We start from the raw sequence: 72,089 nt of genomic DNA on the forward strand, positions 1-72,089 counted from the left end.
TGTACTCAACACTTTAAGGTCAATTGGGGTCAACGGGAGCAATGCGGGTGTATATCTATGCATGTATGCATATGCGCATGTGTTTACATGCCGAGGTGGTGACGTATGTATACCTGTGCGCGTTTCTTTAAATGTATGTGTATGTGCGCATGTGTGTGCTCGCGCGTACGGCCCCAGGCTAACCTTCTCAAAGCACTTAGCAACAAATAAAAATCAAATAGATAAACCGAATCATAGCCCACCACCTAAGCGAACACCCAACAAGTCAAGACATACTTATCAAGAAATCATCACACCAACGACACGCCAACAACCTAAACCTTAGAACTCGAAATTTAAAATTACCCCCTCTTCTTACCACTACATATCTCGCTCTCCCCTCCATGTATCCCTATGTCCTTAGCCCTTATCCACACCAGAGATTAACTTCCCAGACCCCCCACAACCACCCTATTTTCTTGAACTAAAACTAAAACACTACCGACCCACAAGCACCCCCTCCCACCTTCCCTTCTTCTTTTTCCGCTTTTCTGGCACCCCTCCCCTGACATCATTCACTCTTCATTCCACCATAAACGAACATTTCTGTAAAAGTCTAAGGAGGCTACACGACGGTAAAAAAAACGGTCGCGTAGCTGAAACAATAATGTAACTAAACAGAAAAATACGGTAATAAAAAAAATATATATATTTATATATATGTGTGTGTGAGCGTTTGTATATATATATATATATATATATATATATATATATATATATATATACGGCATAATCGCGTTTACACACCCGTTCTCGTCAGGTAAGAAACGTGGAACCTGGTTATTATCAGATAGGTACCCATTTCGGAATTCTAGACGCTGTATGTGCTCTCTACTTATCTCGGCATTTCTTTCCAGTCGACATGTACTTCACGTGCCACTGGTATTTAACAATGCAATCTCAGGAGAGGTATGGCTGGAGATTGCGAACCTAAAATATGTATATATATATATATATATATATATATATATATATATATATATATATATATATATATTTGAATAGTCAAGTCGCTGCCTGATGATGTCTGTTGTTTGATTGAAACAAGTGGCTATTCGTAGCAGCGGGATGTGATCATGTTTATATAACAATAAACAAGTATATATATATATATATATATATATATATATATATATATATATATATATATATATATATATATATATATATACAATCAGCGGGGTGCGAGCTCCCTGTGGTGCCCGGTCATGAATACACTTAAATATTATCTTAATTTGTTCAGATTCAGTATATATTATTTTAGAGCAGTGATTTCAAAAGTATGCCATTAGCTAAAATCGAACGCGAAAGCAAAACTATAGCATTCAAATCCGGTGACGTTACCACTGTCACAACGTTAATTGTATATAAACTGATCGAAAATCAAAAATAAAATCTGAGCTAAGTTGAATGTACAAAATGTATAACGACTTTTTAAAAGTTTGACCCCTTAATAATAATTTAACTAGCTTAAGGCCCATAATACAATAATCCATAAAATAAAAGTCATTGGATGGCCGTGAAGCTGCTTTACAGGTTTCAGTTTCGGAATGGATGGAGTTCAGAACTATGGAGACAGAGAGACGACAGACATAGTTAAAGAAAGACAAGCGAGCAGAAAGACATATTCCCTTTTATATATTAGATTAGTTGTAACGTATATTCACACACACACACACACACACACACACATATATATATATGTATATAACTGTATATACATATATATATATTCATAAATAGATATAGGCGTATATCTATCTATCTACCTATATATATATGTGTATATATGTATATATATATACATATAAATATATATACATATGGATATATATATATATATATATATATATATATATATATATATATATATATACATTTTCGAAGGAAATATAAACTTACGATATATAGTCAAATACAAGAGGAATTTAGGAAATTTTCAATAGAAGATAATCCAAACATTCTTAAGTTGGTTATATAATTTTATTTCCCACGCCCTGTTCTGTCCGCACTACATAGTGTTTCTCTGTTGACAATCACACTACTGTATTTGCGTACAATTATAGTGAAGTAAAACAACTTCCAAAATGCATTTGCGAATTTTAAATAAACGGGTCCCTCTTAGTATCATTTGATTAAGTGCATCGCTGCAAGGTTTCCTCTTGTTACCTCTTATAAACACGCAGGCGTCCTTGCTTTAAAAACTTTGGCATATTAATTCAATAAGTGTTTCACGCCGTTGGGGTCAACACTCTGTCTTCAATAAATTAATCAAGCTGAGAGGCAACTGAAACAATCAAATAAATCTAGCCCAGTATACGTGATCGTGTGTAAACGAGTATAGAACTACTTTGACGAAATATTTATGCAACAAATTGGAGGAGGCCTGTTGAAATACATACCTATGTAGACTGACGATGTCGATTGAGTTCAAACATACTTTTCCTCCATAAAATATTTCCAATGGATATTGGACAATTTCAATTAATTTTTAGTATACATTTTCTGGAACGTGCTGTGAGTAACGTTGCTAAGAAAAAAAAATCATCCAGGCATATATCAAAGAAAGACGTAGAACATTTTGATAGTGTGTCGCATTTGCAGAAAAAAATTAAATACATGCGAGTATAATAAAAAAAGAAACAGTCTAGATATAAATATATATGTATGCAGATGCAAACACATATATACACAGTTATACACACACACACATATATATATATATATATATATTCTATAATATATAGCTGGACGTCTGTCACGAATAGGCTCCTATATGGTTTACTATTTAAAAAAAAAAACTGATTCCATATAATGATAGAAGATGTATCGAGCCACAGAAATGGGTATGTTTGATCTGGCCAAACGGTTGTTCATTAAAATTGTGGGGTCTGCGTTCGCGCCTTGTAGATAAAGTATGGAAATAAAAAAAATAAAATTAGAAAAAAAAAAACGTTTATACGTGTTTTTAATATAGATTTACATAAGAATACTTTGATAAGTATGTTTCAGCTTAAATAAGGATGGTATAATACACTTGTGGTATCTGCACCTGGCCTTCATAGAATGAAAATAGGCACACACTTTAATAAAGACTTTTCATATCTATATGCGTAAGTATACTTTGATAATTGTGTTTCAGTTTGAAGAAATATGGTATAATACAATTATGGGGTGTTCGCTCGCGCCTGTCCTCCATGGAATAGAAATATGTCACAAAGTTTAACAAGGTTTTTTTAATATAGATCAACAGAATATTGTGATAAGTTTTTCAGTGTAAACAGGTATGGTATAATAAATTATGGGGTTTATCTATTTTATTTTTACTTTTATCATATTTTGCTTTGGTTTTGATACCCCCCAAATTCGAAGCTATTTCTTTACAACCCTTCCTTTCCATAATCTATCATACGTTCATAAATCAGAGTCCATTTTCTGTAGGCTGTTTTTGAACCTAGTCAACGACGGGTACTTTGGTTAGTATATATATATATATATATATATATATATATATATATATATATATATATATATATATATATATAGGAGTATTCAAGATTATTATGACTATTCAAGCAAGCAAGTATATGTATATGTATCACGCATATATGTATATATATATATATATATATAAACTATTTATTTATTTATTTACATTGATTTTTAATACCACAATATATGATCCATATATTATCTCATGATCATATATATATATATATATATATATATATATATATATATATATATATATATATATATATATATACAGATTTGAATAAAATAGGCGGAAGTTTCTACAGAGCTCTTTCGGCTATCATCTCATCAGGAGAAAATCGATAGCGTACAAAATAATATTATGTCGAAAATAAAGAGTTCTAATGGGGAATGTCCCAAAGGTACGGAGACACTAAAATAAATTTATTAACGTTTAAAAACGATTAAAATATTGGCACAACGAGGGGAGGGGGAACGGGAGAAAAAAATTCAAAGTGGCCCAAAGAGAAACAATGCGTTTGATATTTCCTTTTGCCGGCACAAAGAAGGTTGACGCACCGCAATAGAGGCAGGCTCCAAAATCTTTAAATCGTTTCTGGAGTCCCCTCTATGTAGCACCTCGAACCATTCTATTTTAACCGCCCACATATTATTAATCGAGATGCTACATAGAGCGGACTCCAGAAACCATTAAAACATGAGATGATAGCTGAAAAATCTCTTGAGAAACTTTCGCCTATTTTATTCAAAACTGTATATAAATTCTGTACCTCAAAACATTATTTAAATATATATATATATATATATATATATATATATATATATATATATATACATGTATATATATATATATATGTGTGTGAATATATATAGACATATATATATATATAAATATATATATATATATATATATATATATATATATATATATATATATATATATATATAAAGAGAAAGAGAGGGGCAGATAGACAGACAGACAGAGCCGGATACAGAGAGAGATGTGTTTATTTCAATATATATATATATATATATATATATATATATATATATATGTGTGTGTGTGTATGTGAGTGTGTGTATATGTATGTATGTATGCATGTATATGTATATATAAATTATGTACAAATATCTGCATATATGGCGTGAAATACTGAAAGTAGTTGCCAAATATTTTTATGTAAGAAAAGAGAAAATCGATGGTAAAAAGAGTTACTACAACCTGTTTTTATGAGCGTTACATTGTTCAAGAATAAATTAATTATTATATTATGGAACATCATTAAAATTAAAGTTAATGTTTAGATGTTTGTGTATTTATTATTAAAAATATCCCCGCCAGTAAGCTATTCATATATAAGACTTTAATTAATAATATGTGGGCGGTTATGTAACAGCGTTGTTGTGGGTATGATCGTGTCGATTAGACAGACATTTATTATTTAAAGTAGCGACTACACACCTATGGTATTCCATAGCCCGAGAGTACTAGGAAAAATACCCATGAGTATTTCGTTTAGTTTTCGGAAAAAAAGGAAAGAGAGATGAAGTAATGATGAGAAATACAAGATCATAACGATTTAAATATTGACAGATATTGTAACTTGATGAGTTTTTTTTTACATAGGCGTCACCACTTATTAAGGCCGATAGGCCACTCAATGATAATGGTTAAAGAGTGTACAGTAGTCAAAAGGACAATATAGTAATCGATAGTAATGGAAGTTCGGTAAATTTGTTAACTTAAGTGGAACGGCTCATCAGAAACTTGTTCACTTTGGACTTGAAGACAACCATATTATAGACAGCTCGAAAGCAGGAAAACGGAAGACAATTCCACAGGCGTGCAGTTCTAAGAAAGTAGTCTTTATCATGGAATCTATGTTTAGGTTTAGGAACAGATAAAGAGTGGGGAGAAATATTGATAACGTTTTCAGCTAGTCGAGTGCTTCTTGTGAAAGTTTGCAAAGGGGGGGACCATAAATTGAAGCTCAACCGAACACTTTCCATGAAAATAACGATAAAGCAGAGACAAACCCGCAACATCTCTTCTGTGAGATAGAGGTTGCAGCGAAGAGAAAATGACATCTCCCAACAGGCCACGAAGTCTATTTTAAACCCTATCGAGGCAGGGCAAGTCTTTTCTAGCAGCTCCTTCCCATATGTGGCAACAGTATTTCATCCTTGGACGTATCTGGCTCTTATATAGATAGAGAATTGCATCAGCAGTGATATATCTACTGGATCGATAGAAGGATCCGACCATTTTTCCAGCGGCCTTGACAACATATTTGATGTACGTGTTCCATTTAAGACAAGGAGTAAAGGTCAAACCCAGAAGCCTGTCAAAACTTGAGGCCTCCTCAAGACGAGAGCCATTCATTTTAATTGATGCCAGATGGGGATCAGAACGTTGGTGATGTAAAGATAGAAGCTTGGTTTTAGATGCGTTTAAAGTAACCAGCAACTCCTTTCCCCATTGTACAACGTGATCAAGATAAGAGGAGCTAGAATCGGAGAGAACTTGGTCGTTTACTGTCTTAGATGTGCTACCATAGATGGTAGTGTCGTCAGCAAAATGTCTACGAATGATGTAAGGATGAGTTTGTCTTGTGAATTTTACACAGGAGGTGCCGTGGGTTGAATGTCAGTCGAACACTTGTCTTGAAAAAAGGGACAGAGTAGAGAGTTAGTAGCAAGTCTTTTACCTGGAATCGCTTGTGGGAGATGAATTCACGGCACCATCGCATGAATACGTTTACACACCTATTCTCGTTATATCACCGAAGTTAAGCAACGTGAAGTATGGCAGTATAAGATTAGTGATCATGTTCGAATGCTACCTCATGTATATCATATTTCCATCACCAAGATATACACGCGTCTGAGAATCTGTTGAATTTTATAATCTTTGTAAATTAACTTATTTCAGCAGAAATCTACATAAACCATCACGTGTTAAAACCATATTATATATATTCCGTTTGATAGGTTATCTAACGACAAGGAAAGTCAAAAAAGTAAAGGGCTATCTTTTTTAACTTAAAAAAAAATTGAATACCAACGAAGACGGAGGTGATGCCACTAAAACGACACACCAACGTTCTCTGGATTTTTTTAGTTTTACATAGTTACCACTATTTTAATTCCTACTTACCAGTGATTCAGTGACGCATCTCGTAAATTATGATTGCGTAAACCTAGTTACCATAACACTACAAATTTCAAGCCTCTGGGATCTCATTATCGTGAATAAAAAAAAAAACAAGGGGCATTAATTTATGAACGGCATTTGTTAAACGAAAAAAAATCACAAAATAAAACCTTTTTCAAACATCAGTCAATTTTAATTTCCACTTCTTTTATTATGAACAACGCTTTTATCTTTTTTTTTTGTCATAGTTATTTTATGTAAACTCCCATGCAAGCTGCTTCATTTAATAAAGTTCGTGGAAATTCGTAATAAAGCAGCATATATAATTAGACATGCCTGTAAATTCGACGGTTTAGTCAATAAATGCTTGATTATAGTTATTATCTCCGAGAAAATATGAAGTATATAAACGATAATTTACGAGATATATAGCACGGAAACTTGTTTTATATACTCAAATAAATGATGATATACATATGTTGTAAGCATGTATGCCGGTAGATTTATTCCGCTCGGCCACCATGAAGGTAATTTGAAATCAACTACTAATTTCCCCATATGTAATTAGTCTTCTATTTTAAACCTCATTCATCTTGTGTGGGTTGTGTGGATTCAATTCATACGTGCTAATAATAACAAAGAAAGCTTGAAACTCAGTCCGATTTTTTTCAAACAATTCTGAACTATATTTAATGCATTATTTACTATCTAATCTTCTATTTATAGATAACTAGCATTTCAGATTGGCGTTGCCGGAGTGTTTGGAGGTGTATGTTAAGCAAAAAAAAAGTGCGAGTAGGAAGGAAGGCTCGAACCCGTACCGAAAAAGAGGAAAAGAAAGGCACAAATATGACATCTATGCGTTTACGCCACCGACAAACCCGAAGTTCCATATGCTTAAATTAAGGCTAGACAATCGAAAGGAGGGGATTACTTTCGAAAATATCGGCGAAAAAAGCGACCCCCCCGTGTAGAAAAGTGCCCAGTAAGGTGAAGATATTAATTATTTAAGCCATTTTTTCAATATTTGTCGTCTGAAAGGTCGAATTCAAAACGATACTGATCTTGGTAAAATCCGTCCCCTCTGTCGAAAGTTTAGGCAGACATGCAAACATACATACATGCATTTATATATTGGTAACTAAAAATTTTCCACCCAAACGGATTAAAAAGCTTGCCCTATCTCTGAATATCCTTTATGTAAAATTTCTAATGTTTAGACATGAAATTGTCTGAGTAATTTGGTAGAGACCGCAGAGGTCATTTTGTTTTTTAATGTTGACCCCCATTATGACCCATTAACATTTATTGTTTGGGGCTCAAATCAAGTTATTAAGTTAGATCCATGTCCAAGGAACCTATATCTAAAAATTCAAGTGGTTAGACCAAAAATTGTCGGATGAGTTGGTAGAGTTCTTAAAGGTCAAATCGTTGAACTTTCACCTTTTTAAATGCCAAATTTCTGGCCGAAAGCCGATAACAAAAATTGTCCCAAATATCAGCAACCTGTATATTAAATTTCGTGTCTGCAGACTAAAAATTGACAGAGTTATTTTGTAGGGAAATATACACATATGGACACACATACAGACACACAGACAAACATACACTTTCTCTTTTATAGATATACTTGCATGGGTTTCCTGCGTTGCGCGGGTGTTTATAAGGTTATGTGCATATGCATATATTAAAAAGTGTGAATATGTAAAATTATGACTTTCTGTATAATAGTCTTTCTTAACTACCACAGAGAAAAGACAGACAGATATTTTCACTTTTATAGATATATAAATAGATAGATAGATAGACAGGATGGAATGTACAGTATATACAGTAATGATTTAAAAAGTATAAACAAAACCCATGCGACTCCACCGAGAATCGAAACCAAAATATTCAGCTCACGATTTATTTTGCCTTTGCCGTCAATGATTGGCCTATGAAAACATGTTTACTGCAAGACTAACAATTAAAACGTGAACCAATAGCTACTACGTTATGCATTCGTAATGCCGGCATTCGACCTCCAACTGGCAAATTTCATTTTTTTAATTTTCACACTTTTGCACCGATTTGTCCGGGCTATGAGGGGTGTGCAATAAGTAATGTCCCCGCCCCACTTCCGATAGCAGTAGAGCAACGAAACTGTGCACAGTTATTAGTCTTCCTCTACATAGGAACCACCCAGAGTTATGCATTTCTCCCATCATTTGATGCAGTTCTGGAGACCGTTTTTGTAGAACACCCCAGGTTGGTCCTCCAACCACGACGTGACTTCAGAAATCAAGGCTGTATCATTTGGGAAACGCTTTCCTTTCAAAAACAACTTCATGTTGGGAAGAGGTGAAAGTCAGAGGGTGCAAGTCATGGGAGTATGGGAGGAGGGGGAATTTCATAACCACACGCCCGTTGTTGACCGGAGCGTTGTCCTGCTGGAGGAGGTTGCGTTTGCTGAACTTGCCCCGTCTCTTGATTTTGATAGCTTCTCTTAATTTCCTCCAAATTGAAGTATAATTGGTTCCTGTAATTGTGGTACTCTTTGCCAGGAAATCTGGCATCACTACTCCGTCCTGGTCCCAGAAGACTGTGAGCATGACCTTGCCAGCGGAGGGCTGCATCCTTGCCTTCTTTGGAGGTGGTGATTCCAAGTGCTTCCACTGCATTGACTGGGCTTTGGTTCATGAATCATAGTGGTGGACCCAGATTTCATCCTGTGTAATCAGTCTTTTGAAAGACTTGGATTCATCTTCTTGGCATATCTTCAAATTAATCCTCGGGCACTCGACCTGCCCTCGCTTATGAAATGGGGTGACACACCAGGGAATCTATCTGACAGACACCTTATGCATATGCAAATGGTAATGAATGATAGTTTCCACATACCCTCTACTAATCTTGACATCTTGGGCTATTTGACGAATAGTAATGCGCCATTCACGATGAATTCACGATGCCAGCGTTTACCAGGTCATATGATGGAGCATTATCACCATCAGTTTCTTTCATTTCATCAAAAGTCTCCTCGGGTGTGCGTCCTTTCAAATACAAAAAAACGGATCACTGCTCGACATTCAACAGGCTCCATTTCACATCTGACTCAGTTCAAACACCTGTAAAACAGAAACCACAATTAGTTCAGAACTGTAATTTGCCTCAAATCCGTAGAGATATAAATCATTGCACACGCAAAATTTCAGTTAGATCAGACAACTGGAAGTGGGTCAGGGGCATTACTGAGTGCACACCTGTCGTAAACCCCAAACATAACGTTTTGCATAAATTCCAATACCTTATATATGAAGTTTCATGTATGTAGACTAAAAACTCTAGGAGGAATTTGGAAGGCAACATTTGTTAAACAAAAATATATACGTATACATTAATATATATGGAAACAATTTTCTGTTTACTATAAACTTTTTACGCAAATATTATGCAAGTATAACTCATGTAGAATATCTGTATGAATATAATTACACGTAATAGTTAACAAAAGATGATTACCCCATTAGAAAACCGAAGCACCTAATAGAGAAAAAATTAAAATGAAAATTTAAAAGAATATGCAAATTAGCTAAATATGTTGCTAGTGAATGCAATTCCACGACGTATATGTAAGAAAATTGTATTTTCTTTTTAAATAAATAGAAAAGAGTGGTTTGAATAAATATCAATGCACACAGAAGAAAAACGAATTGATAGGAGTATAGATAGATTGATAGTAATGCGTTCTATAACGTTTCCAACCCAATATTATAAAAAAGTAAAAAAAAAAAAAGAAAACTCTGAAAATGAGACTTATTTAGTGTGCTATTTTAATATAGAATAAATAGATTGATCAAATGAGTATTTTCTAAGTGCGAGGGAATTCTGGGGTCGTTTACTGTGTTGAAAACTACCTTGAAATATTTTCTGAAATTAGACAAAATAAAAATGCACGAATTCATTGTATCAATTGATTTTCCGTGTTAATTTCATAAATGTGCCTATACATGGAAAATACAACAATAACCAACTGCATGAAAACAATAAAAAATGGGTAATTTCATGGTATTATTCACATGCAGAAAAATAACCAAACAACGTTACCCGGATTGACGACGAATATTTAACATTCACATATTTTTATTGTCATTAAAAACGGCTAATCGTCTATTTTTCAATCAAATCTACTAATTGCCTGCTCTAGTTAGGGGGTTAAATGCAGTGCAACGGTCATAAGCTTATCGTGCATCCCCTCGATGACTTAGTCCAAAATACATCGTAATCTCCTTTGCACTGTTAACAAACTACTGTTGATTTTATAATAACATATTTTTCTATGTAATGCCGAGAATTATAGTTTAAAATGCAAAATTCATCGGGATTCCATTATGGTCTTAACATAAATATTTATTTTGAACGCGCCGCTGTCTTATTAATAAAACCTACTTTTGATTTTATATGCCTGTACTTAGTGCTTCTGTCGTGATAATGGCTTGAATATAAGCTAAACATGTTTGAAAGTCAAGCATTATATTGCAATTGTGTTTTAATAGATACATTATTTTCAGGCGTGCTGCTGTCATATCAAAGAACTACTGTTGATTTTATATGCTGGGTCTATCTACGTGTGCACTAATAATACTTCTCAAAATAACGTGATTTAAAGCTGTGTAAGAGGTTATCATGGAAAAAAAACACCTGTTCCTCCTTTCATCGAATTATTTCGATTATTGCTTATCGATTCTTATATAAGACGTCCCATTACAAAAAGGTAACATATCTAACAACACTGCCAGGCACATGTAACACTTTTCTATGTAATTTTATATGAATAGGCCAAGCAGTTTTTGATTCCATATGAAACGAACCTAGAGACGCACAGACAAATTCATTTCACATAATAGCAGGTAGATAGATGAATATGCATCGACATACGAAGCAGGTGAATATGCATTATTTATTTGTCGGCGTGGGGTACAATGGGACGCCTTTTTTTAAATATCATTCTAAATGAATATTATGATATTGAGAAAGACAAAGATACATGTTTTTCTTTAAATGAAGTGTTTATTTAATTTTAAAGATATTAATCAAGATTTTGCTTCGCCCGGATTTCATCAAGATACTTCTGTTTGTGAATATTTTTTATTAGATATATAAAATCCATCTAGCTAACAGTTGTACTGAGATGTTCAATAAACAGTTTTCAAGATTTTGAATGTGTAACGTGCGGTTTCCGTGCCAAAGATATGAGAAAAATAAGGCGCTGTTTTAATACCGTATTTAATGAATATTATGTTTTATAAGAAAGCAAAATAATATAACGATTTTCTTTTAAACATAAGTCTGTTTATCGTTGAAGAGATGAACGAGCTTATACCCCGACCCAGGTTTTTAAAAATATCATGTTTTGTTGATGCTGCCATTTTAAATGTGTGGCAGATTAATCAAAATTTACATCAATTTATTTCACCTATTTATTTAATCATTTTCTACATTACTTTAATATACATTAAATCTATATACAGTAAAACTCCTTTAATTTGAACTTCCCCTAAAGTTGGACTTCCTCTTATTTGGACTTCCTCTCATTTGGAGTTTTTCTTAACCTGAACTTTCTCTAAACTTGAACTGTCTTGTCATTGAAATTGTACTAGCATATTCGATGCAGAGTTGCAGTGTTAACATGATTTAGTCAGGTATTGCGCAGAAATGTTAAAATTGGCACTATGTAATTAATGTAGATTAGCTATTGATAATTAATTTACACTAACTATTTTTTTCAGATTGCTATATTATAAATAGTGTAAAACAACCCATCACAATGGGTTGCAGCTCTAAAATAAAACAGGTGACACTGACTTTACTCGAAAATAGTCAAATTATAGAAAAATTAGATGCTGGAGTGTAAAATAGCGTTACATTGAGAGTTTATAAGATTGGAAGAAGTACACTGTTTTACATCAAAAAGAAAAAGGAGACCATATTGAAGGCTGCTCCTTTCTCTCCAAATAAAAGTCATGTCAAAAGAAGGACTCTTCGCAGACAAAAGCAAGTTGAATTCGATCGAATATTGCATGAGTGGTTTGTAGCAAAACGGAACGAAGGTGTAGCAATATCTGGGCACATGTTAATTGCTGAAGCAAAATCTCTTAAGGAAGCGTTGAATATCGCAGAAGATATAAAATTCAGCGACGATTGCCATAGGGTTTTTAAGAGTAGACATGGTATAAGACAATTAATAATGTCAGGCGAACAACGGTCTGCTGATACACATGCAGCATCAAATTATTGCGATAAACTCAAGACGATAATTGCCGATTATGGTTTAACACCAGAGGATGTTTACAACGCTGACGAAAGTGGCGTAGATTGGAAGTGCTTACCTTCAAAAACATTCGTCGGATCCGAGGAGCAGAATATAAAAGCATTCAAATTAAATAAAGAAAGACTAACAGTGATTTTATGCGCTAATACTTCTGGAACTCATAAACTTAACCTTGTTGCCATCGGCAAATCAAAGTGTTCCCGAACAATGAAAGGAGTTTCGCCTTTGCCAGTATCCTATTATTCTTCACAAAATGGAGGGATGAATCAGCAGTTGTTTAAAAAATGTTTTTTGCAAGAATTTGTGCCAGTTCAGAAGCGTTTTCTTGAATTAGGTAAACCTGATTCAAAGTGCTTGCTTCTGTTGGACAATTGTAGAACGCATCCTCCTGACTCAGAACTAGTGTCATCTTGCGGGAATATTGTTGTGTGCTACTTACCACAAAATGTGACTTCTCTCATCCAACCTATGGATCAAGGGTTTATTTTGAACTTGAAAAGTTTCTACAGAAATGATTTCATGATGAATATTATAGTACCGTGAGTATAAGCGATTTTCAGCGCTATTTTACTAACAAAGATGACATATTTTCTCTCGCAAGTGCATGGAATCAAGTTCGAGCAAGCACATTAACAAAAGCAAGTCGTAAATTATGCCCAGCAAGAAAGGCTTCTGAAGTGAAATAATCAGAGGTCTAGAAAAACATCTTGAAATAAAACGGTTACCGATCAACCACGCTGTTCTTAAATCACGTAATGCAAATGATGTTGAAATGTGGGTGCAACAAGATGAGGAAACTACTGATCAATATCCTGAAAGCAGTAATGGTGATAAAAATTGCGACAGCTCCCATTCCCTTGACCCTAATATAAATAACCAAAACCACTCTGATGAAGCAATATCATGGGATTATGCAGAAAAGTCTCTGGAGATGGTTAGAACATTTCTAGAAAAAAGTCCTTACTTTAGTGACAGCTATGTTTTACAAGCAATGTCACTCCGAAGAGATATAATCATAAACACACTACAGAACCAAGGCATTGTTGATTTTCGTGACCGCTTACGGAATATAATGGCGGCACCTGAGAGCTCAATCGATGAAAATAGAAACTGCAATGAGACTCATTCACTGAATAACTGAAAAAACTGTATTTTACATAAAGGTATGATTTCTGTAGATGATAACTTAGGTAATAAATACCTAACAAGTAAGAGGAGATTTATTTTATTTTCAATGTTTTTGTTCCTGGTAATAATATTTAACAATTCTTACTTGCACTATATCGTAAACCAAAATTAATATATACTTGAAGTATTACATAGCAATGAATTTTATTTAGTATTTCTTAATTCTTAGAAAATTAAAGTAAACTGCAGCACGTTTTTTTAATCACGAAACTTGAAGAGCATCCTCTAATTTGAACGAGGCGGATGTTCAAATTCTAGGAGTTATACTGTATATATATATATATATATATATATATATATATATATATATATATATATATATATATATATATGAAATCGCAATTTATAATATACAAAAATCGATAGAAGATAAACTCTATAAGAATAATAAATACGGAATCTGCAAGAATTAAAATATCGTATTTAAGCGTACTTTATGACCGGCTTTGCCTGACATTCGTGCTAGGTTAGATACATTATTTTTTAGTTTTAGCAAAAATACTACCATAGTATCAGAGCGACTTCATTTACGAATAATAAGAATGAGCCCCGCTGGTATTTACTATTTTATTTATTATACCTCCCCTAAAAAACTAGTACGATGAGTGCGTCAGTTATCAAGTACGAAACATTATATCTCTTCTTAAAAGTCACTTTGTGCGTGGGAGTTACTTCCTTATTATTTGCGAAACGCACGAGCCTATCCTTAGCAAATTTTAGACAATTTTAATGTATATATCTAACAGTTTTGTAAAACATATTTTATACAGAAATGCTTCCGATAAGCATCGAATATCGAAAGAAGCCAATCCTAAAATAGTCTTTCTTACCTACAGAAAAAACAATCAGGGGAAAATTGCAGCTTGCATCGTAAAGTAGATGAACTCTCCAAAAATATGTTTTCTCATAAAAAAAGCACGTTTACTGACATCTGGAAGCATGGCTCGGTGGTAGATCGTTCCACTACAGATTGAATGGTTCAGTGTTACACTCCGGTTCCCTCACGATTTAAAAAAAATGTTCTTATTATTCAATTCAATTTACGATAAAAGAGAGATACCATTAAATATCGTCGCAAATCATGTCTTTGTTAACATATTTTAAAACTAAACGTTAATCACACCTGAGTTTCCAGAGCCGGCAAGTTCAAATATGAACTGACGTGACACTGCAAATAAACAGACAGAATTTATTATTTATTATATATATATTTATTTTTTGCGAATACGTCCATGTAGCAAATTATTCCTTATAATATATAATATTCAAAAGAGGATTGATTTTAAAATACTGCATTAGTAATCTGCACAAATTAAATATGTTGCATCGTATTATACGACTAAGCAACGTTGGCCATTCAGCTAGTAACTTAGAAAAACGAACTGTTTATATGTCGAATTATTATAACACATGTAGTGATCTGATTTTAAATTTTATAATACCAGAAATATAATTAAAAGTTATACATATATTTATATTATGTGTATAACCCCATTAAGATAAATACATATTGTCTAAATATGTTACTTAGCTAGTTTACACTTTAGTCGCATTTTCTAATATTTAAATGCAACTTTACTGGCAGATCCTTACACACAAATATACATATCTATACACATGTATATAGACATGCCCCCTATATATATTACAATATATATATATATATATATATATATATATATATATATATATATATATATATATATATATATATATATATATATATATATATAGTAATTTATAAAATATATATGGCGATTAAGCTACACTGAATATTCTGCGTTTCATCCACTATAGGATTCGTCAGGCTTATGCGCGAATTCTGTGGTTGCTTCTTTCGCGCATAAGCCTGACGAATCCTATAGTGGATGAAACGCAGGGTATTCAGTGTAGCTTAATCGCCATATATATTTTATAACTTACTAACTAGCTTTACCTACGTATTGAGCACTTAACTTATTGGTACTTAAAGTTTACGCATAAATCTATACTTTCGTATATTAAATTTATGTGAGTAAATGAAGTAGTTATATATATATATATATATATATATATATATATATATATATATATATATATATATATATATATATATATATATATATACTAGCATTTCAGTCCGGCATTCACCGGGTGTTTGGAGGTGTATGTTGAGCAAAAAAAAAAAAAGTGGTCATTTTTTTTTAAATTTAATTTTACCTTTATTATGACCCCTTAACATTTATTTTGTGGGCTCAAATCAAGTTATTAAGTTAGATTCATGTCCAAGTAATCGATATCTAAAGATTCGCGTGTTTAGACCAAAAATTGGCGGAGGAGTTTGGTAGAGTGCTCAAAGGTCAACTCGTTGAAATTTTATCCCTTAACAGCCAAATTTCTGGCCGAAAACGGATGACAAAGATTTCACCAAATCTCAATACCCTATATATCAAATTTCGAGTCTGTAGACTGAAGATTGAGAGAGTTATTGCGTAAGGAAATGACGAACACACATACACGCACACACACTTTTACTTTTATATATATATATACTAGAATTTCAGCCCGGTGTTGTCCAGGTGTTTGGAAGTGTGTGTCGAGCAAACCAAAAAAAAAGTGGTTGTAGGAAGGCAGGCTCGAACCCGTACCCCGAAGGAGGAAAAGTAGGGGGAACCTGACGTATTTGCTATTACGACCACCGCCAAAGCGGAGTGGCGTAGGTTTTAATCAATCCTAGACAATCGAAGGAGAGGATGACTTACACAAATATCGGCGAAAAAAAGCAGCCCCTTCAGAAAAGTGCTCAGTTGAAGGCGAAGATACTAATTTTTTTGGCCAATTTTCGATATTTGTCGTCTGAAAGGTCGAACTGAAAAACGATACTGATCTTGTGAAAATTCGTCGCCTCTTTCGAAAGTTTTAGGCAGACAAGCAAACATACATACACGCATGCATACATACATACGTTTATATATTGATAACTAAAAAATTTCGACCCAAGCCGATTAAAAGGCTTTCCCTATCTCTGAATACAAATATGTAAAACTTCAAATGTTTAGACCATAAATTGTCTGAGAAATTTGGTAGAGACCGTAGAAGTCAATTTATTTTAACTTTACCCCCTATTATTATATTATTATTATGCCTTAACATTTATTATTTTGTCTCAAATAAAGTTCTTAAGTTAGATCCATGTGCAAGGAACCTATATCTAAAATTTCATGCGTATACACCACAAAATTGTCGGAGGAGTTTGGTAGAGTTCTCAAAGGTCAAATCGTTGAACTCTGACCCCTTAACAGCCAAATTTCTGGCCGAAAACGGATTACGAAGATGTTTCCACATCCCCATACCCAGTATATCAAATTTCGTGTCTGTAGACTGAAAAGTAGACAGAGACACAGACACACATCAGACAGACATACATACAGACAGACACTTTTACTTAAGTTCTTCCACGACGAAGTAGCATATGTAGCTCACCTGGTGCCATGAGCTACTATAAAATAAAAAGAAATGGAGTGTGTAAATATTGCCAGTAAACGATCTATAAAACGTTGTATCTCGAGAGCGGCAGAATATCCTAGGAATATATACCAGGGAAAACAATTCATATTAGATCATCCACCATTCACAATAACTATGAAAATCCTAAAATACATACATATATATAAGTGATAAAATATAATTAGGAGAACGTAGCAACATTGGAAGAAGTTAGTGCCATTAATTATATTGTTTAAACAGAGTTGAGGGGGAACATATAATTCAATATCAAGGTCTTCTGTACGAGAGTTTCTATAAACTGAAATATTAGAAAGATATATATATATGTAATTTCAGTAATAACAGGAGTAAATGGACTCATTAACAACTATTTTGAAAACTACTTTAAGAAACAAGACATGAACCTAGGGCAAATAAGAATAACAATTTTGTGCCGATAGCGATTGTTAGGAGTTGTGGCATTAAGATCTTTTAATAAAAGGTTAGCAAATAGAGCTGTTTTTTTATGTGTATTATTTTAAACACAATTAAATGAATGAGGAATTAGATATTCCATCTTTCCATACATAATTGGTTGGAGCAATAACACGTTATTCTATCTATGTTGATATTTAACTATTTTTTCAGGTTATTCATTTATTTTTTTCAATTTCAAAATATTGCTGGTTAAGTAATGAGATTAAGCCGCTTGTATCTTATTTATATTTGTACACACACACACAATATATATATATATATATATATATATATATATATATATATGTGTGTGTGTGTGTGTGTGTGTGTGTGTGTGTGTATATATAGGGTGCCCCAAAATGATGTATACCCATTTTAACTAATTTTTAACCAGGTGTTTGTTTTTTCTTTGCAGATTAAACCCATTGCTCTTAATGATGGCAGTATAGTTAATTAATCATTGAAGAAAAATCATTAATTGTAATGTGCTTCTGATAGCATGTCAACGTTGTTGAAATGCTTCTGATAGCATGCCAACGTTGTTGATATACAGAGAGAGAGAGAGAGAGAGAGGGAAAGAGAGAGATACATCCACATGCATATATGGCACAATATGAAATCATACATTGAATGCATGTAGATTGCTTACATATGCATATACTTCATACAATTTAGCGTATATCAAAAACGGAAAAATTATTAAGCGAGATCGGTTACAATTGTTACTTGTGGAATATATATATATATATATATATATATATATATATATATATATATATATACATATATATATATATATTTGGTTATATTTAAATATAACTACGTGTCTGTTTTTATATTTAACCAATGATATGCAATATTTATATCATAAGCCTGTTACGTTTAAAAATAAGCTAGACATTGCATGAAACGTATTCATATATCACGATGAATTAGTAGACACACTGGTCGCGGATGTAACGTAATTGCTATTGAAATCAGTCAGAAAATGTGTCGTTCACCTTCTTACGAGTTTTTACGATGTTGAACACAAGTAAATTAATAATAACTTTTTATTTACTTAACGAGAATTGATATTTTTTCACAATATAGCTGAGAAGGTGATCTATAAATTGTAATCATTGTTTAAAATTTGGTTAAAAATGAGTGAGCGTTGAAGATTTTAATCAGTTCTAAATGACTAAATTACGACTTAACCCTATATTTAAAAATAAAACTACCGTGCTCTTAATGATAAGAAGAAGGAAGTGTGTGGAGAAATTTCTAGTTGTATATACTAAACGTATAATTTATATACAAACTGAAAATTTGGTAAATAAAGTATCCAAATGTGAGTGAATGTTTTAATTAGTTTTCATCCGGAAAGATGTTTTGCCAGGGGATCAAAATTGAAAATTGATACTTGTGGGGATCAGTGGATTTGTATCTGTTTGTCAACCCTTCCACGAATATGCATGCGTGAATCGTTTATATTTCAGATTACTTACCTTAAAAATAAGTTGACTTGAAAAACCTTTTTAAAGATTGTATCAAGTTGACTTAATGGTAACCGTGTTTGACTCACTGTCTTTAGGTTTTTTGTTCCGATTTCAGCTCGAGTAGGTTTTATTTCTAATAAGAAGCGCAGTTTATAAAAAAAAAACAACATAATACTCGCACGCACATGTCTCAGTTTCTGTCTGTTTTTACTTAAATTTTTATTTTTAAAGAAAAGTAAACGTTACATTTAATACCGTACGGTATTTATGTTTGTAAATATAAAACAATTGAAAAAATTAAATTAGGATATTTATACATATTTTAGGTCTGGGCAATGCGGGAGTAATGTATAGTAAATAATAAAATCGCAACAATAAGTACGATGCTACAAACGAAATTCCTAATCGAAACCGAAATCTTAAGGAATTCCGTCTGGTATTTTATGAATCATAAAGGTTCTATATAAGTAGACATTAAAGTATTTCAACAGTGTTATCGTAGTTCTAATAGTGGTGTATGATTTACGTGATGGTTAAAAATGGATATCTATAATTTTATATAATGTATGCCAATAAAATAGTTTTTAAATAATAGTTTTTTTAATGTAATAATATTAATGTGTCCTTTAGAGTTTAACCACCCGTCTAGCCAAAGAGATAAAGGATATATTTACCTGTAATTTCTCACTCTGTAACTCCATCATTTCTATCTTCTCTAGGTATATATATATATATATATATATATATATATATATATATATATATACATATATATATATCTATCTATATATATATATATATATATATATATATTCCAATGAATAGTAGACACTTACACGTTTCCACCCCTTTAAAACACTTCAAATGAACTAGAAAATGCTATTTTTATAATTCCAACACATTTTGAAAATAATTTCTGAAGAGGATGCTCCACAGAACGTCTGAAACGCGTTAAAAACGAGTTCAATAAGTTAAAGACATTATCACAATGATCTAAACATAATCCTCAATGAAAAACCAAGACACGTAATAATAAAATAATGTTAAAAAATACACATTGTTGGTGACTAGCCCCTTACTTAAATATATATATATATATATATATATATATAGAGAGAGAGAGAGAGAGAGAGAGAGAGAGAGAGAGAGAGAAAGAGAGAGGGAGAGAGAGACTTGTTTGTAATATAACGAATTTTGCTGGGTTTGTATAATTCAGTAAATCTTCATATACCAATACACTTTAAACACAAAAGAGATTACTTAAATTGTAACCTATAAAATTATCATATTTCATAATTGAGCATTTATATGCTCTATTAACAAAATCAAGACTTCAAAGAAAGAATTGATAGCAATGAAAAGTGTACTTCATTTTTAGTTACAATTGTTCAAACATTATTGTCTTTGAACATTTACAAATAACCAACCTCTCTTCAAACTTATTGAATGAAAAACACTTTAACAATAGAACAATATGTAAAGACATTTCCCTTACAGGAAATACAACATGCGAAAACATTTATCCCGGACGATTCTTTGTCAGGAGCTTATTTAAATATTTATATATCGCCTAATTTTCGTACTACTATTTACAACCTGTCATAAGGAGTTACCACAAAAAAACCTGTAGCCATTTAATATCTTTTAACAATACTATTCTTGGATTTCTTGAATTAGATTTCTATATTTCTTTATTTCATATAATTTATTTTTAAAAACTGTTTGAGAGTTTTATTTTAATATTCAAAATATGTCCAGATCAATTAAACTAAAACGTTATGTTTTTTTTTTAAATTTCGTATTAAACCTATGCTCGCTACTTTGTTTACAAAACTATCGGCTAACTTATTTCTTAGATTTAAGACCAGTTTAAGTTAATATTTTATTTTTTAGGGAAATAAAGCCCAAACATTACCTTATACTTATTTAATCCTCATTCACTATTCAAGATTATGGACTCCATTCTATTGTTTATTCCGTTATTCTCTTTCGTTCTCAGCAATTGGGATTGGCAAATGTCGGGTACTCTTTCCTACGAAAGGGAGATAATCCAGTTCGTTATTAAGAATTTAGTTGAAATTAAAGGAACCCAAAATTGCCGTAGACACTTATAACAGTTAAAGGGAGACAGCCAGGGTCGTTTGATGTTTCTAGTTTGGTAAACCCTAAAATGCATCTATGATTTATTAATTAAACATATGCAGAAAAGGCTAATTTCGCTTATTCAACAAATTAAGATTTTAAAGTACATTTTTATTCTGGAAGCTTATTATATACTCAAGGGTTAAACCTACGGCTGCCATCCATCCATAATCTGCTGGGGTTATTAATGGTTTCAGAATCAACATTACAATTCGTGAATTGTGTTCTTGGATACCTAAATTAAATAATATATATCCCATTATTGATTATTCTGATAATAAAACCAGTCTATAGCTCCAAGTGTGTTTTACTCCGATAAAGTGGTGTTTACCCTTGCATTTTTGGATGAAATCGTTTAGAGCAAGAGTAATTTTAACAAGCAAGGGTTTTAAAGTGTTACTTGTCAGAGAACAATATCAATTAATTTCCAATTCACTAATTGCTAATTTATACATATATATATATATATATATATATATATATATATATATATATATATATAATTGCTAGTTTGTTGTTAAGTTAATTTATTGATCTGGAACCGGTACCACTTATCTCACCCTCAATACTACTACGACTAAAAAAATGTTCGCGGTTATGAAACAATATTGCTAATCTTTCTTAAACCCTATTCTGTATCTATATTACTTATCCAGTGTAGAATATTAGAAACTATATTTATTTGCTAGATTTGGATCCCTCGTGTAAACTACATCATTCCAAGCCATTTAACTATGCATTAAAATTTGCCCTTGTTTCCAAGGATCTTTATTGTAACAGAAAGTTTTTATCTCAGTTACATTTAATATAGCAAACACCTATCACCGTGAAGACATCCATGTATAGCATCCAGCCTTTTATTTAATATTTATTTTTTAGAATTCACTATGTAGAAGGCTTCTAATAGACACAGATTGCATATTTTTGATTCCCCAGGGCTATAATTACCCCCTATCCACTAATAACCATTTCAATTCAAAATCCTTATTGTTTCTATTAAGTTCCCTGACCCCATTCCCTACAGCAGTTGCATTCCTTCTGTTATTTCTAATGTTTATTCTTGCACCATCTCCCTGCTATCTTTAACGTGCCCCCATGAGTTTCCATTTCTGGCTCCTTTTTAAAGGATTCCATGTGGTTTCTATATCTTTCTTTAAAAACGCAATCAGTGGCCCCAAGATATATCTTATCGGTCTTAATATCGCATTTATACACTATTTCTGAGGTTTGGTATTGACCACCCACGGACAATTGCCAGGTGTTCTTCAGTTACATTTGGTTTCTACGACATTTCATTCGATGCTAACGCATTATTATTCCTTATTTTGCTGATTTTCCTGTTGGAGCTTATTTTAGTGTTGTTTAAGTTGCTCGAAGTTGAGAAAGAAAATTTTACCGAGTTTCTATTTATTATTTTGCTTAATCTATTCTCCGGAAGATATATATATATATATATATATATATATATATATATATATATATATATATATATATATATATATATATATATATATATATATGAGGAATATTTACGGCACTGATTCGTGGTCCGATCATGAGTGCTGCCGACTGTCTATCGATGGATGTAGGTTCGATCGTCAGCTGGGGAAAGGTGTATGTGTAGCCGCACTGATGAGTTGTGATACAGGCAAACAGTTCTGTATGTGGATGACAATTAAGCTCGCCTTTTTTGTTGAGCACTTTGTAAATATATTTCACCCGAAGAGTATTTAAGCTATTAAGCGAAACTCACTAGTATTTTGTTTGTAAGCAATCTGATGGTTAGAGCACTATTGCGACGCGCGGGTGTAGTTTTAATACGCACTCGTGGAGAAATATTTACGGCACTGATCCGTCGTCCGATGGTGAGCTGCCGGCTGTAAATGCGACGGTTGTAGGTTCGATCCTAGGCTAGGGAAAGGGGTATGTCTAACCCCATTGGGGGAGTTGTGATACAGCGAAACAGTACTGTATGTGGATGACACACGCCCACACACTCTCTCTCTCTCTCACACACACACACACACACACACATATATATATATATATATATATATATATATGTATATTCACGTGTTTTTTAATTCTGCTACTAGACACCCACGCATCCATAACTTATTTGCCTTTTTATTTGTTAGTTTCTTATTAACCGCGTCGATTAAATATGCGCATCTTAAATATAGAAACGTTCTTGTTTCCCATCGTCGGAACAACCAAAACAAGTAAACATTTTCGATCAAAAATTTGCTTTCGGCAATTCAAAATTAGTGAAAACTGATCGACGAACGGAAAAGACGAAATCCAAAAAGGAAAATACATTTTGTAATCAGAATCATTAGGCTAAAATTACTGCCAATGTATTTATATGTTTGTTTGTTTATTTATCAAACAGATTGATGAATATTTCACTACGTCAGATCCAAACAGGTTTGATGTTGATTATATCCATATGGTCTTCTATTCATTTTAAACTTTCGACATAGGCTGCATATCCATATGCATATTGATTCATACTTTCACGTTTCTCTTTAAATATACGACATAAAAATACAATGAAAATGAGACTTGATGAATTTCTAACAGTTTTTAAATTGATATCCCATTTAATAGAGAACTCGTCTGTGGATCACAAACACCATATTATATGCAACATGAATGTACCTATTTACTCTTTTGATCTCCTGATTAGAACGCACAGGAACCGTATACACACATTTATTGTTATTTTATTTGATATGCATTGCTTATCTTCCTCGTTTTATTTGCTATGAATTGTTTATCTTCCTCGTTTTATTTGCTATGCATTGTTTATCTTCCTCGTTTTATTTGATATGCATTGTTTATCTTCCTCGTTTTATTTGCTATGCATTGTTTATCTTCCTCGTTTTATTTGCTATGCATTGTTTATCTTCCTCGTTTTATTTGATATGCATTGTTTATCTTCCTCGTTTTATTTGCTATGCATTGCTTATCTTCCTCGTTTTATTTGCTATGAATTGTTTATCTTCCTCGTTTTATTTGCTATGCATTGTTTATCTTCCTCGTTTTATTTGATATGCATTGTTTATCTTCCTCGTTTTATTTGCTATGCATTGTTTATCTTCCTCGTTTTATTTGATATGCATTGTTTATCTTCCTCGTTTTATTTGCTATGCATTGCTTATCTTCCTCGTTTTATTTGCTATGAATTGTTTATCTTCCTCGTTTTATCTGCTATGCATTGTTTATCTTCCTCGTTTGATTTGGTATGCATTGTTTATCTTCCTCGTTTTATTTGCTATGCATTGTTTATCTTCCTCGTTTTATTGGCTATGCATTGTTTATCTTCCTCGTTTTATTTGATATGCATTGTTTATCTTCCTCGTTTTATTTGCTATGCATTGCTTATCTTCCTCGTTTTATTTGCTATGAATTGTTTATCTTCCTCGTTTTATTTGCTATGCATTGTTTATCTTCCTCGTTTTATTTGATATGCATGGTTTATCTTCCTCGTTTTATTTGCTATGCATTGCTTATCTTCCTCGTTTTATTTGCTATGCATTGCTTATCTTCCTCGTTTTATTTGCTATGAATTGTTTATCTTCCTCGTTTTATTTGCTATGCATTGTTTATCTTCCTCGTTTTATTTGCTATGCATTGTTTATCTTCCTCGTTTTATTTGCTATGCATTGTTTATCTTCCTCGTTTTATTTGCTATGCATTGTTTATCTTCCTCGTTTTATTTGATATGCATTGTTTATCTTCCTCGTTTTATTTGCTATGCATTGCTTATCTTCCTCGTTTTATTTGCTATGAATTGTTTATCTTCCTCGTTTTATTTGCTATGCATTGTTTATCTTCCTCGTTTGATTTGATATGCATTGTTTATCTTCCTCGTTTTATTTGCTATGCATTGTTTATCTTCCTCGTTTTATTTGCTATGTATTGTTTATCTTCCTCGTTTTATTTGATATGCATTGTTTATCTTCCTCGTTTTATTTGCTATGCATTGCTTATCTTCCTCGTTTTATTTGCTATGAATTGTTTATCTTTCTCGTTTAATTTGCTATGCATTGTTTATCTTCCTCGTTTTATTTGATATGCATTGTTTATCTTCCTCGTTTTATTTACAATGCATTGCTTATCTTCCTCGTTTTATTTTCTATGCATTGTTTATCTTCCTCGTTTTATTTGCTATGCATTGTTTATCTTGCTCGTTTTATTTGATATGCATTGTTATCTTCCTCGTTTTATTTGCTATGCATTGCTTATCTTCCTCGTTTTATTTGCTATGCATTGCTCATCTTCATCGTTTTATTTGCTATGAATTGTTTATCTTCCTCGTTTTATTTGATATGCCGTGTTTATCGTCCTCGTTTTATTTGATATGCATTGTTTATCTTCCTCGTTTTATTTGCTATGCATTGTTTATCTTCCTCGTTTTATTTGCTATGCATTGTTAATCTTCCTCGTTTTATTTGCTATGCATTGTTTATCTTCCTCGTTTTATTTGCTATGCATTGTTTATCTTCCTCGTTTTATTGTCTATGCATTGTTTATCTTCCTCGTTTTATTTGCTATGCATTGTTTATCTTCATCGTTTTATTTGCTATGCATTGTTTATCTTCCTCGTTTTATTTGCTATGCATGGTTTATCTTCCTCGTTTAATTGCAATGCATTGTATATCTTCCTCGTTTTATTTGCTATGCGTTGTTTATCTTCCTCGTTTTATTTGCTATGAATTGTTTATCTTCCTCGTTTTATTTGCTATGCATTGTTTATCTTCCTCGTTTTATTTGATATGAATAGTTTATCTTCCTCGTTTTATTTGCTATGCATTGTTTATCTTCCTCGTTTTATTGATATGCATTGTTTAGCTTCCTCGTTTTATTTGCTTTGCATTGTTTATCTTCCTCGTTTTATTTGATATGCATTGTTTAGCTTCCTCGTTTTATTTGCTATGCGTTGTTTATCTTCCTCGTTTAATTTGCTATGAATTGTTTATCTTCCTCGTTTTATTTGCTATGCATTGTTTATCTTCCTCGTTTTATTTGATATGCACTGTTTATCTTCCTCGTTTTATTTGCTGGTCATTGTATATCTTCCTCGTTTTATTTGCTATGCATTGTTTATCTTCCTCGTTTTATTTGCTATGCATTGTTTATCTTCCTCGTTTTATTTGCTATGCATTGTTTATCTTCCTCGTTTTATTTGCTATGCATTGTTTATCTTCCTCGTTTTATTTGCTATGCATTGCTTATCTTCCTTGTTTTATTTGCTATGAATTTTTATCTTCCTCGTTTTATCTGCTATGCATTGTTTATCTTCCTCGTTTGATTTGATATGCATTGTTTATCTTCCTCGTTTTATTTGCTATGCATTGTTTATCTTCCTCGTTTTATTTGCTATGCATTGTTTATCTTCCTCGTTTTATTTGATATGCATCGTTTATCTTCCTCGTTTTATTTGCTATGCATTGCTTATCTTCCTCGTTTTATTTGCTATGAATTGTTTATCTTCCTCGTTTTATTTGCTATGCATTGTTTATCTTCCTCGTTTTATTTGATATGCATTGTTTATCTACCTCGTTTTATTTGCTATGCATTGCTTATCTTCCTCGTTTTATTTGCTATGTATTGCTTATCTTCCTCGTTTTATTTGCTATGCATTGTTTATCTTCCTCGTTTTATTTGCTATGCATTGTTTATCTTCCTCGTTTTATTTGCTATGCATTGTTTATCTTCCTCGTTTTATTTTCTATGAATTGTTTATCTTCCTCGTTTTATTTGATATGCATTGTTTATCTTCCTCGTTTTATTTGCTATGCATTGCTTATCTTCCTCGTTTTATTTGCTATGCATTGTTTATCTTCCTCGTTTAATTTGCTATGCATTGTTTATCTTCCTCGTTTGATTTGATATGCATTGTTTATCTTCCTCGTTTTATTTGCTATGCATTGATTATCTTCCTCGTTTTATTTGCTATGCATTGTTTATCTTCCTCGTTTTATTTGATATGCATTGTTTATCTTCCTCGTTTTATTTTCTATGCATTGCTTATCTTCCTCGTTTTATTTGCTATGAATTGTTTATCTTCCTCGTTTTATTTGCTATGCATTGTTTATCTTCCTCGTTTTATTTGATATGCATTGTTTATCTTCCTCGTTTTATTTACTATGCATTGCTTATCTTCCTCGTTTGATTTTCTATGCATTGTTTATCTTCCTCGTTTTATTTGCTATGCATTGTTTATCTTCCTCGTTTTATTTGATATGCATTGTTATCTTCCTCGTTTTATTTGCTATGCATTGCTTATCTTCCTCGTTTTATTTGCTATGCATTGCTCATCTTCATCGTTTTATTTGCTATGAATTGTTTATCTTCCTCGTTTTATTTGATATGCATTGTTTATCGTCCTCGTTTTATTTGATATGCATTGTTTATCTTCCTCGTTTTATTTGCTATGCATTGTTTATCTTCCTCGTTTTATTTGCTATGCATTGTTTATCTTCCTCGTTTTATTTGCTATGCATTGTTTATCTTCCTCGTTTTATTTGCTATGCATTGTTTATCTTCCTCGTTTTATTGTTTATGCATTGTTTATCTTCCTCGTTTTATTTGCTATGCATTGTTTATCTTCATCGTTTTATTTGCTATGCATTGTTTATCTTCCTCGTTTTATTTGCTATGCATAGTTTATCTTCCTCGTTTTATTTGCTATGCATTGTATATCTTCCTCGTTTTATTTGCTATGCGTTGTTTATCTTCCTCGTTTTATTTGCTATGAATTGTGTATCTTCCTCGTTTTATTTGGTATGCATTGTTTATCTTCCTCGTTTTATTTGCTATTCATTGTTTATCTTCCTCGTTTTATTTGCTATGCATTGTTTATCTTCCTCGTTTTATTGATATGCATTGTTTATCTTCCTCGTTTTATTTGATATGCATTGTTTATCTTCCTCGTTTTATTTGCTATGCATTGTTTAGCTTCCTCGTTTTATTTGCTATGCGTTGTTTATCTTCCTCGTTTAATTTGCTATGAATTGTTTATCTTCCTCGTTTTATTTGCTATGCATTGTTTATCTTCCTGGTTTTATTTGATATGCACTGTTTATCTTCCTCGTTTTATTTGCTGGTCATTGTTTATCTTCCTCGTTTTATTTGCTATGCATTGTTTATCTTCCTCGTTTTATTTGCTATGCATTGTTTATCTTCCTCGTTTTATTTGCTATGCATTGTTTATCTTCATCGTTTTATTTGCTATGCATTGTTTATCTTCCTCGTTGTATTTGCTATGCATTGTTTATCTTCCTCGTTTTATTTGATATGCATTGTTTATCTTCCTCGTTTTATTTGCTATGCATTGTTTATCTTCCTCGTTTTATTTGCTATGCATTGTTTATCTTCCTCGTTTTATTTGCTATGCATTGTTTATCATCCTAATTTTATTTGCTATGCATTGTTTATCTTCCTTGTTTTATTTGCTATGCATTGTTTATCTTCCTCGTTTCATTTGCTATGCATTGTTTATCTTCCTCGTTTTATTTGCTATGCATTGTTTATCTTCCTCGTTTTATTTGCTATATATTGTTTATCTTCCTCGTTTTATTTGCTATGCATTGTTTATCTTCCTCGTTTTATTTACTATGCATTGTTTATCTTCCTCGTTTTATTTGCTATGCATTGTTTATCTCCCTCGTTTTATTTGCTATGCATTGTTTATCTTCCTCGTTTAATTTGCTATGCATTGTTTATCTTCCTCGTTTTATTTGCTATGCATTGTTTATCTTCCTCGTTTTTTTCGCTATGCATTGTTTATCTTCCTCGTTTTATTTGATATGCATTGTTTATCTTCCTCGTTTTATTGGCTATGCATTGTTTATCTTCCTCCTTTTATTTGATATGCATTGTTTATCGTCCTCGTTTTATTTGCTATGCATTGTTTATCTTCCTCGTTTTATTTGCTTTGAATTGTTTATCTTCCTCGTTTTATTTGCTACGAATTGTTTATCTTCCTCCTTTTATTTGCTATGCATTGTTTATCTTCCTCGTTTTATTTGCTATGCATTGTTTATCTTCCTCGTTTTATTTGCTATGCATTGTTTATCTTCCTCGTTTTATTTGCTGTGCATTGTTTATCTTCCTCGTTTTATCTGCTATGCATTGTTTATCTTCCTCGTTTTATTTGATATGCATTGTTTATCTTCCTTGTTTTATTTGCTATGCATTGTTTATCTTCCTCGTTTTATTTGCTATGCATTGTTTATCTTCCTCGTTTTATTTGCTATGCATTGTTTATCTCCCTCGTTTTATTTGCTATGCATTGTGTATCTTCCTCGTTTTATTTGCTATGCCTTGTTTATCTTCCTCGTTTTATTTGATATGCATTGTTTATCTTCCTCGTTTTATATAATATGCATTGCTAATCTTCCTCGTTTATTTGCTATGCATTGTTTATCTTCCTCGTTTTATTTAATATGCTTTTTTATCTTCCTCGTTTTATTTGATATGCATTGTTTATCTTCCTCGTTTTATGTTCTATGCATTGTTTATCTTCCTCGTTTTATTTGCCATGCATTGTTTATCTTCCTCGTTTTATTTGCTATGCATTGTTTATCTGTCTCGTTTTATTTGATATGCATTGTTTATCTTCCTCGTTTTATTTGCTATGCATTCTTTATCTTCCTCGTTTTATTTGCTATGCATTGTTTATCTTCCTTGTTTTATTTGCTATTCATTGTTTATCTTCCTCGTTTTATTTGATATGCATTGTTTATCTTCCTCGTTTTATTTTATATGCTTTTTTATCTTCCTCGTTTTATTTGCTATGCATTTTTTATCTTCCTCGTTTTATTTGATATGCATTGTTTATCTTCCTCGTTTTATTTGCTATGCATTGCTTATCTTCCTCGTTTTATTTGCTATGAATTGTTTATCTTCCTCGTTTTATTTGCTACGAATTGTTTATCTTCCTCGTTTTATTTGCTATGCCTTGTTTTTCTGCCTCGTTTTATTTGATATGCATTGTTTATCTTCCTCGTTTTATATGATATGCATTGTTTATCTTCCTCGTTTTATTTGATATGCATTGTTTATCTTCCTCGTTTTATTTAATATGCTTTTTTATCTTCTTCGTTTTATTTCATATGCATTGTTTATCTTCCTCGTTTTATGTTCTATGCATTGTTTATCTTCCTCGTTTTATTTGCCATGCATTGTTTATCTTCCTCGTTTTATTTGCTATGCATTGTTTATCTTTCTCGTTTTATTTGCTATGCATTGTTTATCTTCCTCGTTTTATTTGCTATGCATTGTTTATCTTCTTCGTTTCATTTGCTATGCATTGTTTATCTTCCTCGTTTTATTTGCTATGCATTGTTTATCTTCCTCGTTTTATTTGCTATATATTGTTTATCTTCCTCGTTTTATTTGCTATGCCTTGTTTATCTTCCTCGTTTTATTTGCTATGCATTGTTTATCTTCCTCGTTTTATTTGCTATGCATTGTTTATCTCCCTGGTTTTATTTGCTATGCATTGTTTATCTTCCTCGTTTAATTTGCTATGCATTGTTTATCTTCCTCGTTTTATTTGCTATGCATTGTTTATCTTCCTCGTTTTTTTCGCTATGCATTGTTTATCTTCCTCGTTTTATTTGATATGCATTGTTTATCTTCCTCGTTTTATTGGCTATGCATTGTTTATCTTCCTCCTTTTATTTGATATGCATTGTTTATCGTCCTTGTTTTATTTGCTATGCATTGTTTATCTTCCTCGTTTTATTTTCTATGAATTGTTTATCTTCCTCGTTTTATTTGCTAGGAATTGTTTATCTTCCTCCTTTTATTTGCTATGCATTGTTTATCTTCCTCGTTTTATTTGATATGCATTGTTTATCTTCCTCGTTTTATGTTCTATGCATTGTTTATCTTCCTCGTTTTATTTGCCATGCATTGTTTATCTTCCTCGTTTTATTTGCTATGCATTGTTTATCTTTCTCGTTTTATTTGCTATGCATTGTTTATCTTCCTCGTTTTATTTGCTATGCATTGTTTATCTTCTTCGTTTCATTTGCTATGCATTGTTTATCTTCCTCGTTTTATTTGCTATGCATTGTTTATCTTCCTCGTTTTATTTGCTATATATTGTTTATCTTCCTCGTTTTATTTGCTATGCCTTGTTTATCTTCCTCGTTTTATTTGCTATGCATTGTTTATCTTCCTCGTTTTATTTGCTATGCATTGTTTATCTCCCTCGTTTTATTTGCTATGCATTGTTTATCTTCCTCGTTTAATTTGCTATGCATTGTTTATCTTCCTCGTTTTATTTGCTATGCATTGTTTATCTTCCTCGTTTTTTTCGCTATGCATTGTTTATCTTCCTCGTTTTATTTGATATGCATTGTTTATCTTCCTCGTTTTATTGGCTATGCATTGTTTATCTTCCTCCTTTTATTTGATATGCATTGTTTATCGTCCTTGTTTTATTTGCTATGCATTGTTTATCTTCCTCGTTTTATTTTCTATGAATTGTTTATCTTCCTCGTTTTATTTGCTAGGAATTGTTTATCTTCCTCCTTTTATTTGCTATGCATTGTTTATCTTCCTCGTTTTATTTGATATGCATTGTTTATCTTCCTCGTTTTATTTGCTATGCATTGTTTATCTTCCTCGTTTTATTTGCTATGCATTGTTTATCTTCCTCGTTTTATCTGCTATGCATTGTTTATCTTCCTCGTTTTATTTGATATGCATTGTTTATCTTCCTTGTTTTATTTGCTATGCATTGTTTATCTTCCTCGTTTTATTTGCTATGCATTGTTTATCTTCCTCGTTTTATTTGCTATGCATTGTTTATCTCCCTCGTTTTATTTGCTATGCATTGTTTATCTTCCTCGTTTTATTTGCTATGCCTTGTTTATCTTCCTCGTTTTGTTTGATATGCATTGTTTATCTTCCTCGTTTTATATGATATGCATTGCTAATCTTCCTCGTTTATTTGATATGCATTGTTTATCTTCCTCGTTTTATTTAATATGCTTTTTTATCTTCCTCGTTTTATTTTATATGCATTGTTTATCTTCCTCGTTTTATGTTCTATGCATTGTTTATCTTCCTCGTTTTATTTGCCATGCATTGTTTATCTTCCTCGTTTTATTTGCTATGCATTGTTTATCTGTCTCGTTTTATTTGATATGCATTGTTTATCTTCCTCGTTTTATTTGCTATGCATTGTTTATCTTTCTCGTTTTATTTGCTATGCATTGTTTATCTTCCTAGTTTTATTTGCTATTCATTGTTTATCTTCCTCGTTTTATTTGCTATGCATTGTTTATCTTCCTCGTTTTATTTTATATGCTTTTTTATCTTCCTCGTTTTATTTGCTATGCATTGTTTATCTTCCTCGTTTTATTTGATATGCATTGTTTATCTTCCTCGTTTTATTTGCTATGCATTGTTTATCTTCCTCGTTTTATTTGCTATGCCTTGTTTTTCTGCCTCGTTTTATTTGATATGCATTGTTTATCTTCCTCGTTTTATATGATATGCATTGTTTATCATCCTCGTTTTGTTTGATATGCATTGTTTATCTTCCTCGTTTTATTTAATATGCTTTTTTATCTTCCTCGTTTTTTTTATATGCATTGTTTATCTTCCTCGTTTTATGTTCTATGCATTGTTTATCTTCCTCGTTTTATTTGCCATGCATTGTTTATCTTCCTCGTTTTATTTGCTATGCATTGTTTATCTTTCTCGTTTTATTTGCTATGCATTGTTTATCTTTCTCGTTTTATTTGCTATGCATTGTTTATCTTCCTCGTTTTATTTGCTATGCATTGTTTATCTTCCTCGTTTTATTAGCTATGCATTGTTTATCTTCCTCGTTTTATTTGCTATGCATTGTTTATCTTCCTCGTTTTATTTGCTATGCATTGTTTATCTTCCTCGTTTTATTTGCTATGCATTGTTTATCTTCCTCGTTGTATTTGATATGCATTGTTTATCTTCCTCGTTTAATTTGATATGCATTGTTTATCTTCCTCGTTTTATTTGATATGCATTGTTTATCTTCCTCGTTTGATTTGCTATTCATTGTTTATCTTCCTCGTTTTATTTGATATGCATTTCTTATCTTCCTCGTTTGATTTGCTATGCATTGTTTATCTTCCTCGTTTTATTTGCTATGCATTGTTTATCTTCCTCGTTTTATTTGCTATGCATTGTTTATCTTCCTCGTTTTATTTGATATGCATTGTTTATCTTCCTCGTTTTATTTGCTATGCATTGTTTATCTTCCTCGTTTTATTTGCTATGCATTGTTTATCTTCCTCGTTTTATGTGATATGCATTGTTTATCTTCCTCGTTTTATTTGCTATGCATTGTTTATCTTCCTCGTTTTATTTGATATGCATTGTTTATCTGCCTCGTTTTACTTAATATGCTTTTTTATCTTCCTCGTTTTATTTGCTATGCATTGTTTATCTTCCTCGTTTTATTTGCTCTGCATTGTTTATCTTCCTCGTTTTATTTGCTATGCATTGTTTATCTTCCTCGTTTTATTTGCTATGCATTGTTTATCTTCCTCGTTTTATTTGATATGCATTGTTTATCTTCCTCGTTGTATTTGATATGCATTGTTTATCTACCTCGTTTTATTTGCTATGAATTGTTTATCTTCCTCGTTTTATTTGCTACGAATTGTTTATCTTCCTCGTTTTATTTGCTATGCATTGTTTGTCTTCCTCGTTTTATTTGATATGCATTGTTTATCTTCCTCGTTTTATTTGCTATGCATTGTTTATCTTCCTCGTTTTATTTGCTATGCATTGTTTATCTTCCTCGTTTTATTTGCTATGCATTGTTTATCTTCCTCGTTTTATGTGCTATGCATTGTTTATCTTCCTCGTTTTATTTGCTATGCATTGTTTATCTTCCTCGTTTTGTTTGCTATGCATTGTTTTCTTCCTCGTTTTATTTGCTGTGCATTGTTTATCTTCCTCGTTTTATTTGTTATGCATTGATTATCTTCCTCGTTTTATTTGATATGCATTGTTTATCTTCCTCGTTTTATTTGCTATGCATTGTTTTTCTTCCTCGTTTTATTTGCTATGCATTGTTTATCTTCCTCGTTTTATTTGCTATGCATTGTTTATCTTCCTCGTTTTATTTGCTATGCATTGTTTATCTTCCTCGTTTTATTTGCTATGAATTGTTTATCTTCCTCGTTTTATTTGATATGCATTGTTTATCTTCCTCGTTTTATATGATATGCATTGTTTATCTTCCTCGTTTTATTTGATAGGCATTGTTTATCTTCCTCGTTTTATTAAATATGCTTTTTTATCTTCCTCGTTTTATTTGATATGCATTGTTTATCTTCCTCGTTTTATGTTCTATGCATTGTTTATCTTCCTCGTGTATTTGCCATGCATTGTTTATCTTCCTCGTTTTATTTGCTATGCATTGTTTATCTTTCTCGTTTTATTTGATATGCATTGTTTATCTTCCTCGTTTTATTTGCCATGCATTGTTTATCTTCCTCGTTTTATTTGCTATGCATTGTTCATCTTCCTCGTTTTATTTGCTATGCATTGTTTATCTTCCTCGTTTTATTTGCTATGCATTGTTTATCTTCCTCGTTTTATTTGCTATGCATTGTTTATCTTCCTCGTTTTATTTGATATGCATTGTTTATCTTCCTCGTTGTATTTGATATGCATTGTTTATCTTCCTTGTTTAATTTGATATGCATTGTTTATCTTCCTCGTTTTATTTGATATGCATTGTTTATCTTCCTCGTTTGATTTGCTATTCATTGTTTATCTTCCTCGTTTTATTTGATATGCATTTCTTATCTTCCTCGTTTGATTTGCTATGCATTGTTTATCTTCCTCGTTTTATTTGCTATGCATTGTTTATCTTCCTCGTTTTATTTGCTATGCATTGTTTATCTTCCTCGTTTTATTTGATATGCATTGTTTATCTTCCTCGTTTTATTTGCTATGCATTGTTTATCTTCCTCGTTTTATTTGCTATGCATTGTTTATCTTCCTCGTTTTATGTGATATGCATTGTTTATCTTCCTCGTTTTATTTGCTATGCATTGTTTATCTTCCTCGTTTTATTTGATATGCATTGTTTATCTGCCTCGTTTTACTTAAGATGCTTTTTTTATCTTCCTCGTTTTATTTGCTATGCATTGTTTATCTTCCTCGTTTTATTTGCTCTGCATTGTTTATCTTCCTCGTTTTATTTGCTATGCATTGTTTATCTTCCTCGTTTTATTTGCTATGCATTGTTTATCTTCCTCGTTTTATTTGATATGCATTGTTTATCTTCCTCGTTGTATTTGATATGCATTGTTTATCTACCTCGTTTTATTTGCTATGAATTGTTTATCTTCCTCGTTTTATTTGCTACGAATTGTTTATCTTCCTCGTTTTATTTGCTATGCATTGTTTGTCTTCCTCGTTTTATTTGATATGCATTGTTTATCTTCCTCGTTTTATTTGCTATGCATTGTTTATCTTCCTCGTTTTATTTGCTATGCATTGTTTATCTTCCTCGTTTTATTTGCTATGCATTGTTTATCTTCCTCGTTTTATGTGCTATGCATTGTTTATCTTCCTCGTTTTATTTGCTATGCATTGTTTATCTTCCTCGTTTTGTTTGCTATGCATTGTTTTCTTCCTCGTTTTATTTGCTGTGCATTGTTTATCTTCCTCGTTTTATTTGTTATGCATTGATTATCTTCCTCGTTTTATTTGATATGCATTGTTTATCTTCCTCGTTTTATTTGCTATGCATTGTTTTTCTTCCTCGTTTTATTTGCTATGCATTGTTTATCTTCCTCGTTTTATTTGCTATGCATTGTTTATCTTCCTCGTTTTATTTGCTATGCATTGTTTATCTTCCTCGTTTTATTTGCTATGAATTGTTTATCTTCCTCGTTTTATTTGATATGCATTGTTTATCTTCCTCGTTTTATATGATATGCATTGTTTATCTTCCTCGTTTTATTTGATAGGCATTGTTTATCTTCCTCGTTTTATTAAATATGCTTTTTTATCTTCCTCGTTTTATTTGATATGCATTGTTTATCTTCCTCGTTTTATGTTCTATGCATTGTTTATCTTCCTCGTGTATTTGCCATGCATTGTTTATCTTCCTCGTTTTATTTGCTATGCATTGTTTATCTTTCTCGTTTTATTTGATATGCATTGTTTATCTTCCTCGTTTTATTTGCCATGCATTGTTTATCTTCCTCGTTTTATTTGCTATGCATTGTTCATCTTCCTCGTTTTATTTGCTATGCATTGTTTATCTTCCTCGTTTTATTTGCTATGCATTGTTTATCTTCCTCGTTTTATTTGCTATGCATTGTTTATCTTCCTCGTTTTATTTGATATGCATTGTTTATCTTCCTCGTTGTATTTGATATGCATTGTTTATCTTCCTCGTTTTATTTGATATGCATTGTTTATCTTCCTCGTTGTATTTGATATGCATTGTTTATCTTCCTAGTTTGATGTGCTATTCATTGTTTATCTTCCTCGTTTTATTTGATATGCATTGTTTGTCTTCCTCGTTTTATTTGCTATGCATTGTTTATCTTCCTCGTTTTATTTGCTATGCATTTGTTTTTCTTCCTCGTTTTATTTGCTATGCATTGTTTATCTTCCTCGTTTTATTTGCTATGCATTGTTTATCTTCCTCGTTTTATTTGCTATGCATTGTTTATCTTCCTCGTTTTATTTGCTATGCATTGTTTATCTTCCTCGTTTTATTTGCTATGCATTGTTTATCTTCCTCGTTTTATGTGATATGCATTGTTTATCTTCCTCGTTTTATTTGATATGCATTGTTTATCTTCCTCGTTTTATTTGATATGCATTGTTTATCTGCCTCGTTTTACTTAATATGCTTTTTTTATCTTCCTCGTTTTATTTGCTGTGCATTGTTTATCTTCGTCGTTTTATGTTCTATGCATTGTTTATCTTCCTTGTTTTATTTGCCATGCATTGTTTATCTTCCTCGTTTTTTTTGGTATGCATTGTTTATCTTCCTCGTTTTATTTGATATGCATTGTTTATCTTCCTCGTTGTATTTTATATGCATTGTTTATCTTCCTCGTTTTATTTGCTATGCATTGTTTATCTTCCTCGTTTTATTTGCTATGCATTGTTTATCTTCCTAGTTTTATTTGCTATGCATTGTTTATCTTCCTCGTTTTATTTGCTATGCATTGTTTATCTTCCTCGTTTTATTTGCTATGCATTGTTTATCTTCCTCGTTTTATTTGCTATGCATTGTTTATCTTCCTCGTTTTATTTGCTATGCATTATTTATCTTTCTCGTTTTATTTGCTATGCATTGTTTATCTTCCTCGTTTTATTTGATATACATTGTTTATCTTCCTCGTTTTATTTGATATACATTATTTATCTTCCTCGTTTTATTTGCTATGCATTGTTTATCTTCCTCGTTTTATTTGCTATGCATTGTTTATCTTCCTCGTTTTATTTGCTATGCATTGTTTATCTTCCTCGTTTTATTTGATATACATTGTTTATCTTCCTCGTTTATTTGATATGCATTGTTTATCTTCCTCGTTTTATTTGCTATGCATTGTTTATCTTCCTCGTTTTATTTGCTATGCATTTATATCTTCCTCGTTTTATTTGCTATAAATTTTTTTATCTTCCTCGTTTTATTTGATGTGCATTGTTTATCTTCCTCGTTGTATTTGCTATGCATTGTTTATCTTCCTCGTTTTATTTGATATGCATTGTTTATCTTCCTCGTTTTATTTGCTATGAATTTTTATCTTCCTCGTTTTATATGATATGCATTGTTTATCTTCCTCGTTTATGTGGTTTTAACAACGCTCTCCTTCGCGAACATTCTGCTTAGTGATTTGATAATTAAATGACTAAAATGTTATTTATTCTGAACTTCAAATCACCACTTTCTCGGTTAGATTAGGCACTCTTGTCAAAACTTCCGATTTCAAAGCTCAACGATTTTTTTTCAGCTGACCTCCACGCATCTGCGTAGGTAACACGCATTCTCTCAATTCGCCTCATGCTCGCTACACGTCCGCTTTTATAGACCAATCTCATTTGCATAAACCTTTTCGGTCACGTGACTATTTACCATACAACAAACTGCCCGCCACGTTAGTTCCACACCTTTCATTTCGTTCTACGACCACGACGGACCCTTTGTATCATGCGCACGTGCAAGTATAGTAGGTCTCGCGTTTCCCTGCAGTTTGTACCATCTGAGGTTATTTTTGTTAGGTTTTATATATACTCACTAATAAATAGCTTACTTTATTGCAAACCATCTAGCACATCTTTAACGTAGTATACCAACGGGCTTCAGCAGCGATTTTTTATGAGTGAATTTCTTCTAGTTCGCTGACTTTTAAATGACATATGTGTTTAACGTCTGTAAAGAACCTCACAGAAAAAAATAGGGCATATATTTGCATTAAGTTTGTATCTGATCAGAACGTTTATTTGATCGCTTCAAAATAAAGTGCACAAATTACGTCTTATTTAGTGTCGTCTCCTTTAATGAGTTTTACTTTTACAATTTTAAACCTAGTCACTCCTTCCACTTCATCTGTCTTATTGCGGTGAGTTTTTATCTGGTGTATCCAAGATAATTTAATTGATTAAATGAATTTAAGGTGCCCAAATAAACAAATTTTAATTTAAATATTTATTTATCATATAAGTTAGTATGGATTAATTTAATTTTGTGGGTGTAATTTTCTGCATCAATGCCCGCCCCACAAAAAGTATATTTTAAGATCAATACTTTTTATATTAGTCATCAAGTCAAAAATATAATTTATACTTGATTACATAATTTAACATAAAAATAATATTTTATGTCATATATTTTTATTGTGCACTAATTAATACCACTAAGAAAAATAACAAGTTGAATCGTAATAATCGCGAATAGGCTATATGTTATCCGAAGGTGTATAAAGGAATTTATTTATTTAACTTTTACAAAAATATTAAAGTTGAAATTGAGCTTTTTATACATAAATGTTTTCACATACCTGAAACTTGTAACCCAATATTCTATCTGTAAATTTTACGTTTTGTAATGAAAATTCACGTTTGAACTGAAAGATACATCCGCCATATGTGAAATTTTTTTATGGTTAGCGAGATTTCTTTTACCATTATGAATATTGCATGCGTTTTTTTTCATCCAATCAGAATATGGTTTTTCCTTTTAGCTATACCATTTATTTTTATTTTATTCTATCAAATGTTCATTAGCCTGTTGGAATATTTAACTTTTCTTTTAAGGGATGGTTAGCATGATAACTATCAAAGCGACAAACGTAATAATATATAGATTTTTTCCTAAATGTTTAGCACGTATCAAGCATACTAATTTGTTTACTGCAGCCTAACATAGCTACGATCCATAAAATTTGTAAGTCGTAACGACGCGTTTATGTATGAGAAAAATACCGGATAAATAGATACCGAAAATTAAAGGCATATATACTATATTATAACATAAGATAAGAAATCGAGCATTTCATTGGCACGTTTAAATTATACAAAAATACGGTGTCACATATAACATGTCGGTAAATAATTGTACCTATTTACTATGCCTCCCCACGGGACAGAGTTAGACACCAGGGTCGTTTTTTTAACGTGGAGAAAAGGTACAAAAATAAAAATTGTCTCAGTCGTGAAGGATTTCTCCTCCACCGAAAGAGAACAAGAAACAGAAGTGCAGCATCTGAAGAACAGATGGTATTTATTTGCTCCCCCACCGAGCAAATTAGGCACAAGGCCGATTTTTAATGTGAGGAGTGAAGGGAGGGGGAAGGGAAAAAGGGGACCAGCTCCCGAGAGGTGGGAAATGGGAGCTGGTTAAAGGTCAGACATGTGGGGTTGCCCCCACATCTGGTCCTTGCTAGTCATAGCTAGTCATAGCTTGCAGCATCTGAAGAACAGATGGTATTTATTTGCTCCCCCACCGAGCAAATTAGGCACAAGGCCGATTTTTAATGTGAGGTGTTAAGGGGAAATGGGGACCAACTCCCCGGGGAGTAAGGGGGCTGGATAGTGACAATTGGTATGAAGGGTTGCCCCTACATTGACCAAGGTCTTATATGTGGGGTCGCCCCCACATATGGTCTTTGCTTGCAGTATCTGCCGGAACAGATGGTATTTATTTGCTCCCCCACTGAGCAAATTAGGCACAAGGCCGTTTTTAATGTGAGGTAAAAACCAGCTCCCCTAAAAGGGGTCACTCTGGTTACCAAAAATAATAATTGTCCCAGTATAGAGGGTTTCCCCTCCATTGACTGGTACAAATTATCTTAAGTGCAGTATCTGCCGGAACAGATGGTATTTATTTGCTCCCCCACCGAGCAAATTAGGCACAAGGCCGATTTTTAATGTGAGGAGTGAAGGGAGGGGGAAGGGGAAAAGGGGACCAGCTCCCGAGAGAGGTTGGAAATGGGAGCTGGTTAAAGGTCAGACATGTGGGGTTGCCCCCACATCTGGTCTTTGCTAGTCATAGCTAGTCCTAGCTAGTCATAGCTTGCAGTATCTGCCGGAACAGATGGTCTTTATTTGCTCCCCCACTGAGCAAATTAGGCACAAGGCCGTTTTTAATGTGAGGTAAAAACCAGCTCCCCTAAAAGGGGTCACTCTGGTTACCAAAAATAATAATTGTTCCAGTATAGAGGGTTTCCCCTCCATTGACTGGTACAAATTATCTTAAGTGCAGTATCTGCCGGAACAGATACTACACTTTGAGATATTAAATCTTTTATTCATGTTAAAAAATACAGTAAAATTAACGGTGAACAAAAAACTTAGGCACATGGCCAACTCAAAAGGGGGGATTTTGGGGGTCGTTGGTCATCCTTGTCACTCCAGAACTAAACAAAGTCAAAAGTTTCTCCCAGCTAGTATCTTCTTTCACCATAATACCGCATTCACCCTTTCATATTGTGGGACTTCCTAGTAACTCCCAATTTTTAAAACATTTTTTATTGACGAGTAAAAACAAAAAAGATAACAATAAAATGGTACAATAATTCATTTGTGTCGAGGGCGGGGGGAAGAAAAAATAAAAAGGTGATTAGTAGGACCCTCCCAACCCTGTCTAGTTGATAGACTGCCCGTTCCACTAGGTTTGTAAAAGGAACCTTGCTTCTGCGGGTCAGTCTCTAGGTGGGGATGCCCTCTAGATGGGGGTGAATGGAGAAAAGAAAATTTTTGTGGGTAAGAGATGGAGGTTAGTTTGTATTTCTTTTTCTCCAAGATGGGTAAAATTTAGAGGAAGGGGTGAAAACAAAAATTGCAGGTAAGAGGGGATGGGGATCTTGGAGGCTTCCTAATCGGGGAGGGATGGAACACACACTCAGCTAGCTGAGAGACTACTTGTTTAATTTAACTTTACAGAACTGCGCGTTCCACACCTAGGCGGGGAACACGTATTCAAATTTGGCTCCTCTTCGTACACACAGACTTGCCACATGTATCCATCTTCTGTCAAATGCCGCGCGATGCAGCCTTCTTCTATCACATCTTCACCCGTAGTTGGTGTTTAAAGAACGCGATCAGATCTTGATCAGAAAAAGACAACACCCCCCGGCAACCTTGCAGACGCGACGTCCAAATCACCATTCTCGCCACGGCCAGAATCGTAACGTAGACCATTTGTCTTTCCCGGTCCCACGGCGGCCTCACGTTGTCCACAACATTGGATACAGTAATTGGGCGAGGATGCTCAGGATCGATGCGAGCCGTCACCCCACTGACATACGACCAGTACTGGCGGAGTTCGCGGCAATCGAAGAACGCGTGATCCGTAGTTTCCACAGCCGTTGTCCCACAACGGGGACAATCAGGCGACTCCAGAAACCCAGAACTGCATTGTATGTTGTTGAGTGGAAGTGCATTTCGGGCCAATCGCCAGGTCAGAGAGAACTCCGAATTGTTCAGATGACTCGAACCTGGCGCCCAGCTCCACGCGGAGCGGATCTCTCTCTGCTGCCACCCCAAACGCGCGCATAGCGGGTCGTCAGCGGCCCCCTTCACTAGATCCCTGTGGAGTTCCCTACGGGTAGCAGTCACAAGGTCACTGGACCTTGGTAGTCGCTTTAGCGCGGCTCGGCACTCTTTCATGTAGGCAGATTCTCCCCGCGGCCTGCGACGGCTCTCGATGGAAGGGTCGAGAACGAGGTCGGGGAAGGCGGCAGTAACCACGGGGTGCCACGGTTGGTCCTCCTGCATATAGTGGCTCAGGAAGGCCAGCCTCTCAGCATCTCGATGACACTTCAAGTCCGGCATTCCCAAGCCTCCCTCACACGGACGTTGAATACAGACCTGTCTGCTCACCCAGTGTCTTCCTCTGTCCCAAAGGAGCGAGGACAAGAGTTCGACAAGAGCTTTTAGGTGTTGTGCAGGCAGGGGAAGTATGGCCAGTCGGTAAAGGATGAGAGGAAAGACGTAAGTGGCGCACGCCTCAGCTCTACCTTTTAAGGAAAGTTTCCTAGGAAGCCACGAATTGACTGCAGCCTCCACCTTTGACCGTACCTCCAACCAATTCTTGTCAAGCTGGAGACCCGGTCCGAACCACACGCCGAGGATCCGGACCGGGCCATCTGTCCAGCTGAAGGGCGCAGGGAGGTTTGCGTTGCCACTCCATGCGCCCAACCGCAGTCCTACCGACTTGTTGCGGTTTATCTTGGCCCCTGTAATTCTTTCGTACTGTGTGAGTGCCTCCGACACGACCTCAATGTCTCTGAAGCCCGACACGAAGATCGTGACATCATCGGCGAACGCGGATACCTTGGCAGCTGAGCCGCCAGGCAGAGCCATTCCGCGCAGGGCCGAATTTGCCTCCCCATGTCTCAGCTTGCGGAGAAGAGGCTCCAAAGCCAGGACATAAAGCAGGGGCGACAGCGGACAACCCTGACGAACCGACCGAGAGATAACAAATGGTTTCGAGCGCTTTCCGTTCACTTGCACGACAGCCATGGGCTGTCGATACATTATGGAGATCCACTTGCAAAAGTCCGGTTTAAAACCGGCGGCCTCTAAGACAGATGCCAGGAAACGATGGTCGACCCTATCGAAAGCTTTGGACTGATCTAAGTTTATCAGCGCGGCTTCCGTGTCGTCATCTATTCCCCCCTCTAGGATCATGCGGATCAGGTGCAAGTTGTTCTGAATCGATCTCCCCTTCACAGCGTAGTTCTGTTCCGGTTCAACCAACTCGTCGATAACAACCTGCAGCCGATTCGACAGGACCTTGGCCAAAATCTTCAACTCTGTGTTTAGCAGAGTTATGGGCCTGTAGTCGTCTAACTCTTCCCCTCCATGCCCGTCACTTTTCTTCAGCAATGTGATCACTCCCTTGGTCACCTGCCCTGGGATGGATCCCTGAGCAAACCAATGGTTGAACATATCCGTCAGAAGAGGCAGAAACATGGGCGACAGCCTCAAGTACAGTTCGTATGGCAGACCATCAAGTCCTGGCGATCTGTCACAGCTGACCTGCTTCAGCGCAGTAAAGACCTCCCGCTCCGTCACCCGGCCCTCGCAACTAGCCGCTCTAGCCGCCTCGAGGCGGGGAGAGTCGGCCAAATAGTCGCTAAACTCAAGGACCGGAAGATCGGGCTGCTGCGTAAAACGCTCCTCGAAATGTTCTCGAAACCCCTCGCAGATCTCCCGAGTCGATTCCAGGGTGCGTCCATTCGGATGTTTGATTTTTGCAATGTATTTGTCCGAGCCACGCCTAGAAACCTCACGGCGCACGTCTGCATCAGAATTGACTGCTTCGTTGCCTATCTTTCTAAGCCTAGCTCTAACTACTTGGCCTTCGTAACGCTCGCTAGTCTCGCGTAGAAGGTCCTGCTTAGCTAGTTCCTGACTAACCCTATCACCCTCCCCCGTAGCCTGGGCTAGTTTCTGCTCTAGCTTCTTCTTCGTCTTGGCCTTATCTAGTGCGAGGCGCTGGGCATACTTGACGGAGAAGCTTCTGATCTTGGCTTTGAGACCTAACCACCACTTACTCCCGGTAACCGCCCCCACTAGTGCCTTTTTAATCAATTCTCTTAACTGATCTTGGAAGTCTTGTATCTCCAGAAGGGAGGTGTTTAACTTCCAGTACCCCGCTAACTTAGGCCTATTTCCTAGCTTCAGCCGGGCCATAACTAATTTATGGTCCGTCTGGCCTAGCCAAGTGAACGTGGGACAAGATAAGAAGTCTACTTCGCCTCTCCTAACTAACATCCTGTCCAAATAAGTATTTGGATAGGAGGAAACACTATTGGTCCACGTCCACATCTCCCGCCCTGGATGCTCGACCCGAAACCTGTCGACCAGACCGCATCTAGCCATCAGATCAGCCAGGCTGGACTCGCGCCTCTCCGATCCTCTAGCTCCGCCTCCTACCTTATCTATGTCGGGGTCTAAGATGGAATTCCAATCCCCCATTAGCACTACCCGCTTCCGACAATCTACAAACGCGTCAAGCTGACTGAAGAATGAGACCCTCTCACGAGCGGTGCTGGGCGCATGAACCGCAATCACCCGAAACACAGAATCTTTTACGGCAACATCGGCCACAACCAGCCTACCCACTGCATCTCTATGGACAACGTCGACCGTCGCCGACAGGGTACGTTTAACCAGCACGGAAACTCCCTTCCCCCGCGGGCTGCCATATGTTGAGAAAACCTCAAAGTCTCGGGCCAGCACCTGACAGTCCACAGAGGAAACGAAATGCGTCTCCTGAATCGCAGCGACATCCACTCCCAGGGACAAGAGGTCGTGCCGGAGGCGAGCCGCCCGGCCCGATGATCTCAAGCCCCTCGCATTCAGACTAGCCAAATTCAAAGCCATGGTACCTACCTTAAGGTGTGTTACACTCAGTTCCGAAGTCAGCCGGGGAAAATACACCGACGTTGTGTGCAATGCTCAAGGTGGTCAGGTTTTTCATGTCCTGACCTTCTCTCACAATGCCGCCGACATCCAAAGGGTAAGTCAATTTAAGGGCCCTATAGAGTGACGGATGGACCAACACTGGGACCCTTCCCTTGCATTGTTTTGCGAGTTCCTCAAGGGAAGGGTCATTTTTCCTAATCAGTTCAATTCCCGGACCAGCCCCTTCAGCGGCTTCCAGCATTGTCCACACGTTGGTTTTGCAGGCCTCAGGAAGCCTGACGAAAGTTGTTAGCCGTGGGGCGTCCGGGAAATTAGAGGGGACATTAACGTCTTTTCCCCCTATCTGTTGGCAGTCCAGCAGAGGTTTTAAATTTTTTCTCTGCCGGTGTGGTACGCCCATTGCCACAGACAGGGGGTCTACAGAACAAAGTTCCTCTCTCGTTTCGAGGGCGAGAGTCCCTGTTGGAGTGAGTCCGTAAGTGGGAGAATCTGAAGGGTCTCTCCCCCTCCCGGGTTCATTCTTTTCTTTCTGGGATGGCGGCTCAATTTGCATTAGTGTGGGGACGAGTGTCTGTGTGGTGTCTGGTGTTGGTGTTGGTGCGGTGTCTGGTGTTGGTGTGATGTCTGGTGTTGGTGTTGGTGCGGTGTCTGGTGTTGGTGTTGGTGCAGTGTCTGGTGTTGGTGCAGTGTCTGGTGTTGGTGCGGTGTCTGATGTTGGTGTTGGTGTTGGTGCGGTGTCTGATGTTGGTGTTGGTGTTAGTGCGGTGTCTAGTGTTGGTGCAGTATGTGGTATGGGGGTAGAAGTGGGTTGTGTTGTTGTTAAAGGTGGTGTATGCTCACAGGGAGTGGGGGCTGCCTTTTCTTCCCCTTTCCTTTTCTTTTTTATTCTTTTGAATGAACCGGGGAGTGGTGAGGTTGAGTTCCTCTCCCTCTCACTAGCAGATTCATCCTCAGAGGAGCAGTGTTTTCTTCGCTTGATCCCCGTCTCAATTGGTGTGGGGACCGTTGGTTGTTGCTGCTCCTCTAATTGTTGTTTCTCCGGTTGATGCTGTTGCTTTTCTAGTTGCTGCAGCCGTTTTTGTTGCTGCTGTTCTGGCTGTTGCTGCTGCTGTTTTTGTTGTTGCTGCTGTTTTCGTGGCATTGGTTGTGGAATTGGCCGCGGCAGCTGATGTTGCTGCGGCTGGTTCAACGGCTGGTTTGGCTGCTGCTGCTGTGTCTGCTGCCATGGCTGTTGCTGCGGCTGTTGTGGAGGCTGCTGTTGTTGTTGCTGCCTCGGTTGTTGGGTTGGTTGTGGGACGGTGGCAGATGGGATTGTGGGCTTCCGTTTCCGCCTCATTACCGTGATCCATTCCTCCCCTTTGGCCTCCTGCACAGTTTTGGGTTTCCTCGGTGCTGGGGTTGGTGCTCTGGTTGCAGGAGTTGTGACAGCCTGTTTGGACACTGGTGCTGTCTCAGAGGTTGGGACCGCCTTTAGTGTCACTTGAGTAGGAGTTGACCTTTGAGGGCAGCTCTTGGCCATGTGACCCTGTTTTTGGCAGAACCAGCAGTGCGGACGACGCCCCTCCACTACTTCTGTCATAGTTGCCTCCTTAAATGTCAGCTGTGCTGGTATCGCCTGGAAGCCTTCTTTCTTTAGCCTCATGGCCACAGTGTAGCTGCCCAAGTGCATGCCGGTTTTCGACCGCACTGGGGTTATTTTTTCCACCTCGCCGAACTGTGTGAAGAAGGATCCCAGGATTTCTGCTGATATTTGCATAGGTACATTGAATACCTGCACCCGGGTCCTTGTCCTGCCCTGGTATTCGGGCTTTAGTTTTGTTCTCCCATACTTAATTTCCTGTAGGGAGAGTCTCTCCGCATCTTCCTTGGTGGGTAGGAGGATGTCCCACATGGCGTAGCTCCTCTGGTACAGGTATAATACCGGGATGTTTAGCTTGTGTAGGAGCCCTGCCATGTCTTCCTTTTTCATCCCTAGGAGGCGGTTTTCCGGCATATCCGAGATGATGAGGGAGAGCACTCTGTCTTCGATTGCCTCCCAAGCGCCTGGCACTGGTTTAATTTCTGCCCCCTCTATGTATTGTCTGTACTTGGTCAAGTACAAGTCTCTATACTCTTGAGGGGACAGTTGCTTCTCTACAGTCTTCCCCCATGCCGACCCTCTTGTTGGTGTTGGATCTTTGGTGAGGTTGGACTGTTTTTGCTGTTCCTTGGCGGAAGGGTTGCTATTTTGAGGCGCATTTTCCTTTCCGCTTTCCTTTGGGACCGACTCTCCCTGCTCTATACTTCTTCCAGGAAATACTTCCCTTTTTGGGGAGTCGACCTCCTGGGGAGCATTGCCCTCTTTATTGTCCTTGGGAGCTTTTGCCCCTTTTGTTTTGGGGAGGTTTAGGCTGTATGCCCCCTCGTTTTCTTGATTTGCTCCCCTTTTGGGGCAGTAGCCCTCCTGGGGAGCACTGTCTCTCTTATCGTCCTTTGGGGCTACTGCCTCTTGATTTTTGTTGTCGGAACGGGATGCCCCGTCCAACATTGTTTTTCCTCCCCTTTGTGGGGAGTCGCCCTCTTGGGGAGCTGCTGGTGAGTTTTCTCCTTTCTGAGGGGCGTCCTTTGGTTTAGTGTCCGGGCGGTATGCCCCGTTGCTTTTTGCTTCCCCTGTTGGGGAACCGTCCTCTTGGGGAGCAGTTTTTCTTGTGGTAGCCTCCTGGCTGGGGGTATCTGTATTGGTGGTCCCCGGGCTGCGGGTGTCCATTTTTGAATAAAAGCTCTCTCTTCCCTGTATAAATTCACCAAAATGAGTGACGTGGAGTCGGCGTCCAAATTGGGAGCCGACTTTGGCGCCAAAAAGAAGTGGCGCCAAAGGCGGCAAGAGGGGAGATAGAACTGAGAGAGGGAGTGGGAAGTTAGTGGAGGAAAGAGAGAAAGTGTTTCCGACCCTCCCTCGCGGGAAGGTCGTAAATTATCAGCTCGGATCCCCCCCGTGGGGGAGGGGGGAGAGCAGAGAAAGACAGACAAAGTGGGGGTGCGGACAGAACGCTACCCAACAAGCTCGCCGGCCACGAGAATGTGTCGCCAGAACAACACTGCCTATCGCTGTGTATGTATCAGAGAACAGATACTACACTTTGATCTTGTCCCGAAGGCCAAGAAGGTAATCCATTGTCGGTAAATAATTGTAGCCAGACTAAAATGATCGTAGGCAAACAATAATGTGTATGTTTATAGCATTTCAACGGAAGGCGTGTACTAATCAACCTACATTTCATCGATCATAATTTGATTGCTCTGCAACAAGAGCGGCTGAGAATAAGTTTTATATAGAAAGTTAATTCGTTTTTTTTTTTGTATGGAGAAGGCAACTGCCATCTCATGCCTTCAGGCTTCAGAACCGTTTTGCGTTTGTGAAAAAAACATTTTTTTTTAAACCTCAATTTTTCCTAGGATTAAAAATACTTGCAGCTTGGAGAAATGCGTTTGTATCTGGAGGCTTATTATCACTTTTGGATCGTTTCTCAGGTGAAAAGCATATTTTCACGTTATCCTCAGTTTTCATCAATTTCCCGCGGGAAATGTAAACAACAGCCAGCAGGTGCGATAATAAACTTTCAGTATATAACGCATAAATTGTGCTCATGTATATTTTTTTTTACAAAAATAAACAAAACAATATCAACATTTAGAAATATATAACTTAAAACATATTTTTCATACATATTTTCTAGAAAAAAAAAACGCACATCTACTTTTCTTTAATATAACTATTGATTTAATTCTTTACAACAATGTAAATGCTATGGTGTTAAACGACGTTAATTAATAGTGAATTTTCCAGTTTCCAGAACAATTAAATTGCAGTATATTTTTGTGAATTAAGAAAACACGTTGTTGTGAGGTTTTTTTTACCATACTACAAGTAAACACAGTTAAAAGTTAATGACAAATTATTTCATGTGCTTAATAGAAAAAGTACTCGTCTCGATACATTTTCTAATATAATTTTCTGTTTCAATGTATTTTACCGTGAAAACCCCGTGTCTTATTTGCTTTCAAACATTAAAAAAATCATATAATCTGAGTAAGGGTTATGCATAAAAATACGTCCTGAAGACATGATTAAGTATATTTTAACGAATTGACAATGGCAATACTTTTATCAGGAAATATTCTGTAATACACTGTAAAGAAAAATACATAATTCCTGATTATATAGTACCATTAAAACAGGGTTGGCTCTTAAATATTGCGAGCGTGGACCTTAAGTTGTCAGTATTTGGCTGTTGTTTATTTGTACTGATTAAGTTCTTTCTTTTCTATACACATTCGGCAACTATGAAATGCACATGGAAATAATAGTTACATGTTGTATGCTATATTTACTTGTTATTAATAAAATCCGCGACACTCTTCATTGGCTGCAGTTTCCGCCGAACATTATATTCGTTGATTTATTTGCCCACAGTATATTGAAATATTGTTTACATTTAATTTCGGTAAATATTCTTACTTGTTGCTACATACATTCAAACGTGCAATTATTTATACCTGGCATATGTTTACATTAGTTGATAATATGGAAAGAAGGATTGTCAAACCAATGTTATAAACACATACAATTCACTTCAATATTGTTTAGCAAATATTACATAAAAGTAAAACGCGTGCACCGTGTAGTTCTGCAAAAGTTAAGTCTGAAAACCAATCCTCTCTTTTACTGGATGGAATGAGACACCAACAGATGTATTACAAATATTATATTTTGTCTATGCATTCTCGAATACAACTGTCTGAAACAAAGTGTCATAAGTTTTAATCATGATAGCTTACATAGCTAGCATAGCTAACATAGCCAACATAACTGACTTCGCATTTATTCAGATAAACGCCAATGATGTTTCTATGGAATAAAAATATTATGGAATTCTTATTCATTCGGCATAAGTAGCTGGCACATCAGTTTATCAGGCACATTTTTAAATTTGTAAACCATTCCATATTAACTTAAATACGTCAACTTATTGCTGTCAATATTAATATCAATATCATTACATACGTCAACTTTTTAGTGTCAATAGTAATAATTTTATTAATATTATTATATGAGATGCTTTTTTTATTTTTAATTATAAGAAAAAAAAAACGTTATTGTTTTAGCCTCTTAATTGCATAATCTGTTGCAGTCTGTGCAGGCGCAGGTTTACAATTATAATGACTAGATGAAATAAGGACAGCGACCCTCAAATAGAAAGGAGAAATATTGGCTTCCGTGTACTAAGGCCAGACTCGTAACATTCATTGATTTTGTCATATAGTCAGCACATATATAATCTATGATTCGGGTTAAGGGGAAGAATTACCGCTTTCTCAGTAAGCATCTATGTATATTAAATTTATGGTTGACTGTTTGTGACCTTGATGCTATATTATATTTGCTTCAATCATCATGTGAGATATGATAATTGCGGAGATAAATTAAAATGAATGCAACATATTATATATATATATATATATATATATATATATATATATATATATATATATATATATATATATATATAGAATGCGAAAAAGCGGAATCCGTACATATAATTATAAGCGGCAGTCGACTGACTTATTTAACAAATTATAAAATAAGGTTGAATGGAACAAGTAAAATAGATTTGATATTCAAGCATGGCTTCATTATAAAAATTATTACAATGCGTTGTTTTTTTTTTTCACAAGTGTGGAAAATGCTTGAGAGATAAATATTTTTGATTGACTCTAATTTACTATAATAATAGAATCGTATTTAACACAATTCTCTCTATTCGCTATAGAATTGCAACTATGTACTATCTGATTACATTTAATAATGCAGAGTTGTATTCCTTTACTTTACAGTGCAACTGTCTATTGAATATAATCATGATAAATTTGTACTACTTATCTCCAGCCAAATAACAAATATATGTCTGCCTTTCTATTATTCGCATAGAGTTAACGAAGTTATCTGACTTAAATTCTCAACACACTGTTTTAAGGTGTTAAATCTCTTATGAGAAGCTATTTGTGGATCTGTCATTAGTCACCAGGGTCTAAATTGATGAATTACTGTAGGAAAATCGTTGAATCATCAGCTCTCTCCTGAGAGCAAATTAAAGCGCACCAAGACACCAAAACCTACACCGTCGGGACATGTCTCAGAAATCAACAATAGATAATTCCCAATAGGTTTCGGACATTTTCAAATACACCTCAACTCCTTCAACTTAATGGGTTATTTATTCTAACACAGTTTCCAACTAAAATCAACACCAACAAAAAACGCGTTGCAATATATTTTTATACATAAAAAGCTTATCATATGTGGTTAAAAATAACTAAACGCCGTACTTCTACAATAGTGTATCGATACAAGTAAATAGTATGTAATGAAACAAGACATATAGTTATTATCAGAAAGTAATAAGATGTTATTATTCGCTGGTAAAGCACTGGTTGGAAAGCTTACAAATATCTTCATAAAGTTTAACATTTGCGCCGTAAATACTTGGAGTGAAATAGTTGTTATTTTTAATTATATCACCATATTAAAAGCGTGCTGAATGAAATACCTTGTTACAGTTTAACAACATATGCTTAGTATATTATTGTCAAATGATGCAGAATTTGACTATTACGGTAGACGCTTTACGTAAATAACGTTGTACGACAATTCCAATCCATATCTACTCTTTGGAAATTGAAAGAATGATAACACACTCTCACGATCTATTTAATACACGGTACATTTATTTAGCAAATACTTGTTTTCATTAAGCAGATAAATATTTTTTTAATTTTCGATATTAAATCACGATACTAAATAAAATAATAATAATTTCGATATTAAATAAATAAAAAAAATGTGGTTATTTTTTCATAATATCGAAAAAAATCACCTATATCACTTAAGATTCTCTGCGGTGAATTCTTACTATAATGTCCTGAAATTCCATTGACTGTAATTTCTCATATACGCTTAAACGTTAAAATAAGAAAATAATTGGCCTCCAGATCAGGCGTATATTTTGGTGAAAATACAATAAGAAAGTATGCATAACAATTCGCTGACCAAATTAAGTATTTCATATTTATTTCAAATCTATGATATTACTGCAAAGCTCATTGATAAGACATCGAATAAATTAATCAAATTCTGTAAAACTATCTTCGAACTTTTATAAATTTCAATGGAGTTGGATCTCAAAACTTAAGGGGGGCCTTATAAATAAATATTTCATTTTTATAAATAATCGGCATATGTGTGTTAATTAAAATGTTTCTCTAATACTGGAAGCAGTGAAAAACATTGTGTTTTCCCTGCTGAATTGACCTTCTCTCTTATAGTTTATTTTCATTAAATTTTTCCTTGATTTTTCCTCATTCTAAAATAAGAATACATCTAACCTTTTTGAATATCAAGCAAAGTTTTATACTCGGGATGTGATCGTTAGTGGTACGTGCACGGACTCGCGTATCTGTCAGTATGAAGAAAGTCTTTGATTAGAATATTATTAAAACGTGATCAATTATTCCCCTAATAAATAAAATATCGCTTCAAAATTGCACACGCTACATATAAATTCACTATCATCAGACTAGTAAATACTAGGTTACGTAAAATTTGCGCATATTTGTAGTCGCATTCATCCCTTATCTATATATTAATAAGATAGCGTTTGTGTTATTTTCTGTGTCACACTTACATCCGGGTTATTTAATTGTTATGTACTTCCATTTCTTGTAATAAATAATGTTAACAAGAATTTTTCAAAAGATTTGGCTTTGGTTTCGATTATAGCTGATGGCATATATATATATATATATATATATATATATATATATATATATATATATATATATATTCACAAGTTTTGGATTCTGTTTCCATTCAAACTGATGAACCAAAGTCTTATATATATACTTTTTATTTTGTAAATCACAAATTTATAGTATATAAAAATCGACAGGACGTTAACCATAATATATATATATATATACATATAGAATTAAAACATGATATGTAAGCGTATTTTACGACCTGGCTAGGCCGGGCGTCCCTGCTAGCTTGGACAAATACTTTTGCTACAATTATATCAGAGCGTCTCCATTTACGCTGAGTATCTACAGAATGCCAGCATCAATATATTACACATGCATCCGTCCCCCGGTGGAATTTCCACAGGTCTCGGTAGTAATAAATTATTACATTTATTTGAGTATTGCATTTAATATTACCTTGAAAATTTTTTTGTCTTTTAGCCACAATCTTCTCGACAAACATTCATCGTAACCAGGAACTTCTCAACATCCGTAGAAAGTTTGGCCCGATGAGCGTTCGTATTGCTCCCTACCTATCTACATTTCACATGCTTATATCCTTTTCGTTCCAAAAATACTGATCGCTCTCTAATTGTTATTTTCCACCACTCTAATTTGTGGCCTATCTTCGGTCCTAAGAGTACTGGAATATCAGTCTCTGCTATTTAACGAACATTATACACGAAACACTATAACGTCACTCATTCTATTCTTACACTGCTGAATTACGAGCTCTACAATTACGCAACCACTTACTGCGCCGTGCGACACACATACTCACAGAAGTAAAGAAGTTATTATTCCATATTTCTAATGCTTCAATTTACATATTTGAAATTGGTTTACACTACTAGTCTCTTAATTGCAAAAAGTTTCTAAATATATATGCAAGTATTTTTAACGTATTCAAACTGTTAAGTAAAGAATTTTATGCAATGAGAACTTCTTTGAAATAAGTTACATCTTTAAAAACCCATGCAGATACGTGGAAAACAATATGTAAAATATATGTGTTACGAGTAGGATAAGTTAAAATTATAAGTCTAATCACGCTCAATTACATATTGGGACAATAATATAACCCTTATCACAGAGTGGCTTCTGGGCCTTGATACGTGGTGATTACCATGTGAAAAAGTGTTTTTAGTTAAAATAAAAAGGTTTTATACACATCCTTCCTGTAAATTGATCGTGTAGCTTTCATGTTTGTTTTTACATAGGAACAACATGTTTGTTTTTGCTTTTTTCACAAAGATTCCATTTTTCCATGACACTAATTATAAAATATTTTAACATAAATTGGCACACTAAAAACGTATTAGTTGGGGGCAAAAATAATGCCGTTTTTATCAGATATAGATACGTCAAAAACGAGATTATTTCTGCAAAAAACCTAATATGATGTTTTTATTTTTTTTTTATTGTTTCAATTCGATCTTACTTATTTCTGTATATTTGATATGTTTAATTTATTCTAAAATTTTATATAATGTATAAATCTAAGGAGACGAATACGAAAGATTCGTTAAATGACGTTGGTATAAAAAGCAGTTATTTTGTTATGAACATTTCGAAACACTAAAAACGTACGTTTTTTCTTATTCTCCATATTTGTTTCTACTTGCAAATGAATACTTCCTGTTTACGTTGAAAACAGTTCTACTTTGCCATGAAATTAACAATGCAATTTATTTTACACGAATTGGAAACACTTTTTTATACAGAGTGAAACGATAAATAGGTTGCCTTTAATAAAAAGAACACTACATATTTATTTTAATTTTTTAATAGAAAATCCCAATTCACGTGCCTTACGTATGTAGTAAAGCTGATATATGTTTTATGTAGCGGCCTACAGCCTCAATAACCGCCACATACGAGTCGGGAACTGGGAGCATCCCTTTTCGACTAGTGCCTAAGAGAGCTCGGAGGATTGCGGCGATCAGGTTAGCTTTGGTATTGTATGAGGTTGTGTTGGTGATGCTCTCGACTTAGGAACAAACGAGGCAGTAAAGTGGGTAAAGGTCGAAGGAGGAGGTGTGGCCAGTGTGAGAATGGGCATCTTTAGCCAGTGCATAGTCCTGCTGCCAAAATTGAGCCAGCGTGTAGTCCTGCTGCCACACTTAGTGTCTGCCAGCGGCCACCTGATTGCATCAGGAAATTAGCACACTCTTCAGCACATCCAGGTACTCTTTGGTGTTGACTTTTATCCAACTTCGAAGATGTGAGGTGGCATGATGTGGCCTTCACTTGAAATCACACTAAATACCATAACCGTGGCTAGAAAACATGTTTATATCCCTGAACACGTACCTGATGTTCGTGGAAATCTAGCAATGCATTTTGAGGGTATTGGCAATGGTCCTGTTGTCATAACTTAGATCGGCAGACATCACGAGTTGTATAGCGGCGCTTCTTTAATCTTGCTCGTTTAATTTAGTGTCAATTTCAAACATTATAAAAGGCTCTTATCACTCTTGGGATTTGTATGCAACTTGTCAACAAACATATGGTTTGCAACAAAAAGAAAACGGTTTCATCAAACGGGACTGGAATCATATTTTATTTTCTAGGGCGACAATTTTATCGTTTTAGCACGTATTTACCATTAGATTTTTCTGGTTTTATTGATTTTTGAATTCTTGTTAATAAGTATATTATGCAGAGATTAAAGTATATAAACTGATATATGAAAATGATCTTTTCATTGGTTTGGATCAGTTTTACTATTATAGGAATACAATTCTTTCAAAATACACTACACTATTTTCGTTTTTTTTTCCAAGTTACAAAAGAATGGGTCAATATTTTTAAAAAAGCTTACTGATAAAAAAAAAACATGCTTTTTCTTGTCTTGTTTAAATTCTCTAGCAGACAGTTTTTGGGTGTCTTTCTTTGTTACAACGAAAGTATTGCTGCTTAAAAAAGTATTTCAATAAGTTATATCTTCTTCTCTCAGTACTACATAAAATTAAATAAATGAGTTGTTGGATGATCACCTTTATTCAAATATAGTATTTTTGAATTTATTAACAAGGTTAAGGTTTATGGAATTAAAATTTAATGTAAAATGAGTCCAAATGTAAAGTCGTCTATTCTTCCGTAACGCATATTTACCTCATTTACATCATTATTTTTAGTGAAAAAAATATACTATGTTTCTCAATAGTTTCAGTCTTTTCTGGTGAGAGTATTGTTTTTTGGTGCAATTATACTCTTCGTGTCACAAAACAAAATAAGTATTAAACATGGTTGCATGAAAAATGAAACGGAAACAGGAAGTCCGGTCTGGTAAGCGCAACAATTAGGCAGCAGTAAGGGATTTTCAACAGACACCAGTTATTATTGCCCATGCTTCTATTACGCTTATTATTATTACTATTATTAGTGATAAGGACCTTTCACACAGGTCATAAATAATTTCTCCTTGCGAACAAACTGTGGTGTTCCCTGAACGCTGTGCGTCAAAAAGTCTCCCCATATTCCCAGTACTTTCCACCTCGTTCCATAACATTTTAAAATAAATTTGCTTTATCGCAACAGGCGTTTACCATTAAAATATCGCTAGCAGCGACCATGGATCTCCACTGGAGTTTGAGGGAAAATACGCTTCCTCAAGGTACCAGGTCCTTTGACATTTGTCCAGCGGAGGTGTGGTCACCGCTCTTTCCTCAGTCTGTCACTCCTCCTTGAGCCTTTTCGACTATTTTGCACCATTCGTTGTGCGGTGATAATGTTATTATTATTATTATTATTATTATTATTATTATTATTATTATTAATAATAATAATAATAATAATAATAATAATAATAATAATAATAATAATAATAATAATAATACGCTTGTAACTATCTATCTATCTATGTGTGTCACACTCTCCGGCAAATGTGATTGGTTGATTCTCGAATTTATTCTGGAATAGCGGATTACACATTAAACGAACGCTCAAGGCAGAGATCAAATATTAAAAAAAATAAAATATTTTAAAATCTGTTTTTTCTCTCTCTGCCTTGAGGGTTCCATGTTAGTTCAACATCTCCTTCATGTCCAGGATGATCTCCAACTGGTTCAGGCAGACCAAACATGTTGCAATTCATGCCATTTTCCATGAATAAGGTATTCAGAAAGTGGAGAGCAACATTTTCAGCAGTTATGTTATCATATCTAAGCAGCAGATCTTCGATCATACAATGCTTATACTTATTCCATAAATGCAAAGCATTCACGGGCTGGTTGAAGACGCACATCATTTTTAATTTTTAATTAACGAAAACTGCGTTTTCCTCTCTCTCTCTCTCTCTCTCTCTCTCTCACACACACACACACACTCTGTGGGTCTATCTATCTATCTATCTATCGCTCCCTCTCTCTCTCTCTCTCAAACAAATATAAAGAAAAATAAATAAGCTGAATGTAAAGAAAAATAAATAAGCTAAAATTAAATAAAACTTTTGAAAATATTTTTAAATAAACATATTTATAAAACATAAATGAAGATGTATTTATTGAGAAAATTTGGAGCACTAATATCGTCGGCCAGGGCAGTAAAGGGTTAATGTAAATGTTTCAAGGTACGGATATGTGATGGGATAATGTGTATGTGAAAAAAAAAGAAAAGAAAACGTGCAATTTTTCTCTCTCTCCCTTGAGCGTTCTCTTTTTTCTCTCTCTGCTTGGGTTGGCAAGCGATAATAATTATTTAAAGCCAAATTTTTCAGAAAAAAAAGCCAAAAAGGCAAAATCCAAAAGCGCAGGCACATTTTTTAAGTAAAAAAGGCTAACAAAAAGCCAAATTGAAAATTAAAGAAAAATTGGCTATATTGAAGTTGTTGACTTTCAAAGATAAACATTTAGTAAGTAACTGTGTAAACAGATTTTAAAATATTTTTAATTAACAAAGACTGCGTTTCTCTCTCTATATATCTATCTATCTATCTATCTATCTATCTATCTATCTATCTCTGCCTTGAGCGTGCGTACAGAAAAGGGCCGAACCTGAAAAAAAAAAAGATTTTAAAAGCGAATATTGTAGTTGCGAGAATATTTTTAATTATTTAAAACTGCGTTTCTCTCTCTCTCCCTCTCTCTCTCTCTATCTCTCTCACACTGTGTGTCTATCTATCTATCTATCTATCGCTCTCTCTCTCTCTCTCTCAAACAAATGTAAAGAAAAATAAACAATGAAAAAAAAAACAAATAAATGTTCAATCTGTGTGTCTATCTATCTATCTATCTATATATCTATCTATGTATCTATCTATCTATCGCTCCCTCTCTCTCTCTCTCTCTCTCTCTCAAACAAATGTAAAGAAAAATAAATAAGCTAAATGTAAAGAAAAATAAATAAGCTAAAAATTAAATAAAACTTTTGAAAATATTTTTAAATAAACATATTTATAAAACATAAATGAAGATGTATTTATTGAGAATATTTGGAGCACTAATATCGTGATTTTGGTATATACATATTTACATACATTTTACCTACCGTACTCTTCATTTACTATTTTAAAAAAATAGTACACAGGGTGAATTCGTCGGCCAGGGCAGTAAAGGGTTAATGTAAATGTTTCAAGGTACGGATATGTGATGGGATAATGTGTATGTGAAAAAAAGAAAGAAAAGAAAACGTGAAATTTTCACGGGTCCAGCTAGTTATTATTATTATTATTATTATTATTATTATTATTATTATTATTATTATTATTATTATTATTATTATTATTATTATTATTATTATTATTATAACGTATACAATTACATCATAATTCGAACAAACAACCCATGAAGAAAAAATATATATCTTAAAACGGCGATGGCCACCACGGATAAATTTTTGTTTTACATGGAAGTCACCATTTATCAAGACCCGGAAGACACTCGGGATGAGGCTTATTGTGTGTACAGTAATCAATGGGACCATATCGCGTTAATCGCGGGTAATATAGATTTGATTCAGTGTCTTACTTAAGGGGGCAGTTTATCAGGAATTTGTTTATGTTGGACTTGAAGACCTCCAAGTTGTTGTCAGGCGGGAAACAGGCAAACATTTGAAGAAAACCACGTTGCCCAACAGTACACGCCAGTGTCATGATGTGACAGTAAATATGGTCAGTTTCGTTATAGACCAGTTCGCTAAAGCCCGACGTTGATTATGATCGAGATTTACACAGAAGCCATTAGCTGTCACAATTTCTTTCAAGCGCGGTGTAATTTAAGCATGAAACAACTATTGCCGGCACTACTACTACTACTACTACTACTATTTACTACTACTACTACTACTACTACTACTACTACTACTACTATTGTAATCATCATCATCATCATCATCATCATCTTCTTCTTCGTCTTCTTCTTCTTCTTCTTCTTCTTCTTCTTTATAAACACGATACCGTGCATGTTATTTTCCTGTGTTAGCTTACATCCAGATCAATTACTTGTTATGTACTTCAATTTCTTGTCATAAATAATTTTATAAAGAGATCTTCATGAGTTTTGGTTTCGATTATTGCTGAAGGAACTCATATATATATATATATATATATATATATATATACATATATATATATATACATATATATACATATCATAAGTTTTTTTTTTATTTCGGCTTAAATTCAAGCTAATACATCCAATTCATGTGTATATATATATATGTATATATATATATATATATATAAATTTATATATACATACATATATATATGTATGTATATAAATATATATACATATATATATATATATATATATATATATATCATAAGTGTTTTATTTCGGTTTCAATTCAAGCTAATACATCCAATTCATATGGATATATATATATATATATATATATATATATATATATATTTGAAATCAAAACTTTATGATATATAGAAATCAATAGAACATTAACTCTATAATAATATATACTAAATCTGCATAAAAAATGTTATATTAAAGCGTACTATACGGCTGGGTTTGCCGGGTGTCTGTGGTAGCTTAGATAAATACTTTTGAAGTTTTAACAAAAAAGCTACAAGAGCGTCTCCATTTACCCTGGCTATCTACAGAATACCAACATCAATATATTACATATGTCCCCTGAGTAAATGAATCCCCGGCGTAATTTCTACAGGTCCCGCTTATTATTATTATTATTATTATTATTATTATTATTATTATTAGTAGTAGTAGTAGTAGTAGTAGTAGTAGTAGTATAAGCAAATGAGCGTTATTATAACGTATAAAGTTGCATTTAATTGTAACACACAACTCATGTCATGAGGGGATGCTAACTTCCTTTGACCACCATAGTCAAAAGTACCCGAAACTGTATGAGGGTAACCGACATATTTTGTTTGTTTTACAAAGGTGTGATCACATATCAAGGGCCGATGACAACTCGAGGATAAGTGTTTATGAGTGGACAGTAACCAATGGGATACTATTGTAGCGATCCTTAGTAATAGAACTTGGTAAATTCGAAGTATTAATGGAACGGCTCATCAAGAACTGGTTTACGTTGGACTTGGAGACGATAATATTGTAGTCAGTTGGAAGTCAGACAAACAGAAAAGCCTTCCTCGGGTGTTTAGTCATATGGAATCCACGCTTAGGTTTAGACACAAATAAAGAGTTAGGGGGGATTATTTATAGTGGTTTCAGCTCGACAATGGTTTGTCGTGAGGTTTTGAAAGGAGGAACTATAGATTGGAGATCAGGCGAGTACTTGTTATAAAAATAACGATAGACAATAGACAGTCCCGCACATCTTTTCTGTGGGGAAAAGGTTGTGCCAAAGGGAAAAGGACACCTTCTACTAGGCTTTGAAATATGTTTTGAACTTCTCGAAGCAGGATAACATGCTTTCAGCAACTCTTGCAAGATGTGGAAACAGTAGTACATTCTAGAATGTACTTGGCTCTTATACAGTAATTATCTCATTTCATCGGCAGTGAGATAATTACTGGTGCGGTGGAAGGACCCCAATATTTTCCTAGCGACTTTGGCAACGGATTTGGTGTAAGTGTTACATTTTTAGTTCAAGATTTAATCTCCGACACAGTAACATGCCAAAACATAGAGCCTCTTCAAGACGAAAACAATTCATTTCATTTGATGCTAGACGAGGTTCAGTGCGTTGATGATGGAAAGATAAACGCTTGGTTTTAGATACTTTAAAATTAACCAAGTACTCTTTTCCCCAGTGCACTCTGAGCTAAAGATAAGAAGGGAAAGAGAATCAGAGAGAACTCGGTCATTTACGGTCTTTGAATTGTTAACATAGATGGTAATTTCGTCAGCATAAATGCATAGGAATTATATTAGAATGTGATTTGGTAAATCATTGATGGAGCTCAGGAAAATATTTTGAGCCCTGCGGCACTCGAGAATTAATAGTGTAAGCTTCAACAATTAATACACCTATCAGAAAATTGATTTAATTATCGAGAAAGACATCTCCAGCAAAGTTGGAACTGGAAATCTTATAGATTAGCTCTTTAGGCCATATTCTATCAAATATATTTAATATGTCAAGAGCAATTGCCATTGAAACGAAACCCCTGTCGATAAATTCGCTAATTCAATGCGATATAACTGTTAGCCCTTCTGCTGTAGATCAAATAAAATGGAAACCATATTGCATGTCACTGAGGAAGTTATTTTTTCTGAGGTGGTTGACTACTTCTCTATTGAACACAGATTCCAACAACGTGCTTATGACGCAAACAGGAAGGGTTGGTCTGTATTTGGAGGAAGATGACAGATCCACTGATTTTTTAAGTATTGGGCATACTGATAAAGGTTTATTGAGTGGGACAAGCGATTTAGCAACAGTGCTCGGCAGCATCAGCCAGTCCCAGGAACTAAAAATATTCGCCGTCGATTTTATTTCATAACGGTTAACTGAAGGCCAATAGTAAGCATGGTCGATATTTATAGAAGAATCCAGTGCAAACGCTATTATCCGTTGCAATTTCATTTAACAGCAGTCCGATGGAAGCAGAAACCACGTATGTCAACCAATGACATACACTGTACGCTCGAAACTTTCTGTGAGACTAGAATAAACAGTTGAGGTCAAGCGGTAAACGCCTCATTACAGCATTTACTGCCAGTGATTATCAACATGATACTGCTCATGGCCGCTACCAGCCAAGATCGTACGCCGGGAATCGATATTTACAGCTGTAATTACAGTCAAGTTGCACGAGTTCACGCCTTTATGAAGCACTTAGTACCAGGGATCGTCATTTAATTCTCATAGAAGCTGACACTTATATAGGCTTCCATTGAGATCCAGTGCAAAGACAGTACATGCAAGCAATCACACCAAAACAAAACTGCTGTTTTGCCACTAACAGCCGTCATTATATGTTTTTTATTAGTTTGTTTATTGTCGAGGATCTTTTACCGAATCTGTGTTTGCATTGTTATATATTTACATGATACAACGACGGTATACGGTTCCTACTAGTTTAAAACATTTGATAAGTGTTTACTTCTATAGTGAAATATTCTGACGTAAGATTTTCTTAGAACTATATGTTCAGAAAAAAAATTAAAAAGAGATAATGATGTTTTCTACCAAGTTTTAACAACTATTTTGTCAGCCGTGCAGACGCATGTTATTTAGCGTAGGTATACAAATAGATGTATATTTATTTTAAAATATTATATCTTCTGTAAAATAACTCATAATAGGTTTAGAATTATTTGAATATGATTAAATAATGTCTGCAATAAATTTAAACCTATCGATATATATATATATATATATATATATATATTTACATATGATGTTTTCAATGGAACTATTCTAAAATATTTATATTCAAGTTATTTAAAAGTTATACAGAACAGTTAGTTTTGCTAGTGATTTATAACAAATCCGTTTGGAAAATATACACGTCTTGGTTGTTGGTATTACTTTTATTAATGAGACCATTATTCTTATCTTGGGTATTATTGCACAACGTCTACGTTGCTGTACCCCAGGCCTTCTTCCAGTGTTGAATATATGTTTCTTTTTCTCTACTTAGTAGATAAAAGGAAACGTATCCAACACCTGAAAAAAGTTGTGGGGTGCAGCGACGGAAAAAGTGTGGCAATAACACCCAATATTAGAATAATGGTCTGATTAATCAAAATAATACAATATTCACACCCTATTTAAAAATGCAGGGTTGCATTATTGATTGTATTCGTAAAATTGACAAGATATGGTTGCTCTATTAATAAACGTATGTTGGTAGTAAATTAAAAAAAAAAATAAAATCATGAAAATCGTTCACCCAAAAGTTTATATAAATTTTATTAATTTTTAATTCATATTTTCTTTTAGTGTACCTATGTTCACTTTAAATACGATAATTTTTCCCTAAACAGTAATGAGGTTACTCCAATGGTGATCGAGTTTGTACGGAGTAAACCTGCGGACTGTCACAATCGGAAACTGTTGAGCTGAAAAGTGTTTTTTATTTTCTAAGCATCCTTTACTAGAACGGAATTCTGATATCAATATTTTTTGGATCATTCCTGGAACACCCATTGATGATTTTTCGATTTGTTCAAAACTTTTAATTAGGTGTAAGCGTATTAAGTTTATCCGTGTGAAATGAGATATACGTTTTCGTATTATTAGCAGTGTTATAATAATTAACCACACGGCTGTTTCGTCGCAAACAGTAGTTGCAATTTGTTCTTTTAGTCATGCATTAGATATGATATGACTTCAATTTGCCCCATGCAATCAGTGCTTACAAAAAGTATTTTCATTCACAATATTTCCCCGTTATTAATTTTTAGGTTATAAAATTCATGAAACTGCATAGCACTATAATAACATATTTGTACACATGAATAATTTCATCATTGTATAATAGGCATTAAACATACTTTGCTGGTTTAATCATTGTTTTAAATAACTATTGTTTTCTATATTAAATACTATAGATGTAAACGATATTTTACTATTTTGCATAAGAAACAAAATGTAGATAAATTACGTTTTTGAATTTTTGAGATAGGAATTTGTTATTCGTAATAGTTCGATTCTTCCAACTACTGTTCTCATCTGGAGTGCCATTTTCCTAACATTGATTCAGGGGTTAGCGTAATTAGAAACATTAAATTGTGAAGTGATATTCTCCTGAGGATTTAGCTTAAATCCAATCCGAGCGAAAAATACAATTTCGAATAACTTAGAACCTTAATTCAGTCATGGTTGACGAAATCGAAGCAAGCTACACCTGTGAAGTTAATCAAAAGTGGCGTGCGAAATTTGTTGCAGATATCCGACTTTGACAGAAATGTTCCCGAGTTTCACAGGACATACCTGCCGGAGCTCGGAAGTAACTATGACAGACATATTTTTAAAATGATATTCTAGAAAAGACAGTTATTCAAAGAACCCACATAAGGGAACCTTTTACAATATACACAAAAACGTACATGGCATCTTGTTTACTAAACTTGATTCTTTATTATTTCTTATATTGAATATTTTAACTGACTGACTTTCTGTGAGTGGCAACATTATGTATCCATGGATTTCACCGGTTTTAAGTCATTCAGCTACGACACACATACACCGTCTCAATCATTACTTGAGTTATATTCTTAACAAACATGTATTTATAACTAATTAACATTTACTATTTGAAATATATATATATATATATATATATATATATATATATATATATATATATATATAATATACTTAATCTTCCGAAAACTACAAAAGATACATACTAATCAAATTAGAAAAAACGTTCATGAATATTACAGGCATTGGACTTTACTTAATCCAACACAATCTTACTTTTTGCTAGAATTTTAATAACAACAACCCTTATTTGAAAAAAGAACGTGTGGTCTACATTATACATCACCAATGTTTAACTTTTATTAATTAATATACATATGTACAAACCTATTTAATGCTGGGACTTATTAAAAATAAAATAAGCTGTGATCAACCATTTCTAAACATCATACTGCCAAACTTATTACAGTTTCGTAGGACAAAATAACCACCATTTTTTGGGGAGTGGGAAAGGGGCTCACGAAGTTCATGTTGGAGAAAATAATGTAAACATATTTATAGTGTAAGTACGCCTCCAAGATTTATTTCATTTATGGAGGCCATGAGCAATTATATGATTATAGTTGAAATCTTAGAACACATCTAGTAAAAACAATAAACACACTATGACTCATCTCGAACACCAGTTTTAGAACAATGGGTTTGTATTCCGAAATACACTAACAATTGTATTTATGAAAAGCAGTTATTACAAATGGATAAAAGGAAACTTTTGGTTTACCTTTCCACTACTGTAACTCCTGGTTTCCATATTTTTTGGTCCCCCGACAAAAAGAGGTTGGCCCTGTAAATTCACCCTTATCCGTTCGTGCATTTGTCTGTTCGCACTTTTCTCAATAGCTAGGTCTTGGAATATTTGGAACTCTTGTACAAACATTAAACATGACATGAGTAAAAATGTAACAGAACAGATTTACCGGGAAGTTTGTGCCCTAGGAGTGTCTTTCGGGTTAAAATGGTTAAAATTGAAACTTCTGTGCTTATTAAAATATGATGCCTTGGATTTTTATAAAACTTTAGTAACTCACTGTTTTCTGTATAATTTCGTTTGTCTATAATTCGCGATAACTCCTGGGTGTAAGCAGGGGCTCTTTAGGGCTAATAAACCCACTCAATTTTTCCGACTATTTTACCACGTTTGTCCAAAAATTGTTGTGTTTGTTTATGTAGCAGATTTGCATGTCGCTGAACTCAAATGTAAACATGTTAAAGTCTTGGAAACTTGTGGGGCTAAATGGGGTACAAGTTATGACTTAATAATTTCTTTTTTTTTCATGGTGCAGAACGCAAATTAACATACGATAACGCCTAGAACCGCTTACTTTGTTCATATTCACCAGGATTTCACATACCCTGGATAATTTGGGGGCTAATAAGGGGGGGGGCAAATGCTGAAAACCTTAGTAAGTCTATCGTATATTCTCCTTTAACTACTTTTAAACCAAGCAAAAAGATTCATCACTGTGACGATGCGACATTATCCCTAGTATTTGAGCCCAGATGTGTGAAATAAAATGCATCAAAGGGCAATTGATGGCTTTATAAATGTATACGGTGTTTGTAGATGATATTTTCTATTCTCGTAAAATAAGTATTCGTCTTTTGTGACAATGTAGAAACATCTATCAAGTATTAATACACCTTTTTGTTGACAGAAAATATCAGCCCATACGGTTCAATCATAAAGTACCGAGCAGTTATTGTCCATTAAAAATGAAAGTTGATGACGTTATTCAACATTCTTGTTTAACTATGCATGCACTTTTTTTTCTGCTTGCTGTAATTAAACGAAACTCAGCATGTCACAGAACGCTTGTATGACTTTTTTAGACACCATCCTCGAGTGTTTCTGTACAAAAGTTTGAAAAACATACACCAATACGGATATTGAACCCAGAGTAAATATTACAGAAAAACATAATATTGAGCGCACAATGTACATCCTCACAACGCATCTAAACATCGGTCTATCGGTTAAATAACCCATCTTCTTTAAGTAATATTCATTCAAATCGATGCATTAAACTAAATGTTACACTAGCAAGAGAAAGAATACACTCAAAATAGATATGTTTTAACATAATTACGTATTTAAACTGAACAAACATTATTTAATCGTTTTATTTATTCAGTTTCTAAATACACTTACCCATATCTAATATAGAAGTTAGTGCATTAGATAAATGATGGCACTCTTGACCATTAAAAGCGTACTCGACTATAATGAATGTTTAATAATAGAAAAAAAACAATGATTACACACACACAGACACACACACACACATATATATATATAAATAAAAATAAATAAAAATATATATATATATATATATATATATATATATATATATATATATATATATATGCAGGCTGATTGTATTAAATGTTACGTTTTAACTTTCCCTTAAAATAACTGCGGGAAGAAGTATTTCATTTAGTTATGCACATTTTACTTATGGTATGACTTGAGTTCCCTTTTTAAACGTATAATTGAAACTAAACAAATAAAACGTAGTCAGTGGGGACTCTGCATTTTGAATATACATTTTATTTGCGTAAGTATATAGGTAAACTATTAGGCATGGGGATTCAATAAGGATATATAAGTTATAGCATTTGCTGCATTTTCTTATTGAAAACTAAGATTGAAAGCAAAACGGTAAAACGTAGCGGAGGGGATCCTGGATTTAGAAAATATGTTTCCTTAAGTCGATTTATGGACAGTTGATGGGAAAAAGTTTAAACCGCTATAAAGCTGGCTCAATCGCTGGATTTATATTACGTTGATACAATAGTGGTGATATTTATTTATTTTTTTTATTATATGAATTCTTATATCGTAATCGACTGAGTTTTTATGGTGCTTTTTTGCAAAGATATCAAGTTCAACGTATCTTTTTCTACTCATAATATTCGGTCCACAGTTTGAAATAAATAATAAAATACACTTATTGCTAAAATATAAACGTCCGAAAATACTGTTTAAAAAGGAGTCACTAATTGTGTGAATAATAGTTACTAATAATACGGTGGGCATTTTTATTATTAGCATGTGTTAGTCTTATATATTTAGATATTTATGAGGCCAAAGTTTCACACAAATTTAGTTTTAATATTAGCTAATACACAAACCTTCTAAGCGTGTTTTATAGAACAAAACAACATGTGGATTGCTTCAGTCTCTGCAATGGATTATAACTATAGTATAAATGTAGTATACATACTAAAGTTTTATCTTTCCCAAAATATGTTCTGCATATATTGTTTGCAAGCATCATTAATTTCCGTAACATAATAAACGTCATGTTGTTAACTTATTTAGTGCCGGAAAAAATAGTAAAACCTTAGATATTAAGTTTGAGATTTAGGGTAAGTTGTCAATCGATACGTATTTGTTTTACTATCAGATATAATGACCGAAACCGAGCGTTGGTGGTGAAAGGAGTAACGCTTTGCTTTGGATGAATTAAAATCAACCAATTCCACTGCACTACTTGCTCAATGTTTTGAGAGAGAAAGAAAGAGGGGGGAGGGGAGGTAGAGCGCGAGAGAGAGAAAGAGAGCGATAGATAGAAAGATTATGTCCATTGCTGGAATTTGAAGTGTCAACATAGATAATAGTATCACCGATGTATATGTTGAGGGATGAGCTTAAAATGTAATTTCGGAGATCATTTACGAAGGTTAAGGAAATACTTTAGAACTTCTATTCCTCGACGTCACTTGGACAAACATATCTGAAAAAAATATTTTTGGTGTAAAGGATATTTCCCCATATTCTGCAGGTGGAAATCTTGTGGAGTAGACCTTTGTGCTATATATTATGAAATGTGGTTTGATATGTCAAGTGTAGTTTTGAAGCTATCCCTGTCGCAGGTTACCAAATCTGACTAATGCTCGTTCTTCGCATAGAATCCTTCGCAAAGTATCTCAGTGTGGCAATCGATCTCGTCGGAATCAATATTGCTTTCGGGTTGATATGCCGCTGCTTCGTCGATCCGTCAAGCTCGCAAGCAATCAATCTCATGCACACAAAATAAAAACAAGCTAAATTATCTATTCTACTGGGTAATTCAAGATCAGATATACAATATATATATATATATATATATATATATATATATATATATACATATATATACCTAAATACAATTGCCCGTATTTTGATAGACGCCACTAAGCCCGAAAAACTTACAATAGATTCATCTCTCTCTCTCTCTCTCTCTCTCTCTCTCCGTATCTCTCTGTCGATATGGCAGTGGAAAGATGCGGGTAATTACACTCAAATCCAAAAAAAATCCTGCGTCATCACTCGTTGGCATTGGAAACGAAATTATGTTTTCGTTACGCCTCTCAAAGTGACATTAATGTGTCACTTTCATAAAATAATGAAATTTATGAGTCAAATCTTTCTCTCAGAAAAGTTGGTTGCCTTCGCCCGGGCACACAACGACACTTAAAGAGTAAAACAATCATATCTGCCCGGCATTCTCCACTGTTTCGGGAGTCTCAACCTCCCCCCAGTGGGGAACCGAATCACTCGCTGGGACGGTCACGTCTCATGATTTCTCAAGAGAGAAAACCCTAATCGACTGATTCGGTAGTCTTTTCTTGAAATTATAGTCAGTGCAGCATCTGTATGGCACGCAGGATGGAACCCATATTGATTGCCACTGAGGACGTCATTTTGGTTTGCTTGTTTTCTTTGATTAAAACAATTAAAGCATTTTATATGAGATCAAAATAGTCTGAATAACCGTGGGTGTTTTTGTCTAGCTGTTTTCAAAGACGTTTAATAATACAGAAAATGCTATGTGGAAACTGCTGTTTTGGAACTCTTGTGTACGTATTATTTATTTATTTTGGCGTAGTTTTTTTTTCTATTATTTTCGCAAATTAATTTTATCTAATGAAGTAAACATACATACCATAAACGCGACATGTAGAACGGTGGCTACATCGAGTTGATAATCTTGTTGTGGCAATATCGAATTAACTACGTCCCAGATAAATTTCTCTACTCAGGGATTTTGGCAACTTCACGTGATCTACTTCGTAAGTATCTGATATATATATTGGATATAATAAGAAATGTACCAAGTAAACGAAAGTCAGTATCAGATTCATACGAAATTAATAAATTTTAAGGTAAGAAGTTCAATTTCATGTTATAACTATTCTAATCTATATATCTACAGAATTGAGAATGTATATGAGGACACTTCTCAACCTATATACTCAGCGAATGTTTAATCTAAGACATGACGTATATAGTGTAAGCAAACATGTGGAACACTTTTAATATGGTTTCATCATAAGAAAGGATGTTAAGTGTCAAAAATTAACAAATTTCTACTTAGGAGTCATCGGGTATTCATCTGACTGTCAACTCCTTCACGGCTGCACGTGTACGAATCGTTCAAATTGTTTTAAGAACAAGTAGATTTGATAACAATTGTAAAAATCTTGTCCAGTTGACCTACTGGTAATCATACTTGATCTATTCTCTTTAGGTTTTGGTTTCGATCCTAACTCGAATAATATTAATCACTTATAAGAAATGAACTGTTTTGAAAGGAAACATAATACTCGCACGCGCATATCTCAGTTTCTATCAATGTGTTAGTTCATTTCTAAAATACACAAATAAATAAATAAATGTGATGTTTAATATCGGGCACCGCCGGGTATATATTTTAGTATATTAATATTTGTGTTATGGAATTACTAATATATTTCTCCGTTATGCATACATGCCACTATTTTTTAGATGCCCGTCGAGTTCACAGAGTAATGCAAATTCAGCGAATCATCATGAGTGCCTTAGCGATCTCAAGAATTCAATTCGAACAGAAGAACCTGCACAGTAATTTGAAGTAAGTTTTTACTTAAGAAAACATATTGTAGATTGTTCTCGTTCCGTCAGCCATTGCAACATAGACGTTTTAACTCATTCGTAATTGTATAAGTAGTATTATCCTTGTCGTAACAGATATATTTACTGAAAAGTAACCAATTCAGCCTCATAGTACTTTAATGTCTAACGTTGGGCATCCTAAGCATGGGAAATAATAGGACAATTACGAATTATTTAAGATCCTGATCCAATCATAACTTACCGCATGATAGAGTAAATAAGATTTCGTTCGAAATTATGTACAGATCCCCAAGTTCGACATAAGTATGCCTAACTTAATGACCACTCACTGAAAACGATCGGGGATTTTATCGATCGAAACGCTGTAAGAAAAACATCCAATATGAAAAAAGTAATCCGTAAAATTTCATAATAAAAATCACAATATTACGATGTTATTAGTACTGGCTTTGTTTTTAACACAAGTTACCGTAGATGGAATTGATGTTCCTTTTTTATTTACTAATTATGCATGCACGTCACTATTTTTAGTTAATTGGTGTTAAGTTTATTTTCTATGCGAGACACTCTCTGTCGGCTTATCTTTTTTTTGTGCTGGTCTGTATCCCTTAACTTTACAGTATCATATTATTCGACATATTGCACTCAATGGTTTTAAATAGAAATTCCATTTTTATTACGTTGGTGCGCGTATTAAGACACAAAGACCGCACGAGAACATAGTTTGTGAATGGCACGTAGTAAAAAAAAAAAACGAAAACGCACAGAAAGATAATCAGCAATGGCAGAATTGGACTAGGTGAAATTAAGAGATAAAGCCAACAAGAACTTGTTTATATTAGATTTCAAGGCAACCAGGTAATGGCCAGATAGAAAGCAGGCCAGCGGGACCATACTTTACAAACGACAATTTCAAGGCTATAGTCGCGTTGATACACACGTTTCTCATAGATCGCCAAAGTTAAGCAACATTGAGACTGGTTAATACTTAAATGGGTGACCATTTGTGATTTCCAGGCACTGTATTTACTCTTTGCTTATCTCGTCTTATTAGTCGTCCTGGAATTCTCCTTTCCACTGGACTCAATCAGT

Source organism: Euprymna scolopes, chromosome 10 (genome assembly GCF_053919585.1).
Source record: "Euprymna scolopes isolate OS-2025 chromosome 10, ASM5391958v1, whole genome shotgun sequence".
NCBI lineage: Eukaryota > Metazoa > Mollusca > Cephalopoda > Sepiida > Sepiolidae > Euprymna > Euprymna scolopes.